The sequence below is a fragment of the Ochotona curzoniae genome, unplaced genomic scaffold (genome assembly GCF_017591425.1).
Source record: "Ochotona curzoniae isolate NIBS_2020 unplaced genomic scaffold, NIBS_Ocur_1.0 contig_2754, whole genome shotgun sequence".
NCBI classification, from domain to species: domain Eukaryota; kingdom Metazoa; phylum Chordata; class Mammalia; order Lagomorpha; family Ochotonidae; genus Ochotona; species Ochotona curzoniae.
This window is the reverse complement of record NW_024465582.1, coordinates 687368-759182: the sequence shown is the minus strand read 5'-3', so window position 1 is coordinate 759182 and position 71815 is coordinate 687368. Positions and strand designations below refer to the sequence as shown.

At 54.9% G+C, this 71815-nt stretch overlaps 1 protein-coding gene across 1 annotated transcript in view; it reads left to right on the top strand.

Annotated features, from left to right (window-relative positions):
• The first annotated feature begins 70912 nt into the window (after positions 1-70912).
• Positions 70913-71815, top strand: part of IRX2 (iroquois homeobox 2) — a 4562-nt gene continuing 3659 nt past the window's right edge. Inside the window, exon 1 of the mRNA XM_040977640.1 lies at positions 70913-71387. Within this exon, the coding sequence (XP_040833574.1) occupies positions 71142-71387 (246 nt within the window). The 5' untranslated portion in view covers positions 70913-71141. The remainder of the gene's footprint in view (positions 71388-71815) is intronic.

Genomic DNA, 71815 nt, shown 5'->3' with positions numbered 1-71815 from the left:
CATAGGCCGTTGTGCTCACTTAGGGAGTGAATCATCGGACGGAAGATCTTCCTCTCTGTCTCTCCTCTCTGTATATCTGCCTTTCCAATAAAAAAAATAATAATAAAAATAAATCTTTAAAAAAATAATAAAAAAATAAATAGATCTTTAAGAAAGAGCGAGAGCGGGAGAGAGAGAGAGAAGAAAGAGAAGAGAAGAGAACAGAAGAGAAGGAAAGAAAAGAAAAGGAGAGGAAGGGAGGGAGGAAGGGAGGGAGGTGACTACTTGCGTCATGTGAAGCCCCTCTAAATGCTCTGCTCCCCAGCTTGGATCTGCTGTGTAGCTGATGGTTACTGCCCAGGTCCCAGGAAGTTCCCCAAAGCAAGAGGTGAGTTCCCCACTGTGAGGGGCGTGGAGGGGAGTGACCTCCCCACAGGGGGAGGCTCATTTCTACAGGTAGCCTGCCCAACCAGGTGTTCTCCACACCTGGAATGAGTATGAGAGTAACAGGGTGGGGGATGGTGTGAGCATGCCTCTTGCCAGTTTCTCTCTGGGCTCTGGCAGAAGCACAGGCCAGTCCCAAGGACATGTCATAGCAGCTTGTGGGGCCACCCATGACCATGGCAGCTACCTGGGGTGGTCTGTGACCCTGTATAGACCATGGCAGCTGGTCAGGATGACCTATGACCCCTGTGGACCACAGCAGCTGGCTGGGGTTACTCATGGATCTCAGAGCTGCTTACCTGGCTTGGACGGAGCTCAGCCTTCACTGAGGCCTCTCTCCTGCTCCCGAGCCACCAGCACTGAGTGGCCAGTGGAGGCCGACTAACGGGGCTCCATCTACGGTGCATCATCCCTGTCACAGAATCTCGGAAGATCCAGAAAAGCCACTCTCCCCTCCCTGGGACAAAGCTGTAAGGTGGCCCAACAGCCATGCCATTCTTGGGCCTGGGAGTCAGCCTCAGTCTTCTGCAGTGGCTGGTGGGTGTCTCAGCCCAGCTGCTCCACGGGGCCCTGCCAGACTCAGCTGTTTCTGCCTCAGGATACTTTCTGCAGTGAAAACACGGGTGCCATCAAGTAAAGGACTGGTGTGGGCTTCAAACACTTCCCTTCCTGCACGCATTTCTGAGATTGTACGATCTTGATTATTCTTACTCAACCACTCAAGGAAAACCTAGTCAGGGACTTTGGAGAACAGTCTGTGCTCCTGTGCAAAATTGCCCCTCAATGAAATGATTCTTAGAATAGCCAGGAGCCCAGGAGCCCAGGAGCCCAGGAGCCCAGGAGCCCAGCAGCCCAGGAGCCCAGGAGTCCAGGAGCGCGTCTTGAACAGGACTCTGTGGGCATGTCTCTGTGGTTGGTCAGCACTCAGTTCCCCAGGCTTTGCATGTTTGATATTCTGGAGACAAAATGGGATTGGAGTAGATACCCCATTGCCTTGGTGAGAATTGCACAATTTCTCGTGTTTCTTTGAAGCCAAAGAGTTGAGCCAAAAAGTCCCTACAGTGTCCCAGGTGGGCTATCTCCTGAAGATTCCCTAGAGTTCCCACAGCTTCTTCTTCCTCCCCAACTCCCGTGCAGCTCTGGGGCACCTTTCCCTGGAGGGTTCCAGCATGCTCAGTCAATGGAGAGTGGCTGAGGCTCAGTGCCAGGCCACAGTGAGTCATGTGAGGCAATTCTTCCCAAAGACAAAGTGTTCCTGAGACCTGCATCCACATCTTGTGGTCAACAGATGCTGGAAGTTAAAAACCACTGAGAGGAAGCTGTGCAAGGCCAGGGTGTGGCAGCCACCTGCTCCTCAGCCGCAAGGTGACCCACAGCCCACAAGTGCTGGCCTGAAGCAGAACTACAGCCAGATATTTTCCTTACACATCGGAAGGTCAGATGCCAGATGCTGGCCAGCGCCTGCTCCTCATAGCTGGGCATGTATTCAGGGGAAAGTCCATGTGGCCCCATGTTGGGGACCAACTCACTCCAAAGAGGACCATTGACCCAGCCTACTGCCACAGCTCAGCATCTGGAGTGCAATGTGGCCACCAGGCGACGCTTTCACACTAGCAAGGAGGCTGGTGTGTGAATCCATGCACCCCTAGACCTATCTTCCACGGTTTGTGAAGACCCTCCGCCCACAGACAGGCGGAGCCCCCACCCTCTGCAGCTGCTGGGAGAGGCCAGGGGCCATGCCCACACACGCGCATCTGTCAGCAGCGCTGACAGGGCGGGATGAGGCTCCCCCACTTTCCCTGCCCATCAACTATGCTGACAGGTGCAGGCAGGCAGGGACCCCCCCCCCTTCACGCCATTCATGCCCCTCAGCACATCTGATGGATGCAGGCGGGCCGGGGAGTCCCCAGAGCCTGTCCGAGGAGCCGGGTGGGGCCTGGGTTGGAGGCCGCTGGGCAGCTGCCGCTGACGGGTGGGGGCAGGGATGGGCACCTGCCAGCACGCTCCACTCACCCACATCTCCACTCAGCTGGGCCTCTGGGCCACCCAGGGTGTCTGGGATGGGATTTCGACAGGCGAAAATGAAGGCCTGTGAGACACAGAGGGCAAGAGAGGGCAGGGGTCGGGGAGGACACCGGGACCTGCCCCAGTGGGCAGCTGGAAAGGGCTCCAGAAGGCATAGGAGGAAAGACAACGGGCCTGATAGATCCCGCACCCAACACTTGGATCAGTCAGAGAAAGTCCTCACTGCTGCCACCAATTGGGCACACACATGCGGTTTTCCTGTTTAAGGAAAGACTTGTTGGCGACTAAGACGGAGCCCAGGTGACGGGAGCCTGGGGTGCACCCCCATCCACACCCGGTTTATTGAACACGTACTATATGCCTGGCATGGAGCAAGGCACTTCCCCCTTCACTGGGCCACAATTTCACCTTCAGAAGTTGGCAGGGGTCGAGTGTTGCCTCCATGTGTCCTGCAGTATCGCAGGCCATCTCCATGGCCTCTGCTCAGCACTCAGCTGGCTGAAGTCACCACCTCAGCCCTCTCCTAGAAGGAGAGAGAGCCTCTCCCAAGCCGGAAGCACCAGACTTCATGAGCAAACCTCGCTGGCATGGAGCTCTGTCCATCTGGTCCTGCAAGGTATCCTACTGGGTCAGTGACACAGAACTGACAGAGAGTCCAGGCACAGCTTGCTCCCCGGGCCCATGTCCACACAGACTGCCTTGGTTTGACAGGTATCTGGCAGAAGTAAAGGCAGAATTACCTGGTTCCAAACTACATGGGGCAGGAATAAAAAGCGGTAAGGAGTCACTGCCCACCGTGCCTGGGAAAGCATCCTCTGTGCCATGAACTTGACTGGAAAGCCAGATGTGCAGCTGTGGCAGGAGGAGGGGGGGTGAGTGGAAGAGACAGCCAGGGCAGAGTCTACTAAATTCAGATGCGTTTTTCCTTCCTAAGCTCCTAGCGGTGGGCTTCCTGGATTGCCATATAGGATCAACCAGTGCAAGCCGATGGGTAAACAAGAGTACACAGCCCAGGCGTGCCGTCGGCCCGTGCCTGAGCCTCCTGCGGCAGTGTGCAAGAGTGAGCACTCAGCCCGGGCGTGCCATCAGCCCGTGCCTGAGCCTCCTGCGGCAGTCCATTTACCTGGGTGACTGTCCCAACTTACACTCTGTAGCAGAATGGCCCAAGGGCCACAGGCCCAGCTGTCTTGCTGTGTTTTGTGTTGCCTCCCCTTTGGTGGGGTTCAAGCTTTCACACTTATTTCTTTACTTTATTAGACTGGTTTACCTAAGAGTCACGGAGAGAGGTACACACACACACAGATCTTTCATCTGCTGACTCACTCCCTAGAAAGCCACAGTGGCCAGGACTGGGCCAGGGTGAAGCCGGGAGCTTTTCCCAGGTCTCTCACAAGCATTCGAGCCATCCTCTAACTATTTTCACAGGCCACCAGCAGGGAGCTGGATTGGAAGTAGAGTATCCAGGACAATAACCAACACCAGCTCACCAGTTAGCCAGCCCACCAATAGACAGACAGCCCACCAGCCAGACAGCCAGCCCACCAACCAGCCAGCCAGCCCACCAACCAGACAGTCCACCAGCTAGCCAGTCAGCCCACCAACCAGACAGCCAGCCCACCAACCAGCCAGCCAGCCCACCAACCAGACAGCCAGCCCACCAGCCAGCCAGCCAGCCCACCAACCAGACAGACAGTCCACTAGCCCCCCAGCCAACTAAGCTGCAGGGTGTTGTCTGCTTTTTTCACCGATGGATCATTGAGTTGCAATTAAGGACCACATGTGCTGGCAAACCCCATTTGTCCCAAGAAACAACTGTGAGGGAGGGAAGATAAAGCAATCATGTATTCCCCAAATTTTACCTAACATGTCACACCCATAACACTTCGAAGTGAATCACCAAAACAGACTAGTGGAAGTCTGTGGCAAGTTCTAGGAAGCACAGCTGGTTAAAGTCGGAATCACTGGTGGGTATCTGCGAGAGCTCCCCGTCCTGCACGCACCCCGCTGAGAGATGCCTGGCGTTACTGTGAAACAGACTCCCAGGACGTTTTTGGCTTCATCAATCATTTACCATGATACTTTATGTCACCGGCGTCTTGACGAATGATTCTTTTTGTTTTCATTTTTTATTAATGTCGTCGTGGAAACCTCATTTATTTTCACTTGTGCAAGGGTGATCGGTCACAGCACGCTGTTCTCTGCATAAAGGAGAGGTGGGGCCTGGAGCCATGCTTTCCTGGCAGAGGATTCTTCTGGAAGCCCCATCTGGACTGGGTGTTGTCCATGCACGACTGCCTGCCTCTTCAGCCAGAGCCCCAGCACCAACACTGAGGACATTCCAAAGCATTCGGCAGGTGCTGGACACTCAGACTCCTCCACAAGCTCAACACTTCTAAAAAGTGGGGCCTGCCACTTGATAAACCAGCAGTCTGCACGCCCTATGTCATGGTGATTCGAGTTATCACTTTGGCCAACAGCTGCCGGGGAAAGGGGACCTGGGACTGTGGATGAGAGTACACATGGATGAGATCAGAGTTAAGCCAGTGGACAGGGTTCAGAAGTCCCCAGTCCTGCAGTGTGGGCCAGAACCAACCTGTCTACTGAGCCCCACTTCTAACCCAAGGGTGTGGAAGGCAGAGTTCATTCTCGCCCTGCGTGGTCCAGCACCGCTGCCCTGCTCCCTGGATTTGGGCCACTGCACTGGGGACCAGATCTTTTCACTGCCCCCACTTTCCTGGCCCTGAAAGGAAAATTGAGGTGTTTATGCAGCCTAGAAAGCCAGACTGCTGGAAGAGTCCACAAGCAGCAGTTTCCCTAGAGGCCCAGTCACTGTGCACAGGCACCCACAGCAGTCACCCCAAAACCTGCCAACTGAGGCGTAGAGTGCTGGGGTCTCTGCAGCCATGGAGTGAGTGCTGGGGCATCTGCAGCCGTGGAGTGCTGGGGTGTCTGCAGCCATGGAGTGCTGGGGTGTCTGCAGCCATGAGCTGAGTGCTGGGGCATCTGCTGCCTTCCCAATCAGGGAGCCAGGCCATACAGTGGTGACTAGAGCAGGAAGGAAGCATGGTAAATGTACCTACTGTTCTTTGTCTATAAAAGGCAAGGGGACGGGTGCCAGTCATGGACCTCTGTGCAGGACGGCACTGCCCCACCTCACCCCCAGGCCGGTCAGCCCTGCCCAGGGTGCACCACGCAAGCACAGCAGGAAAGCAATGGCTGCACATCCTAGCTCCTCTGCGTCCTCACCAGGGGGATCCACCTCTTACATCCTGTCTCGTGCCACTCTCAGCTCCTACCACCACCTGTGCAATCGGGGCAAGAAGCTTCTGGAACCAGGGTGGTGTGGTCTGCCCGACACCACTCTGTGTCCTGGGCCCCATGCACACGCCGCTTCACTTTTTAGTCCTTGAGGAGGGAGCACGGCTCACCCTCAGAAGCTGCTAAGTGGCTGATAATCCATTATTACCGTGAGCCTCTGCCTCCCACAGTAATTATCTAATAGCCCCTTCTAAAGGACCGTGGCTTCCTAATCTGTTTATAATTATCGTGTCAATGATCCCGCACATTAATGTGTGACCTTCAGCAACTCTGACCTGGTCTTCATTAGCTCTGATATCAAATCACCCCACACAAGAAACTAGCCATGACCAAACGAATGAACCCGGGTACAGTTAATTTCAGCAGCAATTATCTTCTCATGTCGGGAGATTTAAATGATTATCTGCACAATTTCACACAGTTTTATGTAATTCTGCAACGTTATGAATTCCGTTTTAAATCATATTTCAAATGCAGGGCCCCACAGCCCGGTTTATGGCGTGCCCCGAAGTGTCATCCACAACACCCCACTTCAGCCCCAAGCCACACATGCCACCCTGGGACACAGCAGGGCTTCCAATCAGAAACAAACAGCAGAGGCATTGTTTACAAAGTGATCTATTGCCTTGAGCGTGGGCTGGGTGGCTCAGCAAGCTGGAGCAGCTCCCACGTGGGGCCGCTGCATCATGCAGGTGTGTTGAGTGTGATCGAGAAGTTCAGCTATCTGGAGGCACACTAGGCAGTCTGAGAAGGCATCCTCTGCCAGTGTTTACCAAGCTCTCGTTCTCGCCAGCCTGCAGCACACACAGCTGAGAAGGATGTCCAAAGGCACGCCTGGACTGCCCTGCACCCTGCCGACAATGGCACATGCGTAGGTTTCCAAGTCTCGCACCATCCCGCTCCTTCCCACACATGACCCACTTGGCAACATGGCTGCAGTGAGTCCAGCATGTGTGAGATGATCCCACAGCCGTCTCACCTGGACACAGGCAGGAAGGAAAGACTGGAGCCCGCGGCATTGAGGAGGCCAGAAGCCAGGCAAGCAGAGACTGCAGACAATGGACTGTGACACACACCGCTTGCCCTCGCTATGGAAAGATTCCAGGCTGCACGCCTGCAGCACGAGATGGAGCACACAGGCAGGGCGCTGCCTGGAGCCAAGTCGCTCTGTGCAGGTCATTCCATGCTTGGAGACACAAGAGTTGGAGTTCAGCTGGAATGCAGGGCTAGGGTTGCAAAAATGGGGCAAACTTAAGCTTTCTGGCCAAGGGCCTTGATGGAATTCATCCTAGCAAGCTAGCTCAGGCACACCAAGTCAGGGGATCTGTCAAAACACCCCCTTGCAGACAGGGGAGGGGTTGCCTTCCCTTGGAGAGAGGGCTGTTCTCCGAGCCTGTGCAGCTCTCCTGCTCAGCACCGTTGCTGCACAGCAGGCCGTGAGCACAAGGCCGGACCACGGTGATCAGACGCTCGGGCCGACCATGACCCCATGACTGGAGTGGGCCTTGAGGCTCATGAGTTAAGACAGCGCACAGAGCTACAGCAGCTTGTATCCATGTTTGGGCTCGTGTCTTGCCTCTGCTTCTGGACCATCTGCCCGCTCATGGGTTCCCTGAGTGGGACAGCCCTGGGTGAAACTCTGGGCTCCTGGTTTCAGTTTGGCGTGGACCTTTTGTGGGTGTTTAGAAAATGATCTGGTAAAAGGAAGAAAAATAAACTAAACTAAGTGACTAAAGGAGTAATTAAAATAACCACAATTAATGCATTAAGACACCGGTCTGTGAGAAACTGAAAATACACAAACTGGAAGCAATATGTTAGAAACACAAAACGTAATTTCTTTTTTTAAAAAAAGATTTATTTTTATTATTCTTTTTATTCGAAAGGCGGATATACAGAGAGGAGAGACAGAGAGGAAGATCTTCCGTCCGATGATTCACTCCCCAAGTGAGCACAACGGCCGATGCTATGCCGATCTGAAGCCAGGAGCCTCTTCCGGGTCTCCCACGCGGGTGCAGGGTCCCAAAGCTTTGGGCCGTCCTCGCCTGCTTTCCCGGGCCACAGGCAGGGAGCTGGAAGGGAAGCAGGGCTGCCGGGCGTAGAACTGGTGCCCATATGGGATCCCGGGCGTGCAAGGTGTGTCCCAGCTGCTCCATTTCCCATCCAGCTCCCTGTTTTTGGCCTGGGAAAGCTGCAGAGGACGGTCCAAGATCTTGGGACCCTGCACCCACGTGGCAGACCTGAAAGAAGCCACTTGGGCTGTTAATCATTGAACAGAAAACCTGCCTTTCTGTCTCTCCTTCTCGCTATCTGCCTTTGCAATAAAAATAGAGAGATCTGCATATTTATGTTCTTTGAGGATTTTTTCAGAATGAGTGTTGATTTTTGTCAAATGTTTTCTACGTTTTTTCAGATTATGATAATAGTTTTTCATTACATTAAGTTCATAATATCACATTTGACTTCTTATTTTAAAGATTGATTTTTATTAAATTTTATTGGAAAGTCATATTTTTTTAGAGTGAAGGAGAGACAGAAAGATCTTCCATCTGCTGGTTTACTCCCCAGCTGGCCACAATGGCCAAAGCTGAGACAAACCGAAGCAAGGAGCCAGGAGCTTCTTCTTGGTCTCCTATGCAGGGACAGGGTCCCAAGGCTCTGGGTCATCCTCTACTGCCTTCCCAGGCCACAAGCAGGGAGCCGGAAGGGAAGTGGAGCAACCTGGATACAAACAAATTATTTTTTCATGATGCTACCTAGAGCAAGGTTCTTAGTGCATTCGGATCAGTGAGGATAAAAGTGCAGCCTTCCCTGAGTGAAGTGTTCTCAAATGTAGAGCAAGCATGATTTTTGCAGAATGTGTGCTGTGCAGCTCCAAGGGGGGTCTCCAAATGGCTCACCAGGACTGTTGACCCCGAGGCAGGGGGCGCATCACTCTCGCATGCACATTTGCTATTTAATTAATATTCCCCATTTGCAATGCAAATCAGACCAACAGTGCTGAGAATTATCATTTAAAAACAATTACGTACATTATGAATCATGGAGCTGACACCAAGAGGCACTACCATCCTATTTCCCGGAAGAGCAAGGGTGGCCTTGCCTGACCAGGTGGCTCTGATGGCTGTTGGAGACCACATGCCCCATACTCCCTTTGGAGCTGTGACTGGGTCCTTTTTCCATTCTACTCACAACCTGAGTTTAGCATAAATCAGGAATGGAAAGCAAATTCACCTCCACCATGAGCCTGCAAGGCGCATCTCTCCAGCTTCGCCAGCTTCCCAGTCGGGCACCTCTGAGCCGTCCCCTCACAGCACCACAAAAGCAAACGTTGCACTCCGAATCTGAAGAGAATATGTATTTTTAAATGCACAGAGTCAACTCTGAGCAGCATTTGGAGAGGCTCCCATGGCAGGACTCAGACATCCCAGTCATCCAGTGGACAGCGAACGCATCCGAGATTACACACAGCAAACTTGTCGTGGGACAGAAGGGGCATGGCCGTTGCGCTGCTGGCCACACGACAGGCATCTCTAACGAGGAAGAGTGGGCAGCTGTATTCAGGACACAGGGAAGGGTCAGCACTTGGCAGGGTGAGGAAAACAACCCACAAATTATTCACAGGGTAGAAGCAAAGATTGCCCGGAACAAAGAGTGCTGTGTCTCTTCACTCTGCAGAGCTGCGCTGCTCGGCGATACACCACCAAGCCAGGACACGTGCTGCTGTGTTCTGAGAAGGGGAGCGCTCCTGGCTGGCTTAACACGCTGCAGCGGGCACACTGAAATGGGCAGACACAGGCAGACTTGGGTGGCAGGACGCCTGAGCTGATCTGAACCTCTCATTCAAATTCTCCCCTCAGCCTCACCTATTTTAGCAGGTGTCATGCGTGGGGACACAGGTCACGTTGTCTTTGGGGACCCTGACATGAGAATGGAAACGCCTTTGCGACACCTCACCAAGCTGAACACGGGTATTGATATTCAGCTAACAGAGCGGCAGAGGGTCCCCAGGACCTTTTGGGAAGCAGCACACGCCTGCAGGAAGCTGAGAGGTGTTGCACGCAAAGGCAGAACCTGGGGCTTGAGACAAAGGAACATGCAGAAATCCTGCAGGGCTTCTCGGCCCCTGGGGGTGCCCGGGCCACGACATCTGTGGGTCACACAGCCGCTCCGCTCACACCCCAAGGGCCATAAGCACACCTGCTCATCTCACACTCGCCAGTGCCCGTTGCCACCTGTGCTGGCCCCCGGGACCACATTCCCTCCACAGCTGGTGGCCCTTGATGTCCTGGTGCTGCAGGCTGGTTTTGGCTTTGTGTACTCTCGATGTCATTGCCGGGACAGTACCACAGCCAGGGACGTGCATGACGTCACTTCCAACTGCCACTGTCATTGCAGTAACCCTCCTGGGAGCCAACACGACACCTGGCCCGAACATCTCCCAGTGGGTACACAGACACGCACAAGCAGTGTGCCATATGAAAGCACTGTGCCTGTACTTCACATATGGGGCATCAAAATAGACATAATCGTCATTTATTTACTACTTTAATAGGAAAAGCCAGAGAGTGAGCTGCCATCTGCTGGTTCACTCCTTAGATGCCTGACAATGGCTGAGTCAGGCTCAAGTCAGAAAACAGGAGCTCCGCCTGCTTATCCCAAATACTTGGACCATCCGCCTCCCGGGAGCACACGCAGGGGGCCAGGCGGGAGCACACTCAGGGGGCTGGGTGGGAGCACATGCAGGGGCTGGGTGAGCCGTGTCCCGGGAGCACACGCAGGGGGCCACGCAGGATGCAGAGAGAAGCAGAGGGACTCCTTCTCAGCAGCAGACAGCAACTAGGGGTGGGACCTGATTCAAACAGCTTCACTTGCAGCATTGGCTGAGTGCAGTATTCTTTTTGCCTGGCAAACAGCTCATTTGTGTTTCTTTTCTTTTCTTTTTTTTTAATGATAGGCACTAACTTTTGCCACATACTCTGAAGTGGAGAGCAGCCTGCGCGGCTGCTGCTCTTGCACAGGTTGGGTGGGTTGTGACGGCTCACACTGGGGGAAGGCGGCCCTGGGGATGGGCCGGAGACCACACCACTGCCTCTCCGAGGTCAGTGTGTGGCACTGCCGGTGAAGGCAGCACCCTCTCTCCTGCACAGTGCAGTTGCAGGCCCAGCTCTCTCTGTCTGCTCCAGCTCCCTCCTCATGCACTTGGCAAAGTGGCAGAAGCCGCCCCCAGTGCTTAGGTCCCTGCACCCACATGGGAGACCTGGCTCCTGGCTTCAGCCTGGTCCAGTCCCAGCCACTAAAGGCATTTGAAGGAGTAAGCCAGAAGATGGAGGATCTCACCTTGTGCGTATGTGTAACTCTATCTTTCCAATAAATCATGCTTTTATTTAAAGAGAGGGTGCAGATCATCTGCTGTTAGAACGCTGAGCACACCTGGATGCCGTGCTGTGACAGCCCAGGGCCCGGGACAAGTCCACATGCGGGTCCTGCACAGCCCTCACACAGTGCTGCCGGTCACTGCAAAGGCACGTGCCCAAATGCTGAGAGCCTCAAAGGTCAAAAGGAAAACCAGAAATCATTCATATCCAAAAACCTGAAAATCACCGTCCTGAAAGGTTGCACCATAAAATACTCAGCCTGGGAAGCAGATTTTGCACAGAGTTACAAATAGCCACCCACCTGACAAGGGTGAACCCCTCCTTCCAATGCAGCCACCCACCATGACAACAGTGAACCCCCCTTCCAGTGCAGCCACCCACCATGACAACAGTGAACCCCCCCTTCCAATGCAGCCACCCACCATGACAAGGGTGAACCCCCCCTTCCAATGTAGCCACCCACCATGACAAGGGTAAATCCCCCCTCCAGCACAGCCACCCACCATGACAACAGTGAACCCCCCCTTCCAGCGCAGCCACTCACCATGACAACGGCGAAGCCCCCTTCCAGTGCAGCCACCCACCATGACAGGGGTGAAACCCACCCCCCTTCCAGTGCAGCACTGGTCTGGGTGAGCAAAATCCTCCCAGCCGCTGAAATCCCAGGAGGGTTTGTCGATGCAGGAAGTCGACGAAGTTACGGATTAGCCCAGAAACGAACTGGGGTGCTGTTGCTTGGTCCTAGGGCCTGGCACCACTCCTGTCCTCAAGCTAATTATGCCTCTTGTGCTACGATTTCTCTTTTTCGGGGTCTGCTGTCCCAGTTGTCGTCCCCAGTATTTTAAACAGTCCATGCTGTTTTTCACGGTTTGAAGTGCCATGCCCTTCACCGTTCCCTCATTCCCTACGCTGGAGGTACTCCGTGGGATAATCCGAGAGTTCCAGCCCACGTCCATGCATTTTCTTTTTGCATGATCACAGCAGTGGCTCTGTGTGCAGGGCTTCGCAGAGCTCTGGGAGCGCTGAGGTTTCAGCTCTGCGGGTGATGGAGGACAGGGTACGTCTCCAACACCGCAGCTCCGACACACCCAGGGACTCCCTGCAGCCATCACGTCATGTCGGTCGGCAGTCACTGTCTTCTTGCATAAAGATACAGTAAATGTAAATATTCATCTCACATGACTCCAGGTTGCTGTGTGTGTACCTTGGGGTTTCCTCTGTTGGCTGCCACGTACGGTGGAGTGTCGGTTAAAGGGGAAGGGCCCTGGCCTCCAGGGGTTTGACACTTGCTGGGACCTCACCAGCACCTGCTGGAGTTTGTCTGGTATCATTCTCTTTTCTTGGTTCTGCTCCCCAGTCCCTGGTCCACATCCCCGGCCCTACCTCGCTGCCCGGCCTCTCCACAGGCCCACGTCCTCTCCACAGGCCACATGGAGAAGACGCGGGCCTCCAGCACCTCTCTCAAGGGGCTGTGTCAGAACAGTGAGGATTCAGATCATTTACATGGCTGGAATTTAGAATTTGATTGCAGCTTTAGTGGGATAAGAACATTGGGATCTTGGGAGGGTGCTTCAAAACTGTGGGAAAGTGGAATGAAACGGCAAATTCACTGTGTACAAATTCTGGAATCTATGCATGTTTTTATCCATAATGTGCTGTGGAGACCCCATCAGAGTTTGCATTTGGAGCAGATGAGAATCTTCTTCCCACCCCAAGACCAGACACACAATGAAGACACTTGAGTCTCAGGGCTGACCTAGAGCACATGGCAAACCGCTGCTTTACTGAGTCCCTACCGCTTTCAGCAATAAGACCTAGAACACATTCAGTCATGTACCCATTCTCCCATGCCTCCCCCAGGGTCTGGGGGCCGTGCACTGTGGAAAGCAGAGGTCCTCGCCTCACATCCCTAGTCCTGTCACTGCCCCACTGTCCTCCTCATCTGGAGGCGTTCAATGTTCCAAGCAGGCAGGCTGGAGCAGCCCACCTGGGCTCTCCACCTGCTGGTCCCCAGCACGCCCAGTCCTCTTGCCTGCTTTCTGCAGCAGCCATCCTGACAGTTACAGGCTATGTCTCAGTGCAGTTGGCATGTTTGTCTTACAGCATTAAGTGCGTTCTCGTGCACCTGTTGGCCACATGTGTGTCTTAGGGAGAGAAGGGCCCATTCAGTCCCACGGCCCACCAGCCATGTCTGCTTCCTTCGCTGGGCACACGCTTCCCGGTTCATCGCTTATTTTGCTTCCAAGCTTATTTGAGATTTCGCTATCATATCCAGGAAATAACTGCCAAGACCAATGTTATTTATCATTTTTCTCTATCATTTCCTCTGGGAGTTTTACAGTTGTGGGTCTTCAGGCCTTCCATACATTGACTGTTGGTGTTGCTGTATGGCCCGAGAAAGGAGACGGGCTGCCTTCTTTTGCGTCTCACTTTTTGCGTCTAATTTTCCCTGGACCCCCGGTCAAGGGCCGGCTGTTGACACGGGGTGTATGTGTGGGCTTTCAGTGCTGTCCGTTGGTCTATATAGGAGCCCTGTTTCTTGATGAGTCCCTTGTCACAGCTCCTGGGGTCACCTTGTTCCAACAACACTCAGGAAAAGCTTCTGAGATAGACAAGGCATGTGTTTAAAGTCGCCCGTTATTCTGGGTGACACCATGTCACATTGTCCTGCTGCCCCACCCTGTCCCACACGTCCCTGCTGTGTGTGCTGCCCACTGCTCCTCAGCGGTCTCCTCAGGCCCAAGCCCCACCGACCATGAGTTCCAGTGGCCCGAGGCTGCACCCCAGGCCCGTGCTCCCCGTCTCACCCATGCCTCATGAGGGAGAACACGGGCGGATGCACTGTAGCCGGATCGCTGGGGCAGGGAGGGACAGACACACCGTGCTGGCACACTGCCTTCACAGCCTGTGCTCCTAACTGCGTCAGCCACTGAAAGGAGCCGATTTACCAGGTAAAACACAGCTGCTTTAAGTGCTCTCTACAAAATCACACGGTGTCCCCACACCCCACGCCCACTCCAATGTCATGATCCTCAGCCTCTGCACACGTGGCCAAGTGGCTGTTGGCACACTGGTATACAAGGAAACGACAACTCTGCAATTTACCAGTGACTCAATCTGCTCTGAACCCACCTGCCCACTCCTGCCTGACCCCGAGTGGGCTGCCTGTGGGGATCCCCTCACACAGCGGTGCAGGCCAGGGCAGGCCTGAACCCAGCACAGCCTGGGCCTTGGCAGCCGCTGCCAAGGATGGGGAAGCCCCTGACCACACACGTACGCCCCTGGGTCACACGGTGGGGCACGCTCCAGCGGGCACTCAGAAAGGAGCTGGACGGTCCAGGCGTTGTCGGTTACTCAGCAAAGCAGCCTGGGCGCCGGCACCTGCCTGTCCGCCGCTGCAAAGAGGCTTTGGACACGAGCCCACGCGGGGAGAATGGAGGGCGTGGCAGGAAGCCCTTGAGGCCACCCCGGTTCTCACATGTGTGAGTCCACAGGAGCTCTGTCGAGGGCGGTGGTTTCCAGTGCCCAGAGCTGGCTTGCTGCCCACATGCTCATGGTGGGCCTTACTGCAAAGTGCGCTGGCAGTGACTTCCATGGGCACCTCACCACAAACACAGGAGGCAGAGTGGAGTGATGGGAGGCACGCACCTGGCGATCACAACACCTTCTCTCCCAGTGCAGCTGCCACAGTGGTCTGGGACTGCAACACTAACTCCTCCCCAGGCCTCTCTTGCCGTCCTTACCAGACACCCCAAGACCCTGCCGGCGAGGTCTTTGCCAGACGCCCCCAGGCCCTGCCGGCGGGAGTCCTCACCAGATGCCGCTTGCAGAATGCACAGCGTGCTGGGGCATGATCAGCTCCTGGACCGTGGCATGTGGCCTTCATGATTCTTCCCAGAGGCAAATTGCACACAGGCACCGGAGAGGAGCCGAGGCGGGCACACGCACACCACTCCTGATCGGAGCACTGCCACCTGGTAATTGCTCTCTCCCAGCCTCAGCCAAAGCCAAAAGCAAAAGAACAAAGAAAGTTCTCAAGGGCCCTACATGGCTGGACTCACACATGCTTCTTAAAAATCTGTTGAATATCAACTCATTTTGAGGTCTCCGGCTTGGCCCAGGGCTGGTTTCACAGTGTGGCCAGCCTGCTGGGCCTCGGGGGCCAGCCTGCTGGGCCTCGGGTACCAGCGAAACAACTCCTGGCCAGCTCCATGCAGCCCCAGAGACCGTCTCACTGCGTCCAAGGGGGACAGAATCAAAGCAGTGAAGGCAACCCAATGCTGTGCTCACTGCTGGCGAGGGGCTGGGGACCCATGTACAGACAGGACAGCAAAGGGCTCTTGGGGGACTGCCTAGTACACTGGACAGCAGGGCTGCAGCACACAGGGTGACTGGTCCCTGTGCATGACTTGGCTCACACACTTCCCTGCTCTTCCATCTCCTGTTGCCTGGGTTGTGCCCCTCCCGACCATGCTGCCATGGCAAGAGTGCCTTCCTGCAGCCTCACCGCCCTCGCTGCCCACAGCTGCCGCTCCTTCCCTTGGCATCGACTTCTGGGGAATTCTCACTGGCAAGAGAACAGTGACAAGATCATACTTGTATGTTTTTGGCCAGAGGATAGAAGCAAGAGAGACAGGTGGGATTCCCCAACATCCCAGCAAGCCAGGGTGTACATTGCAGACGCACCCGGTGACGCCCCCATGTTGGGTTTCATGGTGTGGTCTGGGTGGAAGAGCTATCAGAGGGTGGACCCTCCATTCCCAACCTGTACCAGTTGCCAAGCAGCCAGCGGAACCAGGGGCAGCTAAGAGGTCAGTCAGCCCACCCTGCAGCCTGCTTTCTTCCACCTTGAGACCAGGGGAGGGTTAAGAAGACCCATCCTGCAGGCTGGTGCAATGCAGGGTGCCCCATCCATCCATCCATTCACTAGTCCCTTCACATCCTGCAGGCTGGTGCAGTGCAGGGTGCCCCATCCATTCATCCATTCGCTGGTCACTTCACTTGCTCCCTAAGTACTCATGGACTGGTCCCTTCACTTGCTCACAAGCACCTGGTTATACCCAGCCCTGAGCAACAAGTCAATGAGTCTTCCCAAGGAAGATGCAGATGCTTGCCAGCTATACCTCTCCCTAGGGACCTGATAGCCATGGTGGGTGCTTGGCAGCCCAGAACCCTGGATGGGGAACTTGAGGGCCTGTGCTGGCCAGGCGGAACCCTCTGCTTGCTGGCTAACCGGCTGGTGGCCGGGGTGGGAATCCAGCCAGCTCCCCAGTGGGCTGGGGTCAGACCTGACCTCGAAGGTTTGCAGATGACATCCCAGGGGCCACCTCCAGCCTGTACCCCCCCTGCGCAGCCCCCTGGCAGGACTGGCTTCGCAGTTTCTGATGGCTGAAGCAACATCAAGAGTGAAACAATCCTTCATGGGAGCTGAAAGTCGTGGGGAGTCCACGGACCTTTGGACACACACCCCTCAGGCAGTGCTGGCGGTGCCCCCACTACCTCTGGGCAGAAGGGAAGGTGATGATGGAGAGTGGACAGCTCAGAGCCTAAGGGACACCCTTGCCATCCCTGGAGCCAGACCAGAGCCCAGGACATCTGATCAGGAAAGGGAAAGGAAGTAGAACTGGGAAGGTCACAGACTTTTTTTCCTGCAATGTTCTTACTTAAGGAAAAAAAGTGTCACCAGATTGAGTCTCAGGATTGAACTGGCCCTTGTCAGTGATTTATGGATTAGCAGCAGTCTGGTATTGCAGTAGACCAAGCTGTCCTGGGTGTGCAGAACAAGCAGATTCACGTGGCAAGGCATGGCAGTGGGAGCAAGGCACCTCATGCAAACAGCCTGGCCACTTCAGCATCGCTCTCGCAGGCCTTCTGGGGTCAGGAGCTTGGCCTGGGGTGTCAAGACCAGCTCCGGGGACCCAGAGAGGTCCTGACTGGGCACTGCCAAGACACAAGTGGTCCCTGGGTACTGGATTTGCCTGGTATTGTCAGGGCAGTGTCCAGAATCAGAGCTGGGTGGGAAGCGAGGGACCACAGGTAGGAGGAAGGCACAAAGCATGGCATCTGCACATGGGGACAGAGGGACGAGCTCTTCCAGCCAGGATCATCCTGGGAGGTCTGCAGACCGTGGGGCAAGGGGCCACTGGGCAAGCTCAGGCAATGCCCCAAAGCACAGCCAGGGAGGGGAAGCAGGGTCACCCAGTCACAGGAAAGAAGCAGCGGGCTGCTGGAGGGTAGAGGCTGGGGAGGGAGTGAGGAGGAGGGAGGACGATGGCAGAGTGAACACAAAGGAAGTCTGAGCCTGGCAGCAGAGCCCTCCCTGTGCCCGTGTGAACAGCAAGCACAGTGTGCACCCAGGGGCTTGGCTTATAAATATACAAAGTGAATAGGGATTCATAAATAATGCACACCACGCCCTTCTGCTTTCTGCTATAGTTTCATAGAAATACATAACAGGTAATTAATTACAGCACAATACATTTGACTATATAACACATTGCAAATATCATCTACCATCATAAACTACATAAACACATCTGAATTTATAACAGATCATTAAAGTATGTAATTTTCTTAATCATAGGTAGCTGGATTAGAAGATAAAGAAGAGCCTGCCTTCAGCATTGTAGGTGGGATACTGGTTAGGACCCTGGGGCCCCTCCTGCAGGGCCCTGAGGTTCAGCGCCCAGCTCAGGCTGCAGTTCCGGCCGACTCCAGCTCCATCTTCCTGCCCAGGCTGACCCGGGGGGGAAGGGTGACGGCTCCAGCACTTGGTTCACATCACCTTTATGGGAGACCCAAACACAGCTGCAGCTTCCAGCTTCAGCTCTCCCAGTCTCAAATGTTCAAGCATGTAGAGCAAATGATCACAGAAGAGCGCTCTCTCTCTCTCTCTCTCTCTCTCTCTCTCTCTCTCTAATAAATATTCTTCATGGATGTATTTTGCTGCCAAAACATCTGACATTCATGATGGGGGTTTTCACAACACACATTTCCGAAGTTCTCAGTCTATAACAAAGGAAACACAGAAGCCCGTGGGCGGCTCCAGCTTCACCAGGGAACCAGAGCCTTGTCAAGGCAGCTCCAAGCTGACACCCCACAGGTGGCAGACTGGACAAAGAGGGCAAAAGGACCAAGGCGGGTAACACATGAGCCCCGCGCAGCACCTGCTCCTCACAATGATACAGAAATTCCCTGATATTCATCTGACAAACTCCACTTTCCTCTCGCTGTGCAGGAGGGTGTCAGCTCAGCTAACACGGTTCTGTGAGAGGTGTGTGTCCCAGCCATGGAAAGGGGTGCAGCCCATCCTTGGAATGAAACAGTTGTGGGCTGTTGTGTACCTGTCAGAGCTGACCAAGGCAAGAGGCTGTGGCCGCCAGGCGCTTGTCCCCAGGCCTTCCACCTGTGACCTTCCCCCTACCACTCCGCAGGAGTGTGGGGACCAGAGTGGAGCCACGAGAAGCAAACACCTGCTGAGTCATTGTCATCATTCACTCTAGACTACCAGAGGGCTCAGGCATGGCGCTCCCTAGCCCAGCACTCCCTGGCCTTCTAGCTAGGCTCCGCCTGCATGTCTGACCAGGGACAGCCCAGAGCTCACCCACGGGTGTCCGGAAAGAGGCAGACAGGAGCCAAATCAAGGTCCTGACAGGAATAATGTTGCCTGACTTGAGGCTAACAGTTCCTGATAAACATCTCTTCAGAAAAACATCTCCAATGCATCCCAGTGTGAAGTCAGCAAACAGCCGAAGGCTCTGGGTGCACCTGCAGCCCCAGCGAGCGCACTGATACCTCCTTGGACCTCAGAGACCCAACACGGTCACCAGGAGCCCTGAGGAATTGACTCTTGCAGAAGTTGCAATCCGGGAGTCAGAAGGTCCCTGCTCCTGCCCTGAGTCTGTGGCATGTGCAGGGCTGGCCAAGACCAGGGTCCCCGTCTCTAGAGGAGAGACACAGGGCACAGGTGGCGCAGTGCCCATGCCTTCAGAGACTCCAGACCCTGCTGAGGCTGCCCTGAGCAAGACATGGGCACAGCTCCCAGGGGCTTGCATGGTCTCTGGGTTGGGGATATGTTGGAGACACGGCTTCAGACCCCACTAGCCCTCTTGGTTTTCACCTCTGCTCTAAGTTCCCCTTTACTGGGTATGCTACAAGAAACATGGGTCGGCTGAACCTACCAATGGCAGATCAGCCACCTCCAGCTTGAGCTGCCAGCACAGGCCTCCAGGCTTCTCTCTGGGAGGGTGGTCAGTGTCAGTGATGGGCCACCTGCTACCCTGAGAAATCTGGAAACAGCGGTTCGCCAAAACAGAACAGACCGACCCCCAGTCCTGTCCAGTGAGGACAAGGTTGACCAGGACAAGGCCATCAGCCGCCCAGCCTTAAGTGTCCCCACCACAGTGTCCCCCACTGAATCGATAAGGACCTGTCCTCGGACAGCCCCCTGCAGATGGCCACGGGACCCTGTCGGGGACACACACGTCCCAGGCCCAGCCGACTGTTTCCCAGTGTGCTGCTCATTCTGCCATTGTCACAGTGGTGCCCACACTCTTGCCGACTTCACCTGCCCACATACCTCAGCCCCAGTTCAGCTTTCCATTCCCGGCCACACAGCCACAAAACAGCACGGCCTGCCACTGGAAGTGCCACCGTCTCCATGAGATGCAGGACGCTAATCGAAAACACAAGTAAACCGAAAATGAGATTTAAAAGCCAATAATTTAGTATCTTCCAGCCAGGAGTGATGGCTCTCATTTGCGGGCAGCTCGGCAGGCTTGGGCCGTCTCCCCGCCGCTGCCGGGCGTTGATGGAGTTGATTAATTTCTTGGAACCAAGCTTTGTCTTCCCCAGCCCACTGAACAACTTCATTTCGGCTGATGAGTTCAAACAGGGGTCAGAACAATCCTCATTTCTGACAATCCCGCCAAATGGGAATTAATTTTATGAGTTAGTACCGCCACTGCACGTAACTCTGGGCAGGGAACAGTCGGAAGTGAACAGGAGGGGCAGCGGAAACCCACCTGCTGCCATGTTTGCTGCCCGAGGACATTCTCGGGGAGCCAGTGGGCAAGGAGGTGCCTTCCTCAGTAGACAGAGTACAGCTCAGGACACCTCCGCTCCCAGGGCTGGCTGAGAGCCAGGGGCTGTGTGAGAAGACATAGGGGCTGCACGGTGCAGCAGCTGGAGCACAGGTCTCCCCAATTGGGATGGTGTGATGGGGCAGGACCTGGGCACTCCTGGCCGAGGGGCCTGCAACTTGTCTAAGTGACTCCCCAGCCCTGCACCACAGCAGCACCTGTCCACACCCACAGCTGGATAACACCTCCATGAGAACACTGCCTCCCAGGAACTTTCATCTCTTTACCCCACCCTAGTACCTGACCCAGCTTTGAGTCGCACAGGGCTTGGCCCAGGACTGTCCACTCCTCCCCAGCACAGCCCAGCTGCTCCTGGCAGAGCCCAGCTGACAAGGCACTGCCAGGGCTAGCTACCTGCGGTGGAGGGAGCGGGGATTTAAGTGCAGAGGGAGAGGCTAGGAGAGGATACAGGACAGAGGGAAAAGCCAGGCAAGGGAAACGGACATTGGACACAGGACACCAATGTGCAGTGCGTGCAGAAAGGCTGAGCAGGGGATTGGGAGGCGAGCAAGCCGACAGCTGCAGCAGGGAAGGGGGTGCGAGCAAGCCCATGGCCTCGATGGCAGGGGTTGGGGTGCGGGGAGGCTGAGCTGGCCCATGGTCTGAGGGAAGGGAACCCAAGCAGGCCCATGGCCTTGGAGGCACAGACAGGAGAGGCTCAGGAGTCGCACAGAGAAGCACTGGGAAGCAGTGGGGGCCTTGGCTGGCCACCACGTGACCCAAGCCTGGCAACACTTAAACCATCTTGCCAGTTTACCTGCTGCCACTGAGAACACATGAACATGGTCCGGGAGCAGGTTCAGGGACAGCCAGGGGCTTCCTGTCTGCAGGTGCCCAGAAAGCAGGACACTAACCAACAGCACCAACAGAACAGGTGTGCAGAGAGGACACTGCCCATCAGGTAGACTGCAGACCGCTCCCTGACAGGTGGGAAGCTGGGGTCCAGGAGGGCCAGCAGGTGCTGCCCAAGTGGCGGGGTGAGGGAGGGCTCAGCACAGAGCCCATCATGCCTGCAGCTGGGATGACAGGGAGGGCAGGAGAGGAAGTGGAAGGGAGAGGGGACATGGCCTCCACGGGCCTCCAGCAGGGCCTGAGGTCACGGCTCTGCTCTGCCCAGCAAGGAGACCAAGGAGCATCTACAGCCACTGCGTTCCCCAAGGCTTGGTGTTGTCAGGGACCACTTCCATCCTGGTGTGGTACTTGAGTTGCCATATTTCTTAAGAAAAAAACAAAGGTGATTGGCAGTTTCCTTGGAGCCAATGCCCTGCTGGACAAAACCAAAGGTGTGACACCTTCAGGGCCACTGGAGTGCTGTTTTTAATGCATCATGTTTAAAGATGTATTTATCAACCTGAAAGGCAGAATTACAGAGAGAAAGATCTTCTACCTGCTGACTGTCTCCCCACGCAGTCACAGCAGCCAGGGCTGACCTAGGTCAAAGCCTGGAGCTTCTCCCAGGGCTCACACATACAGGCCCAAGTACTTGGGCTATCAGCAGGGAGCGGGATGCAAGTGGAGCAGCCAGGACACAGACAGGTGCCCCTGTGGAATGCGGTGTCACCAGCAGTAGCCTGACTCTCCACGCCACAATACTAGCCCCAGGGAACACATCTGACACCCACAGATTTCTCCGTCTCTGTTCACTTTCAGATCACAGCAAATTAGTCAGCAGGAAGCAGGGTGAGCCTCGGTGCCTGGGGGGGAGGGGGACCAGGGTGTGGCTGAGGACCATGGGGGTGTGGGTGGGGGGACTGACCAGGGTGTGGCTGAGGACCATGGGGGTGTGGGTGGGGGGACCAGCGTGTGGCTGAGGACCACAGGGGTGTGGGTGGGGGGACTGACCAGTGTGTGGCTGAGGACCACAGGGGTGTGGGTGGGGGGACCAGGGTGTGGCTGAGGACAGCGGGGGTGAGAAGCCTGCCCAGCCCCTCCCTCTACAACTGGCCCCTCTTCACAATCAAGGGTCCCCCAGCAGCAGGCTCCCGAAGTGGGTGCTGTTGGGCTCTGCCTGGGGCCATTCCCAGCAGTGGGTGACAGACCAAACCTCTCGCCTTGCTCTTTGGACCAACCCCTCCAGGAGCCACAGCCCCACTGCTCCAGGGTCACAGGCCACAGAGGAGCTCTCCCAGGCTGGCGACCCTCACCCACTGGCTGGGATGATGGAATCAGAGCGGCTGCAAGATGGGGAGGATGGAATCAGGGCACGGCAAGACGCCCTATGAGTCCTACACACATCCTGCTGTCTCGAGCATCACTCAACAATGTTTTTTTTTTAATTTCCATTGTAAAGTTTTTTTTAAAGATTTATTATTTTTATTATTTTTTTATCGGAAAGGCGGATATACAGAGAGGAGAGACAGAGAGGAAGATCTTCCGTCCGATGATTCACTCCCCAAGTGAGCACAACGGCCGATACTATGCCGATCCAAAGCCAGGAGCCTCTTCCGGGTCTCCCACGCGGGTGCAGGGTCCCAAGGCTTTGGGCTGTCCTCTACTGTTTTCCCGGGCCACAGGCAGGGAGCTGGAAGGGAAGTGGGGCCGCCGGGATAGAACCGGCGCCCATATGGGATCCCAGGCATGCAAGGCAAGGACCTTAACCACTGCGCCACCGCGCCGGGCCCTGTAAAGTTTTTTTTAAGGAAAAAAAGACTCCCGCATTTGGAAACACTGCAGCATCAGACACGCTCAGAATGGAACCCGCGTCTGCTGTCCCTCCAGCAGCGCAATGGTTTCTAACAGCAGAGACCCTCCACGGCACTCTCTAGACCGGCCTGCTCCCCGAGAAGAGGATGCTTGGCTCACCCAGTGGTCCCCCAGCTTCTCTCCCGAGAAGCCCATCCCGTCTGCCTCAGCAGAGTAAATGGCAGTTTAATTTTGAGTCAGCACAGAATGCCCTTTGCGTCATCTTGGGTCTTTTAAATGTTCTTGTTTTGCTTCGTTTTGTTTATTTTGTCAGAGTTGAGAAAACTCCAGGACAAAGCCAGGACCCAGAAGCTTCTTCCAAGTATTCCTCATAGGTCCAGGGGCCCAAGCACTTGGCCCATCCTCCACACTTTCCCAGGAGCATTATCAGGGAGCTGATTTGGACGTGTCGAAGCCAGGCCTCAAATCAGTGCCATGGGGTGCTCTGTGCCTCGGCCAGCCATCAGCACAGCCTTGCCTGTCTGCGGGGGTGTCCTATGGCCAGCTGGATGGCGGTGATGCCAAACCCACCTTCATACCCCTTTCTGTGTGGTTTCTTTCTCCCTTTTTGAACTATTATCTTTACACATTTGTGGTTCCTGCACTGCCTGCAGCTGGCGGATCAATTGCACACAGCGCCCCCTGACCAGTGAATTCGCTCTAATTCTCTTATCGACAGGTGTGAGTGAAGGGGCTTTCACATGGACAGAGGCTCTGAGACCTGGGCAATGCTCTCCACTCACTCGCGTCCAGTTTCTTCCACTGATGGCTTCCAGCTCATATGGGGAGGCACCAGAGCTTCCTTTGGGTTAATTCCCGGGAATTTAGCATTCATGGGAGATAAAAGCTCAGCAAGCAGAGACCAGCGGGCCCCAGGGCAACCCGTCTGCTGTGCGGCTGGCAGGCAAATTTTCCCTGTACCTTCTTGAAGGTTGCTAAGGAAAAGAGTGATAGACTGGCAGAGCTGCATCAGACCCCATGTGGGGTGTGCAAAGCACCTGCCAGTTACCACCCGAGGCTTTGCAAGAGGCAGACCATGCCTGATATTCTAGGAAAAGATGTTTTCCAGTTGTTTGCTGCTTGCATATAAAAACAGCTGCTTTTATATTGCCCTTTGAGCCCTCTCACTAACTAGGTGGGATTTTTTATAAGTGCATTCTGACCTGTACAGAGAGGCATCCCAGCTTTCCCAGCTTTCCTCCTTCCGCCCGTTGGTCCAGAAAATGCCAAACAATGTGTGGAAGGCGACATCTTCAAGCACCACTCCACTTTAGGGAAGGCGACTTGGTATTTCCTGGCTGAGCCTCAACTGGCATCTCATTTTTGCAGTGCCCTCTGGTCCATCTTTGCTAACGGTTTCTGCTGAGTTTCCTCCTGAGCAAGTGTGGAGCATAACCCGAAAGGGTCCGTGGGGTTCTCGCTCTCTGCCTGGGCGCCCACTGGTCCACACCCAGCTGCTGAGGTGACTGCGTCTTTCTGTAGCGGTCTCAGTCAGCATTTACTATTTTACAACTATTGATTCTTTTACAGATTATAGATTACTGATTCGTTTTACTAGGTTTTTTGTGTGTTTTTTTGCTTCCATTTTTATAAAAGATACTGATTTCGGCTTCATAATGTCCTTATCAGATTTATTTTATTTTATTTGAAAGGCAGAGTTACAGAGAGAAGCAGAGGCAGAGATAAAGATTTTCCATCCTGGTTCACTCCACAAATGGCTGCAGCAGCTGGAGCTGGGCCAATCCAAAGCCACGATCCAGGAGCTTCCTCCGGATCTTCCATGTGGGTACAGCATCCCAAAGCTTTGGACCATCCTCTAATGCTTTCCCAGGCCACAACCAGGGAGCTGGATGGGAAGTGGAGCAGCCGGGAAACAAACCAGTGCCCATGTGGTATCCTGGTGCTTGCAAGGGGAGGATTAGCCAATTGAGCCATTGCACTAGGCTCTCATCTTGTTTTTATACTTGTCCAACTGGCCATTCACGTCTCGCTTCTCTCCTGATTTGAGTCACCCTGGGATCAAACGCTGCTGCCTTCTCTGCCCGTGTACCTGCGCTAACCCCACCCTGAAGAAGCCCCCCATCCGCCCCAGGAAAGAGAGGGACAACCTGTGCTTGGATCCCCCAGCTGGCCAGCCCTGGAGCCGAGCCCCTGAGCATAGACACCTGGAGCTGAACTCAGCAGACGGCCGCCCAGCCGCCTGGGGCATCTGAGTTAGCAGTGGCTCTCACATCCACCACACTCCCTTGCTACCTTTCCCTCTTGAGTTCCATGACTTCTCCCCGACTTGCCCCTGCCCTAGGACTTCCCTTCTGACTTCCCTCCAATGTGTCTCAGAGGGGAACTTATCCATTTTGTGATGTGGGGTTGCTGTTGCAATTCCAGGGGAGATGCTCAGAACTGGGTCCCCAGGTCCTGTCTGACTGCTGGGGCCATGACCCACTGAGAAGACCCAGGAGGAGCAAAGACGGGCGGCCCACTTCCCAGGGCCAGGTTCCACCCGCACAAGTGCCATTGGAAATCAAACACGGCTGGGTATGTTTAATTATGTCTTTAAGAGAAAACTTAATTGTTGCTCAATCATCCTTCTCTAATGATTTTCTAAGAGACGATTAAAAATATAGACTCCCATGAATAAGAAAGTAGCCTGCATCTCGGGGTAATTGAGTCTCTGCCAATTACGATCCCAGTCAATCCAGGGCAGATGCAGCCAGGCCCTGAGTGCAGCGACTGCACGCCGGTGTGGCCGGACGCTGCACGGTGCCGTCTTGTGATAAATTTATGACCTTCTAATGGGCTCTTAGTGAAGCATGCTCTCTGCTTCATTCATCAGCCAGTTCCCTGGGAAGTGAGAGCAGAGAGGTTCTGTGAACGCTGCAGCCGCACTGGGTGGGGCAGGGGGGCCTACACTGGCTACACAGCTCCCGGCCACCCCCTCCCTCATCCAACCCCTCACACTGAGTTGGTCATCTGGCTGGTGTCTCCGATTGGATACAGCACAAAGAAAGAACTTTCACAGAAGTTTCATTGCAGAGCAAACCTCCACGGTTCAACCCCCGACCACATGATGGAGGGAATTGGCCGACTGAATCGCATTTGTGGGCCATCCCAGGGAGCCTGCTCCAGGATGCCCCAAGGTGCCCAACTCTGCAAGTGCCTATGTAAAACAATGTCATGCTTTGCATACAACCTGCGCCCACCCCTGCACTAAGCCGTGGTGCACATACCATTTGTGGTCTTGCCGTTCTGCCTTGCTTCACGAATGATCCCAGAAGTCGGTGTGTGCCTTGTGCAGGCGCAGTTCCCTCCCAGCAGGTTGAGAGAGCAGATCTTGAACCTGCAGCCACGGGAGCTGACAGCTGTGCCTGCGTAGGAAGGGGCCGTCACCTCCTGCTGCTGATTAGGCTGATGATGGGAGGGGCAGGGAGCCAGCTGCCTCCAGTTTCACAGGTTAACTGGATCTAGAGGACAGTTTCCCATTCCTTACATTTCAAATCTGATTGGATTGCATTAGTTTTATAGTAATTTGGGGAATTATCCTCTATACATGGGCTCCTTAGGCTGGACTGCAGGGGAGTGGCATGGGCCAACCCCTACCAAGAACCTCCGCATGGGCTGGCAGGCTCACATCCCAGCCTGTAGCACTTGGCTCTGTGGGCTCCTCGGCTCTGGTCCCTGGCCACCGCAGTGACCCAGCTGCACTGGACAGCTCCAAGCTTGGCGAGCATGCACAAGTGGCACAGCCAGGGCCCCCAGAGCTTTCAGAGGCAACCAGAGGGCTTCATCCTCTGGAGATCATTTTCCCCACGGGGCACTGTCCACCCCCCAGTGGGAGCACCTGTGAGCGTTCTGGTGGAGGATCAGCCTCCTGGCCAGGGGCTGGGTGGGGCTGGGAGACTCAGCCGGGGCTGCAGGGGCAAGGTCAGAGCTGGCTGACCAAACAGGGGCCAGACCCAACCCTGGGACAGCACCCAGACAGAGGGGCTTCTGAGCAGGCAGCAGGGGCCACCCCTCTCCCTGACCTGAGCAAACACTACCTGCCTGTCTGTCAGGCGGGTGCCCACCTTTGCCAGGAAAGGGGCCCTAGTCCCAACCCTCAAGCAGATGCTGGCTCTGGACTGAGAGGAGCATGCACACAACTCCATCACTTCTCCTCCCCTGCAGGCAGCATCCTCACCTTCCCATGCTTTCCAAGGGACTCCAGGGAAGCAAGGGGGTAGCATGGGTCAAGTGTCACACTCACTCCCTCCCTCCTTAGGCCTGCTTGGGGGTCTCTGTTCGGAGGCCATGGCCCCATCTTCTCCTTGCGCTTCTGCTCCACCAGCCTGAGACGTGCTTCCTTCCTCTGTAGGTGCCCAACAGCCCCCATGCAAATCTCCCAGGACTCACTCGGGCTCACAGGAAGTCTCCATCCACACCAGAAAGGCAGGGGAGGGCACTGTTGGGGCTGGTGGGCACAGCCGGGGCTAGAGGGAAAGGCAACGCTCCCATGGCCTGCAGGAGCAGGTCAAAAGGCACCTGGGGACTTACTGCCCCTGACAGCCCCTAGGGGTCCTGTTCTGTGGCCAGTTGGAAGGCAGGCGACTCTACAGCCTCCAGACTTCCAGAACCCTGACACTGAATGAGTGCCTGCAGGTGCCAGTCAGGCAGGCGTCAGCAATAACTGGATCATCGGCACCTGCTGGACACTGTGTCCCACGAGTCGTGCACAGCAGGCACTCCTGGAACACCAGGCTGTCTCACACAGCCTTGGCTAGGCAGCTCCTCTGTCATGTCCTGTAGACAGGCAGCCGAGACACCGGCAGGTGGCCACTGTTCCCAGGTGCCATTTGCTGCTTGTTGTAACGGAGCCATGGCCACCCCTACATGGGTTGCCATGAGTGGCTCATACAGGTTCTCAAATGCCTGTTCCTGACCAGACAGGACACAGAGGCAGACCACTGCCCCACCCAGCTCCCTGGCAGCTGCAGGCACCACTGAGCAGGGATCACGGGGCAGGGGTCACTGAGCAGGGATCATGGGGCAGGGGTCATGGGGCAGGGGTCGCAGGGCAGGCACGTTCCAAGCTGTGCTTCCTGGTCATCAGCCTTTGTCGTGCTGGGTCCTTGTCTGAAATGAAGCTCCCGGGAAGCTGCAGACGCGGTTGGGAAGCCTCCTCCCACCAAGGTGTCACCCAGGATCTAGCAGTGTGTGCATGTCTGCTGCATGGAGCTGCTCACGTCGCTGTGGCCCCCAGGCAGCTTGCTGGCCCCTCCTGCTCTCCAGTGCTCAGCGGACAGTAGGGGGTCTGTCACCCCCATGCCCTGAAGAGAAGATTCCAGCTGGAGAATGCGGGCAGGCCTGTGTGTCCCCAGGTGGTTTCAATTAAGACAATGATCAGAGGGTCCAGGGAATGCAGATAACTGGTCGAACCCCACCTGGTGGCCTGGTGGCCTGGTGGCTGGTGGCCTGGTGGCCTGGTAGCCTGCCTCGCCGCTGTTGGAGAGAGCTGGGGGGCAGGGTCCCCATCCCCTCTGGACTTCTGGCCCCTTTTGCAGCCCCCGGGTATCCCTGAGCCTTCATCCCAGCAGTCAGGCAGTAGGGGCACGGTGAGACCAACAGGACAGGTGCATGGCCCCAGGCCCAGGGCAGCATCTGCCTCCAGTCAGCTCTGTGCTGCATCTAGGAGCAGCCAGGTGTTTGGTAGAATTACCTTGGCTCATGGGGCAGCAGCAGCACCTGTTCCAGGGACTCTCAGGTAGGCAGAGGGAGTGGCTCGTGGAAGGCAGTCCTGCCCCTACATGCCCCCTGATCTGACACTGACTGGGGTTTCTGGGGTGCCCCCTGATCTGACACTGACTGACTCCTGGGGCGCTGAGGCCACCAAGGCACATAGTGCTGGCCCCCAGAAGCCCACATTCCTGGGGAGGGAGGGGACGATGGACAGGTGCAGGCACAGGCAGGGTCCCCAGGGAAATTCCAGGTGAGCCAATAGGAGGTTGTGGGGGGGTGCGGCGAGGACAGTGTCTGGACCGACCCGGGAGCCCCTTCACCAGGTAATTTGAGGTCTGAGGCCCTCATTTGTCTGTTGTCTAGGCCAGGATTGCTTCAGTTCTGCAGTTGATTAGGACAGCACCCTACAAGCCTGGTCCAAGTCCCTCTCGGCAGTGTGGCCACTCAGCTGAGGCACCCACAGCACTGTCCCGACCGTGTTCCAGATGTCTCTGCCAGGCCTGGCCCCCTGCCACTGCCTGGGGGCCCAGCTTCCCACCGTTCGCATGTCTGCACACTATGAAACATTAATCCATGATTTGCTTTATATCTTATTGATTTTGCCCCCTCCAAAGGCTGGGGGTTAAGAAATGCCATAAAAACGTCCTGGCAATTTATCATCATCTTCACCCAAGCACCAGCCCCCAGAGCCATTGGCCTGCCTGCATGTCCTGTCGCTCCCGTTCAACCTGCCTAGGAACTTGTCGTGATCTGGGTTATCTTGGCAAGCAGAGGATTTCCCAGAGAGTGCCAATTATCGGCGACAGGCACAGCATCACCCATGCCACAAAACCACAGGCACTCAGTGGAGACCCACCTCCATGCCCCCAGGCAGGGTGTCCCGATGGGGCTGGATGCCAGCGAGAATTCTTCACGGGTGGCCCTGGGTGAGCGTCGCCCACCCTTACCGTGAGACTGAGCCCCAGCAATGCCCTCTGCAAACTTCAGACCGCTCTCCACCTTCTTGTGCATGTTTCTGAGTTCACGATGCACAGCCCCCAGGTCAGCAGCCATGAGGTCCTGGCCCCAGGCTTCCCAGGGGACCCGAGCTCCCTTGCCTAAGTCCACATTTGACAGGGCTGGGGTTGCCGTGGAATCTCAGAGGGAGTGGAGCAGAATGAGGCCTGTAGCAGGAGTGGAGACAGGAAGCATTTTATCATTTCAGGGAAACATTGGCAGCCGTAAGTGCTGTAACAAACAGGTGAAAAACTAAATATCTTTTTAATTACATTATTTAGCTCCAATAGGCAAGCGCTAGAGAGCTTCAATTAACCCGAATGGAAAAGTGACTCATCTCAGATCTCAGTCCTGCACAGGGATGGCCTTGGGGGAGTGGGGCAGGAGCTGGGCCTGGGTGGTGCGGAGTAGTGGGTAAGGGCTGAGCCTAGCATGCAGAGAGCAGTGGCCTGGGCGGGGCAGGAGGATACCATGTCTCTCTCTCTCTCATCTTCCATTCGCAGCCCTTGGCTGAGCCTAAGGGAGTAGACTGTGGGGAGGCTGGGAAGGGCAAGAACCACCATGAACTCAGGGCCTCTGCCAAGGCTGACTTCTGGCCTCAGGCTCTGGCACGGGGCAGGGGGCTGGTGCAGGAGCCTGAGAGCCACCACCACCCCCTGAGGCCACACTGCAGAGCATCTTTCACACAGCCAATGGGGAGCCCATGTTTCCTCCACACCCCAGGTATGTTCGTGGGTTTTGCACCGCTATACCTGCTGGAATCACTTCATCTTGACCCAAAGTGGCTTTTCTTTGAGTCCTTCTACCTGGGGTGGCTGCCCTTTCAGGAGACCAAGTTTCAGGCCCTGCTGGAAACTTCTGGTCACTGACAGCTGCCCAAACAAATCCAGAGTTCTGGACAAGTCGCCGGAAGCCTAAGAGCTGGCCAGCAGTGCATGCGTTCCTCACAGTGCCCACTGGCCAAGAGTGCATGGGTTCCTTGTGGTGCCCACTGAGCTGCCTGGGGTTCCAGAGCTGCCTGCACCTGTGCAGGGACAGATCTGTGCAGGATGGGTGAGGGTGAGCAGGAACATTGTGGCACCAGGGACTGGCTGCCCTTGCCACTATTGCTCTGAGGTAACTCTGCTGCCAGCCATCAGCCAGGGGAAGCTGGAACTGCTGCCAGCCCCTCAGCAGGCACTGCTAGCACCCAGGGGAGGCAGTCCTGTACCACAAGTGCTATGGCAGCCCCACTCCGCTGCCTGTGGGGCAGGGAGCACAGGATCTCAGGTGGCCACGACCCGATGGCTTCTATCGGCTTGAACAACCGGGTTAGGGAGACGAAAGGGTGACCCCAGGAGCAGGTGGGGAGACAGGAGACCCCAGCACAGCGGGTTCCAAGCCAGCTCCGCTTTCTCTCTTCTTATCCTCACAGACCCTTGGACTCCCAGTCAGGAACAGTCTTCATTGAGATTTAGCTGATTCTTGTTGCAGGAAGCTGCTTCAGTGGGTTTGCAGGGCATGCCCACTGAAGACAGACTGCACGGATTTCATTAGTTTGAGAGACAGGCAAGCAGAAAAACTAGGAGACCCACTACCTGTTGGTCACTCCCCAGAGGGCACAGCAGCCAGGGTCACACTGTGAGCCCCCAGGGGAGTGCCAGCAGCAGGCAAGTGGATTCATGCGTGTATCTGGGCCTCCAGCTCAGATGGCCCCATAACATTTGCTAGCACCCTGAGAGGCACCTCAACCACCATGCCAAGCTCCACCAGGTAAATTTATCTAACTCCATTTCCAGGAACTCAATGAGATAGCCTCACCTAACTTAAAAGCACAAAGTGAAGGAAAATGTAAATTAGAAACATCAGATTGTGTTCAAAATTTATTGATTCGCATCCCCAAATGAAATGGCTCTCTTCTGGGGTGTGTCCTAAAATTCTAGATATTTTGGACTACTGCCTTATTTAATATTCATTCAAGGAATTCAGTAGCTTATCATTTATTTATTTTTATTTGAAAGGCAGATTTTACATAGACTAGAGTCAGAGAGGTCTTCCAATCACTAGCTCACTGCCCACAGGGCTGCAGCAGCCAAGGCTGGGCAGTCCCAAGTCAGGGGCCAGCAGCTTCTTTCAGACCCCCGTGTGGGTGCAAGGCCCCAAACACTTGGACCACCCTCTGCTGATTTCCCAGGCCATGCAGTGAACTAAATCAGAAGTGGATAGCCAGAACATAAATTGGCACCCATATGGGATGCCAGCAGCACAGGCAGAGGCTTAGCCTACAAAGGCATTGCACGGGGCGGCTCTCCAGGTTCAGCATCGATCAGTTTTAGGGTTATTAGGATCAGAATGAGACACTTTGTCCTGTTACTTTCATCCCAATCTCTGCTACTCCTTTCTTGCTTTCTCACCTTTGTCCCACTCTCCTGTAGCCCCTGATGCAACCTCTGAGCTGTGTGCGTAGTCTCCATGCCCATGGCAAGAATAGAGCTGTCTTTTCTAACTTGGGAACCAGAAACTGCCTGCTGGACGTGGGGTCCCCACACAGTCCCCCTTCCTCACCTCTAAATGCCACTGGAGAAATGCCAGTTCTGGACCTGGATGCTGCTTTCAGAAATGGGAGCTTCAGGCTGCTGCTCTGGGTCGCCAGAATTCAAGTCTGCAAAGCTAAACTCACGACACTTCCCTGTGGCAGACAATCTGTTCACGACACAAAGCAGCGCACACATGCAGGACCACACGGTGCGTGTGTGGTGGCCTGCTCGCTGTCCCATCATCTTACCTGCATGTTTGGAATGGCTGCCACTGCAAACACATAGATGCGTGCAAGGAGCTGACCCACTGCTGCATTTTCTCGGTGCAGGTGGGAAGTGAGAGTCCCAGCCTTGCCAGCAGCTGAGACATTTCAGCCCTCTGTGGTTTCACAAGTGGCACAGGGGGTCTGTTGGAGTCCACTCCGTGGATAGGGGCCTCTGACCTCTAGTGCTCACAGCCTCTACATGGGCCTCCTCTTCAGGCCGGGGTTGGAAAGGGTTTCCATGGCCCTGGCTGCACAGAACGTTCCATTTGTGTGCATCCCCAGGCTGAGTCAGAAACAGAACCGGGAGCAGGTGAAGTTTCACGACTTAGCAAGTAGTTCCTCCACACCAGCTCCTAAAGCTGAATCCTAGAGCAGATGTTGGCTCTGGGGACTGGTCCCATGGCATCCTCCTGCAACCAGACTATGCCAGGTCATGGAGGGTGTGGCTGCCCACGAGTGGGGGAGGCCTTGGGGCCAAGCTCAACTAGACTGCCTACTTAGGTGCATGCTGAGGGCACCCTCAGGTGCACCTTTGAGGGGCCTCTCCTTTGAGGGAAAGTGGGCCTGGAGAAGCAGCGAGGCCAGCACTTTGGGCTAGCTCTTCTGTCCTCAGAAGCAACTGCTGAGATAAACAAGAGAACATTTTCTAATTGGGCATAAGTACTAGACACGAGATAACACTGATTATTAAGAATTACATGCGCATCCTTGACCAAGCAAGGAGGACTACTTGCAGCGAGCAATACATCACAGCCAAAAACATTTTGCTTGATTTCAGAGCTCCTGAAAAGCTCTAAGTGAAAAAAAGCCTCTGCTAATGTTAATGACAATGGCCTTCCAGTCACACGCCACACAACCAGGGGCAAGAGGAGCACGCCAGAGAAGGCAGAGGGAACACTTCCCCTCCATCTCAGACCTCATGAACAGGACTGGACAGTGCATTACACGAGAACACACTCTGAGGTTACTGGACAGGTGCAGGACAGCAACGAGGCCCACCAGAGAACCCACCTACCCAAGAGGAACCTGACAAGTTCTTCTGAGACCAGGACCATGGGACAGAGTGCGATCCCAGAGACCTCCAAGCTGACAGTAAAAAATGAGAGGGAGAAGAGAAAAGACACCATCAGGATCAGAATCATGTGCCAGTCCCAGCAGGATGACAACAACAGGGGTCTCGAGGGGGCGTAAGGGAGCAAACGGGATGAGACTCCCAATTCAGACCAGACAAGGGCTTCACCAACTTTACAAATTCATATAGAAAATGTGCTCACTCCACTCAATTCTAAATATTTGCCCAAGTTAATTAGAAGCATTAAAGTTTTAAGAGGACAACCAGCCTAAAATAAGGCCATCAAAACCTTGTGCAAGAACCTCTGAAAGTGGTTGCCCTGTCAAATCAGGAACCTGAGTTAGACTCAGCTCTTTTCAGAAGACAGGGGAGCAGTGCACCTGCCAGCAGCCCATGCCTACCGCTATGGAAGACACCCACCTCAGCAGCTGCAAACCACACCACTTGGCAGGGCTGGGGAGCAGGGTGGGGCCAAGCACCCAGAATGCTGGCAATGACACCCGGGTGAGACTCTCTATGGGGCCCGCATTCCTGACCCAGGAGTGAGAGTGGAGCTTCAGTTGGCCATTACAAAGAGAGCTGTGTGCGTTGGCGTGAGACGTGAGGGTTGGGGCCACCCAGCATCCAGCTTCTGTCACCCACCTTAGGTTTCTACAGGAACCCCTCCCTCTCTTCCCGCTGCTATTTATTGACAAACATGCTGCACTGCAGACCTTACCTAGGTCAGAGGGAGAGTCCCTAGGACTCTGCCATCCTCTCTGCCCCCACCCATCACCTGCTCCCCCACCCTGGAGACCCAGAGAGGGGATCAGGGGGCTGCTGGTTAGTGCTATTGTCTTCACTGGAACTGGAAGGGAGGTCATGTCCTGTTCTACACCCCTGGACACTGGCTCAACTCCTGTGATGGCCACCCCACTGTCCCTGTCTTTCTGTGACCTCATCTGTGCAAGGACACACATCCAGTGGTCAGCAGGGAGCAGCAGGGTGGAGGATGGCGGTCTGGGATTCTGTCGGTGAAGCAGTCACGCAGATCAAAGCAGAATGATATGGGCTCTGTCTCTGACACAGGTTAGTTTGTCTACACGATGGTTTGTGAGTGGGAACTCAAGGCTGAAGATACACGCGTGTGTGCAGGGGTCTGGTAACTCAAGGCTTTATAGTGCACGGGTGTGTCAGGCTGCCTGAGTGCTTACTGGAAACCTGTCATCTTCTCGCTGCATATCTAGCCGTTTATCTCCACCCACCTGCATATCACATCCTGCCAGCCATGATTTCCCAGGCTATCCTCTATCATGTGCCAATCATCTCTCTTTCGGGACTCTCACCTGAGCTGGGGCATTGGTTGCTACTGTTTTCCTGGCTTCCTTCAAGACAACAATTGTTCTCCCGTATGTATCACATTAGTAATGCCAGATGCATCACAGTGAAACATTGTATAACAACAACAAAGCCACAACCAAAATTTGAAGCATGTAGCAAACTGAGCAGGGGGCGTCCACACTCTACACAGTATCCATGAAGATGGTTACTGTACAGTATTCATGACAAAGATGATTGAGAAGATCATAACCAAGAAACAGTCCGATGCAAAATACTTAAGAGATACAGTTGCCATTACAAACACCAAGTGTGTGTACAAGTACACATGTGATTAGAAAGATGAAAATGAAATAAAGAAACCACCTTGGGCCCACCACACTGAACATAAAACAGTTTTTATGTATTCTGTGGGAGTGTAAGTTGGTTCCAGTTTTGGGGTGGCAAAGCAAGGATTTGGAGTTTTGTCAATTCCCTGACTGTGCAGGGAAGCCTGTGGCAGGTGTGGATGTGCCCCTCACAGGCTCCCACACTGGGGTAGGCACATCTGAGCTCCGAGTCCCTCAGACCCCTTCCCCAGAATCCTGCCAAAGCCCTGAGTGTGCCCAAGGTGCTGACCCCACCGCCCCATCCCGGGCAAAGGCTGGCTTCACGGACTTGCCCTGACCACAGCTTGATTCTTGCACGCTCAGCAGGCGGCCAGCCAGCCCAGCTGGATGCTGAGGGCCTCTGTGCTCAGTTGGCATCCTGACCAGCAGTGCCAATGCTGGCTGCAGCCCTCACCCCTCAGCCCCAGAAACACACCTCCTCCCACACAACGCCCTTCTGTTTTTCTCCATTCTTTCTTCTGTTTAAAGGGATTTATGCATACTGTCATTTCTCAGGGCCCCAGCAAACGCATGCTAATTACTGCAAGGCTATTTTAAATGACTGAGGAAGTAAATTATCAATATAAATGTATCTGCCTTGGCATTGAGCTCTCCTCCACCCCCAACCCACTTTCACACATGGTGAAGTTAATTACAGGATTCTTTTAATTTCCTTTCTGTTGAAGTTGCCAGTCTGAGAAATTGTTAACAACTCATTTGAAATACAATTCAAGAACTAGAAACGATCCCTTAGTTGGATTCTGCATGTCTGTTCCAAGATGAGACCCACTGAGACAAAATGCTGTCGTCGAACTAGTGGCTGGATGTGAGCCTAAACCACTGAAGGGGTACTGGAGCCTGGTGAGCCTCACCCAGTGCAGCACCCAGAGTGGCACTGGTCTCATTACACGGACACACGTGCAGTTGCACCAGGGTGTGCTTAGGGAAACACAGTTGCATCCAGGTGTGCCTAGATGTGCTCAGATGTGTGCAGGTGAATCCCAGGTGTGCTCAGGTATGTCCAGCCATGCCCAGATGTGCCCAGGGCTGGCGAGGAACAGGGCATATAGGTGGTTCTCTAGAGAGCCAGTTCCTTCCCCTTTCCCTCATGGGTGCTGTGCACTGAAGGTGTGCTCAGTGGGCTGAAGGTGACAGACACCCCAGTAGAAGCTGGGTAGCGATGAATTGGCATGGAGGGTACCAGCGCTATAGACAGAGCAAAGCCAAGGGGAATACACAGGGCCCTATGTCTGCTTGTTTCCAATCTCCACTTATACCCTACAGGTCCAGATTTTCTGGGCACCATCGCTGCCCCGCCAGTGGTTGCCTGACTCCTTGGAAGCACACCCAGCACCGGAGCACAAGGTCTGCTCCCCAGGCTATACACCATTTCCTGGGATGCTCCTGGCGACAGACATGTGCTCGGGGGCTCAGGCCTGGGCAGCACCATGTGGACACAACCGTGCAGCTGCCAGACCCCCGCATCACCTCCAGCAACCCTGCCTCATATCTGAGGCCTAGAGAACAAGACCTGCCAACACATCGGTGTCATGCCGCACCCAGGGAGTAGGTACTGTGGCTGGTACCCCGTCTGGAAAGGGTAGTTAGGTCACAGGTGTTCTTGTAGCTGCTGGTGTCTGGGTGAGGAAATGGACGGGGCAGCCACGTGGGCACAGTGAAGGAGACCGGTAGGGTGCAGATCCCTCTCGGGCCTCGCCAAGGGGAGAAAGGGGTACTCCAAGACCACGTGGTTTATGTGTGGCCTTCATTGTGGCCACCCTGGCAAATGCAGGCATCTGGGTAGAAAACAGAATAAAGACCTACGATTCTGTGGAAGTTCTGTCGAGGCCTTTCCAGAGAGGAAGCTCATGTCCACGACGGAACGGGCAGGACTCCGAGCATGCGTGACACATGACGTTGGCTGACTGAGAGCTCTCCCCAAGGCCATAGGGAAAGTAGGACTGACAGGCTGACTGGTTCCGACACACGCGAGGTCCACTGTGTGGGTTTTTGTACTTAGCATTCCCAGGAACTCCATGCAGAACACAGTCCACATCTCCAAATCCAGCTCCCATCAAAAGCGGAAGCCCAGCTGAGTGCTGGGAGCAGCTTCTGCCGCCAAGGGCTCACCACCACGTCCTACCACGCACTGCGCACACCACACACACACACCCTCACACACACCACACACACACACTGCACACTGCACACACACCACACACACCACACACACACACACCACACATCCTCACACACACCACACACACACACCACACACTGCGCACACACACACACACACCCCCTCACACACACCACACACACACACACCCTCACACACCACACACACCACACACACACACCACACACTGCGCACACACACACACACCCTCACACACACCACACACTGCACACACACACACCCTCACACACACCACACACACATACCCTCACACACACCACACACACCGCACACACACACCACACACACCACACACACACCCTCACACACACCACACACACCACACACACACCACACACACCACACACACCCTCACACACACCACACACACCACACACATACCATACACACCACACACACCACACACTGCACACACACACCGCACATACACCCTCACACACACCACACATACCACACACACACACCATACCCACTGCACACACACACCACACACTGCACACACACACCACACACTGCACACACACACCACACACACACACACATACCACACACCATACCCACTGCACACACACACCACACACACACCACACACTGCACACACACACATACCACACACTGCACACACACACCACACACACACACACACACACCATACCCACTACACACACACACATCACACACTGCACACACACCACACACACACACCATACCCACTGCACACACACACACATCACACACTGCACACACACACACACACACACACGTACTCTCTCTCTCCAGGCTGCTCTGCTGGGGATAGCAGGGGCTCCTGGGCAGGGCTCCTGGGCAGGCATGAGGGAAGACCACGACCTGGCTATAGCCGTGCCGTCTTTTACTATCTGCATATTTATTTCACCTCTTAAATGAAATCCAATTTGAGGCTATTAATATTAATGCACTGAGATAATTCTGATGATGAATTAATAAAACACTTGGCCTCCCCGTGCACTGTTTGCTCAGACATTTAATGATGCTCTTAGTGGGGAAGAGGCAGTGGCAGAGCGGGCTCCACCTGCAGCCCAGAAATTAGAAACCGCTTCATCGTTTGGCGCCTGCTGCCTTAAGGACAATCGATTGAATCGATTGGGGGGCAGAAAGTGCTCACTCCGCCTCCACCACCTGCCACACTTGCTGCTCACTTTCCCAGGCCTCCTCCAAATGCTGTGTTGCCACAGAATCCTGCTTTTGCTAATGAGCTTCTGGGAGGAGTGTCTCCCCTTCCCCATGAGGCTTTGCTACAGTGTAACAATCTCCCTGTCCCAGCATGCATGTGGAGGACTGTCCCAGCACCCAGCTCACTTGTAGATGAGGGCTTCAAAGCAGAACAGACATTAACCTTCCCCTCACTGAGGTCATGCTGGGGCGGGGGGGGGGGGTCTTTTGTGGTCCAGGGGAAGGTAATTTGCCATTCACACTCTGCTGGATTAGCCACTGAAAAGAACATTTAATTCCAATTAGCTCGATTCACTCAAATCGCTTTCACTTCCACAGTTCATGCAACAAATATTTGTGAACATGTCTAATGAGGCTGTTTTCTGAGCTGATTAAAAACAACACCAGCAGTCCCCACAGGGGGACCCTCCCATCCAAGGTGCAACCCGGGGTTCAGGAAGGGGCTCATGCCTGTTCTCACAGGGAAGAAAGTAAGATCCACTCATGAAAAAGCAGCAAAGAAAAACCACATGGGCCAGGTAAGTTGGGAAAGAAGCATGAAGTGGACTCCTGCGCCCAGCACCTGCAAGCACTGAGCCCCTACACGCAGGAGACAGCATCCACTCCTCCCCCTCAATCCTGCAGCTTGGCAAGCAAGGTGGCTAAGCCTCGCCCTGGCTTCCAGGACAGCCAGCAGGATAAGGACATAGCTGGCCTGCTTTTCCCAGGACAGGCTCAGGGCTTGCCTCCTGTGACCAGAGCAGAGTGGGAAGAGCAGGCCAGGGTGCATGTTGACAGCCCCGCCTCAGGCTGGGAGGGCTGCCAGAGGCTTCACGGCAAGGCAAGAGTGCTGAAGTTCCCTGCAAATGCTCAGCTACACTCACCCTGGTGCTCCAGGGTCCTCAGACCCAGTGCAATGTGTGAAGAGCTGACTTCCATGGGGCTGTTTGTGCAGGTCCTTTAATGTCATAGAATTAGACTTGGCCAATATGCTGCAGCCTCGGGAAATGGCTGCTCACACACGTGTCTGCATGTGCAGACGTGAACACACATGCGTGTGCAAATACAAGTGAAGGTGGAGTTTATTTTGGAGCCATGCCTGTAGGGGTCATGGCGAAAGCCTATTACTCGTGATATTTGAACTTCAAATGAGGCACCAACATAGATTTGTTTCAATTACAAACTGTTTAAAGCACTTTAATATGTATGCACACGAATACTTGCCTAAGCACCCTTTAGATGCCTTTACGTAGATGAGGGATGTACTTGGGTGGGTATGTGTGTACATGACATTGAACGCTTGGAATAAAAAGTCGGCAGTGTGGCTGTGTGTCCTTGCTCCTGTGTCTTCATCAAGCATGCTGTGTGGCTTCTGAGAAGCCATTTGTCGCCGCTGGGAAGTGCAGCGCCATGTCAGATGCAGAGCACCACTAAGGGGGCTTGCAGCCTCCACTGGACCACCTGACGGGGTCTGGGCTGCAGTGGGGCAGGGAAAGGAAGGACCCCATGGCCCCAGCTCCAGCAGAGCCCCAGGGCACATATCTCGCCTGTCGCAAAGAGCCACACTGGCCTCAGCCAGGTCTGCCGAGCGGTGTCTCAGAGATTTTACAACAGCTGCCGACACCAGCAGCATGCATGACCTGCGACCAGCATAGGGTCTGGAAGCAGAAGCCGGACAGGGACAGCCCAGCATGGACGACACAGTGGGCCAGGTGACGGTCCCTGGGCTGTGCACTGGGGTAAGTGGCTTCTGCTGCGGGAACAGCGCCACAGGAATCGGGCCCTGCCCGGGGTCCAACGGCGCCTGCGCCTTGCTGCACAGCCTGGAGCCACTCGGCTGCTGGGTGCCGCCAGCCACTGCCTGCGTGCTTCCTTGGCCCGTGACCACCCAGTCCTGCTCCAAATGGTTCAGTTTCCCACAAACTCTTTTTTGGGAAAGGCGTGGCATAAATACATGAATGAATGAAATAAAGTGAAAATGAAGTGAAATAAAATAAAAGCATTGCCAACTGCCCACCAACCCACACTCTGCCTCCACAGACCAGATTTATGCCGGACGAGGGGAGATAGCAAGAGAAGAGTGAAAAACAATTTTGTATTTTAAATTTATGGGGCTGTGGTATAATGCATCACAAATCTGCCCCAGCCCAGGGCAGTGAATCATCCGCGCCCCAGCTGGTGTGTTTTCTGTATCACTCACACCGGCCCTTGGTCAGTCCACACCACTGGCCCAGCTCAAGTGCTCTCTGCCAAGTGGTGCTTAATTACCAGGGTCAGAGGAGGAGGAGGTTTGCCCAGTGTAGGTTAAGGGAGAAGGAGGAGAGCCAGGGCCCAGCCGTTCCTGGCAGGCCGGCGGCTCCAGAGCACTCTCCCTGCACTCCAGGGCGCCAGTCTACATCCGCTGGGGCCCATGTGATCGGAAGCCGCTGGCCGCACACCGGTTGACTTAATCCCTTCCATAATGACTTTGGTCCCCAGCGTGCCTCCTCCGCCACAAGAGGGAGAAGCCCCACAGAACAGAGCAAGTCTCCTGTGTGGGCGATCGCGACTCTGCTGCAGGCAAAACCCAGAAATATTTTTCATCGAGATTCTCTGTGAGAGCCCTCTCCGAATGCCAGTATCCATCACCAGTGACTGGATCGATAGCTGTGTTTTGGCCTCAGTCTCCTGCGAGAGATGGCATGCCATCCGTGATAGACAAATATCACAGTTAAGCAAAGTATCCAGCCAGACCTAGTAACATTTTTATTGATTTTTGTTGTGCAAATAATGTCTTTTTGGGCTGAATAAATGGCTTTGAGCCAAACAGTCATTGTTTATGATTCCAAAATGCAATAAAGGGACAGGAAATATATTACGGCCGGTGTCTCAAGGCACACAGCATAATCATCCCTCGGTAGTAAAGAACTCCCCATCTGAAACCGAGAGCGCATATTTAGCCATGCTTAAAGGTGCCTCCAGGACTTGCAAATCTTACACAAAATGTCCTGTTAGGAAACAGACGGCACTGACCTTTCACCTATGCGATAACTACGAGAGAACCAAGCCAAAAAATAAAACAAAATAAGCACCATATTTCTTCAATCAATACAAAGGAAGCCGTTTATTACACTCCCTTCAAATGGAGTATCAAGATTGCACCCTTTCACACAGAAAAGTCTTGGCTTTACCAAATGCCATAAAACCAGAAAATAGCGTAGCAAGTTTTTAAAAAAGCCTACACTCATTCCAAATGATGCCTAACTTTTTTTGTCTGGTGGCTGGCTCAGCAGAGCTGTGAGGTGCCAGTCCTGCAATTGCCGGCCCAGCTCTCCAGGGCCCAGGAAACTATACTGTGCCAGTCCTGCACTTGCCGGCCCAGCTCTCCGGGTGGCCCAGCAAGCTGTGTGGTGCCAGCCCTGCACTTGCCAGCCTAGCTCTCTGGGGCCCAGCAAGCTGTGCACACCTGAGGTCAGGCCTCCAGGGACAAGTAGAGTCTCCCTTGAGGTTCCATGGCAGGAAAGTGGAGCTGCCATGGGCACAGTGCATGTGACAGTGCGAGGGCAGAAAGGCCCATGTGACGCCTCTGCTGGCCCGGTGGAGTGCGTCCCCGTAGCCCAGCCCCTCCTGCTCAGCACACAAACATGAGGCCCTGGCTCTAGATGTGTTGTATCCAACACACTCCTCTCACCCCCGGCTGCGTCTGACAGCAGCCCACAGATTCTTCGTGTCTTGCCGGAGTTTCCCTGGAGTGTGGCCATCCCAGACCTCTGCAGCTGGCAGTGGTCGTGGCCAGTTCTCGGCTTCTGCTGTGTTCATCACAGACTGAGTCCTACCCTACAGGAGGGGCAATGCATCCTTCCTGTCTGATCGCAACCTATGAAGCCAAGACCTGTATTTCTCCTTCTGCATCCCTGCACATGGAGGCAGCCAAAGACATGCAGGATAAAAGAAGTGTGTGAGAGAGTAGAGGCAAGAGAGGGTGAGAACAGAAGGCCCCGGGTAGCAGTGAGCTGTGCCTGGTCACCCCACTTCCCCATAAGGGGCTCCTTTCAGAACTGGCTCAGGTGCACTCAGAGTCCACCAGCCCTCCACACACTGTCATACCAGACCAACACTCACTGGGAGCCGGCTCTACCAAGCACCGGGCCAGGGGCCTTGACTGGGAGGAGCCTGGGAGGGCACCACGTGGTGTCACCCTCAGGGAAAGACCCTATCGCTGAAAATACTCTTGGTGGAAAAGAGGAGCAGGAGACGGGGACCGGCAGACTCAGAGCTGGACGTTGGAGGCCGGAGGGAGGAGCATCGCATGCGATGATGCGGTTGGCGCATCTCCAGTGCATGTTCCGGCAGCCTTGGGGGTTCGCACAGGTTCAAGCACGTCTTCACGTGCATGGCTGAGCTGTCCCCCTCTGCTGCAGCAAAGTGCAGGCAGCTTGTGAGCAGTGGCTGTGCAGAGTGGTGGGGAAGCCCCTGCCCGTATTCGTGCCAGCACTCCCACCAGGGGCTGGGACCCTGGGCTGGTGCCACCAGGAGGCCCCTCAACGCCCTGTCTGGGTTATCTGGATTTTTCTGAATTATGTTCAAGCCCTGCAACATAAAAGGCAGCCTCGCAGGCTGCACTGTGTCCTTAAACATTTCCATATGAACGCAGCCTCCCCCAGACCAGGCCAGTCTGCAGACCTATGTCCCACCTCCTCGGCCTGCTCCACCAAGGAGGGTGTGGCAAGCCCGTTTGAAGCCAACCTCGAGCCTCACCATCTGCAAGGGAGAAGTATTGGACAAGGGGACACAGACCCACGTCCACAGCCGCACTGACAGTAGCCTGTGGGCCCAGGTCCCTCGCTGGCTGTCTTGGGCCACACACCTGTGTGACGCTGAGCTGAAGGCAGTCATGGTGCTGCACATGCATGCGCCTGCTTGCTCCACTTCACGTCGTGTTTCCTGGAGACGGAGCTGTGGGCTAGTAGGCTAAGTCTACACCTGTGGTACTGGTATCCCATATGCTCACTGGGTTGAATCCCGGCTGTTCCACTTTGAATCCAACTGCCTGCTGATGTGTGGGAGCAAGCAGTGGAGAATGGCCTAGGTGCTTGTCCCCTACACTCTCTGGGAAGACCTGGAAGAAGCTCCTGGCTCAGAGCAGCCCAGCTCCAGCAGCCATTTGGAGAGTGACCCAACAGAAGGAAGACCTCTCTCTCTTCTCAATGCGAGGGTTGGGGTCCCTGGCCCCACTGTCTGGAAAGGCTCCGAAGAGCCCCTTCTCGGGGTTTCACAGGACGGGGAAGCAGGGGATCTTGGTGCCTGAGCTTTCTGTTAGTGCATGTCCGTGATTCTTTAGCCTTGGTATGTGTACTCACTTGAAATGTGCCTTTAAAGACAGAAGTCACTTACAGCTGTGCTTGGGACCAGCAATACGGCACAGTGGGCTAAGCTGCTGCTCCTGAGGCCAACACCCTGCTGGGGAGAACTGGCTCGTCTCAGCAGCTCCTCCTGTGATCCAGCTCCTGCTAATGTACCTAGCGAGGCAGCAAAAGACAGCCAAGGACAGGGGCCCCGGCACCCCGGGGAGACCTTGTTCTCTCCTTTTCAAATAGACGAATCTTTAGAATTAGGAGGTAGAGTCAAACATTCACAAAGTTTTGAGGAGCCATTTGCAAGCGATGGAAAATAGGTTCTCCCCAAAGCTCGGCTGTGGCATTTCCATCTAACGCACTCCGCACAGTTGGCAGCTGTCGTCTCATGCAGCTAAGAGTTCCCACAGGCAGGACCTCACGATGTGTCCTCTGGGAGTGCCCTAAGCTTCCTGCTGCCCCTGGAGGGTTGGTGCTGGTTCCTCTGCATCTTCAGGGCTGAGTGGGGGCAGGAGGAGTGCTCTCCGGGCAGGTGGGGCCATGATAATTCAGGGGTGAGTGGGGGCAGGAGAAGCATCCTTGTGGATGGGCCATGAGGGCACCTGAGGAGGGACCTGGCTGTACAGCCACAGCAAGTGCTGGAACTGTTTTCATTTCTTGCTATGGAGTCTGTTTCTCCTGAGACCTTTGGAGAGGATGGTCTGGAAGCTCAAAAGGCCTTGATTGCTGGTTATTCCTTCCATCTGTCTCAATGGGACATACGCACAGCCCTCGGAGAATGGAGACTGTGCTCTCCTGAAAGCCACTTCTGAAAACCAGATTGAAAGTGTGCCAACACCTATCCATGCTTGCCGTCGGAAGTCTTCCTGGCTACACGCAGGACTTCCATGGCTGTGTCCGGGAGGCAGAGAGGAGGTAGAGGGACGGCGCTGGCCTAGTGAGGGCTCCCCATGACCCAGTGGTGCATGGCATGGCACTGGACCCCCCGAAGTGACCTTCAAGAGAAATCCTCCCCAAAGGCTGTGTTGGACAGAAACGAGCCCATTCCCAGGCACTCCCAGAGCCCATGGCAGGAGTGCACCATCAGCAGCGTGGGCACGCCCACGGCCACAGAGGAGAGCAGAGCGGCTCAGGCCCTGTCACTCACTCAGGCCTGCCTCCAGCCACCACCTCGCCCTCAGTCACATCACCTCTGTGGCTCTTGCCACAGCGGAGCCAGCCTGTCCCGGGGAAAGTCATTTCCTCACGTGTCGCCTTACCTCCCCTCCATCCAGAGCACGGCAGTCTCGGCTGGAAATGTGTGGTTCAAACACTTTCCACCATGGGGCTCCGCCCCGCCACCCCCAGGATCTTCACACGAAGGGGGAGGACAGAGCATATGGAGACCAACCATCGCCTCCACAGGTTAAAAGAGGCCTGTTACTATGACAACAGATAGGGTCAGATAACAAAACGAACAGTCACTTTTGATCTTCAAAACACTCTCTTCCCTTTGCTCTTGCCTGTTATCTGGACCACTCCATCAAACGCAGAGCAGATAACACAGCTGAAAACCCAATCGACCTTCACGAGGCAGACAGGTTGGGTAGCAAGTGGAAAGGTTGGTCTCCCGGCACAGGTGCGTCTGATGATATTTGCCTGCCTACACGGAAACACTCGGACATCCATTTTCCATGAAAGCAACAGGAGAGGGTTCAAAGGCATCTACCAAGTGCTGAACACATGTACAGAGTGGGGGAGAATACTTCTTATCACTCTGCATGGAAACGCTAAGAGGCATTCCACGTGGACGCATCAGAGCTGGGGTAGGTGTGTATGTAGATGCAGTGTGCAAAGGAGTAAGCCAAGAGGGGCGAAGAGCTTGCACCGGCACCGCCTCGTCCTGAGGGGACGGACAAAGGCCTGGTCATTTTGGATGGGACGCTTCACGGGAGTCCAACTTTGGTCTGGATGCAGACATATTGCACTTCGTCTCCGCATCTGGACATGTCAGTCCCACTGCACTTCCATTGTACATCCCCTTAAATACAAAGCCAGTGAACGCGGTCCACAGCTGAAGAAAGAAAATCTTCATCAACATGAAGTTAGAGAACATGCTGCAAACATGCCAATGTATCGCTAGAGTGATGAAAAAGAAAATCAAAAACCTTGTAGAAACTAATGCTGGTTCCACCGTTTTGCTCGTCACGTGGGTCAGGACACTGTTGGAAAGCTAGCACTTCTGTGCAGCAACAACTCTCATGAGGAATGCAGCCTTCTTCCTTGAGAACTTGATGGAGCTTCCAGCAGGGGAGCACAGCTGCTCGCAAGCCCTTGACCCAAGACCAGTCCTAGCAGGGATGGTCGTCCTCTTTGACCGAGTGTGCAGGGGAGGGACGCATATGGAGTGGTGAGGGAGGAAGGGGGCGCCCACCTAGCCAGCCAGATCAGCCACATCAATCCTGGTGATCAACGGTGTGACAGATGTCACAGCCAGATCACCCTCACATCCGAAATCCTCTTCCTAACAGCTACCAAAGTCAACATCTAGTATCTAAATTAACCAAGGAAGCAAAAGGTCTCTACAGTGAAAATTATAAATGCCATTGGGATGGGGTAGGCACAGAGACAGGGCGGGTTCAGCTGCCTCTGAGGTCACTGCATCCACATCACAGTGCCCACTGAGCATCCCGGTGGCTGCCCAGTGACCACCAGGTATTGCCTTAGGACACCAACAAGACGAACTCCACATCAAGGTAAACAGCGGTGGCTGTGGGGATCGGCACCTGCTGGGTACACATCCTAAAGGTGACAGCCCAAAATATGTGCCATCATTGTGGGGAAGGAGGTCTTAGAGTAGGTGTGCATCCCAGACTGTAGAACGGAGAAGGTAGATGCAGAAATATGAGCGGGAAATGTCAAAAGGACATGCTCCCACGTGGTCTGCGGCCACTCTCATGCAGACCTCCAACTCTTTGAAAACATGGACTTCCCAGCATTTGGTCAAAAAGCATGATTTACCACACCCAGGCTCTCTCTCTCCCCGCATGGCAGAGGCAGGCGGTCAATGCTGTGCGTCAAGCCAGCCCAGAACCCAAAGGAGTCCTGTGCGGCGTGAGCATGACTGAATATTCATATCTAAAAACAAATTAAGGAATATTTAATGGCTGTTTGCCTTAAGAGATTGGATTTGGTTTCATTATGTGGTTATTTGTTATTCCTTTATTGCATTTATTAATCAAATGAAAGTTTGGTTTTTAATAAATTTAATTTCTTGAAAAAACAACCCACTGAATTATTAAGTGGTGGTATCTCCTTCCCGTGCCAACTGTCTCCCGTGGTACCCACCAGTGCCACCCTCCACCATGGTTCTCAGGAGGCTTACCAGTGTACTCCTTGCGACCTGGGTATCCCCAGTAGTAGGCAGGCCTCTGAGCCCAAGAGTGGCCAGGGTGCCCCGGAAGGCAGCCAGTCAGCTGCTGCAGCTGGCACGAAAAAGCAGGCCACTGGCAGGTGACGGTGTGGCCATGTGCTCCCATGCCACCTGCCTTACCTCCCTCCTCTGCTTTGCCTTGAAGCCTGACCAGCTCACCTCTCAGCGCCCACCCCCTTGTACAAGCCCATTGCTAAGCAACTGAATCTGAAGCCCCACCAGCTCACAGCACTGCCCTGTGATGTCAGGGTCCTGTCAGTGCTTCCCTCTGCCTCCACCATGGCCACCACATCCTGCAGGTTTCAGCACAGCCCAAACTCCTGCCCCTTCATGTGCACAAAATCTCAGGACCCACACTTGGTAGTGTCCTGAATCCTGGAGCATGGAGCCCCGTTCCCTGCCTGTGCCAAGGCCAGAGCCAGGATGTTTCAATAGCATGTGTCGGGCCCTTCGTGTGGCCCACGGCATCTCGGCACCCAGCGGCACACTCCGGCATAAACAGAGGTCCAGCATCTTTTGTCAGAATGTAGACAAACCAGAGTCATCACTTAAGGCTCTCCTCACAGGAATGGTGGCAGACACTCTCACCTCTCAGTCCCCAGGGGGCTTGGTCCTCTAGGTGATGTCTTGGTCCCTGTTGATGCTGGCCTGTCCTTCAGATACACCAAGTGATGCTGGTCCAGCCTGACCCTGTGCAACCGCGACAGGCAGCCACAGGCCAGTTCCACCACTCCCCACAGTCTCGGGTGCCAGCCCCCACCTCTCATCTACTGTGCATGTCACACGGCCAGGTGCCAGCCCCTTCCCCATATCCATATAGTCCTCACAGTAAACCTCATGAGTTGGTAGGCATGTCTGCTCCATGGCATAAAAGTAATCATCCTGAAGGTGCAACCATTGCTAGAAACAACAGCAGGTGCTAAGAGATAAAGTCAGTGCAAGTGAGCAAGCAAATCCAATTTCTGCGAAGTCTCCCCGTCTGAAATGCATCCCCCCACCGAACTATTCTAACAGCGTCTTCCTGTGTTTCTTTCCAGCATGTGGATCTTGTTTAGCCACCTTCCTATGCTTTACTTTTCATTTCAGTGTGTTTTTGCACTTTTAACCATTTGTTCTGAGAGGCAGGAGACAGACAGTGGGGCGGGGGCAGCTCTCATCCACTGGTGGCTTACACCCTAAATGCCTCAATGGTCAGGGTTGACATCACGAGCCTCTCTGTCACGTCGCTTGAGCCACCACTGCTGACCTCCAGGCCTGCTGACCTCCAGGCCTGCATTAGCATGAACCTGGGGTCAGCTGCCATGTAGCACAGGCACCTGGAGTGTGGACGAACCAACAGTCCCTCGAGGAGCACACGGCATGCATACCAGAGAATTATGCCACGTCACTCATGTCACTCCGGAATGTGGCTCACTGCTGATAATGCTGCCTCTCCAGAGGTGTTGGCTTCCCCTGTTGCTTCACCACTTCATCCTATTCCATACTGCACCTTGCTCCTTCCGCATGTCCCTGAAAACTGCAGTGTACCCGCCTCATCCAAAGGAGAAAATCAAGAGCCTCTCCCTTAAAGATTTAGTATTTTTATTTGAAAGACAGATTTTACAGAGAACAACTTCTATCTGCTGGTTCACTCCTCAAATGGCCACAACAGCCAAAGTTGAGCTGATCTGAGGTCACATTAATCTCCCACATGGGTACAGCAGCCTAAGAACTTGAGCCATCCTAAACTGTTTTCCCAGGCCATACATAGCAAGCTTGATGGGAAGTAGGGCAGCTAGGACACAAACCAGCAATGGCAGTACCACAGGTGGAGACACCACCACATCAGCCCCCAAAAACCTCTCCCTTTGAAAGCTTGGCAACACATCTGTGCACGTCCACAGGTGTGTCCAGAACAAGGCAAATTCTCCATCACTGACAACTCTTCAGTATGTCTCAATGTTCCCAGAGGGTCCTGGCAGAGCAATACTATAAACAGCACTCCACATCACATTTATTTTGTATTCTCTCTGTAGAAAAGAAACTATTTGAAATCAACCCTAAAGATGGGTGGGTGGATGGATGGTTGGACAAATGGATGGGTGGATGAATGGGTAGATGGGTAAATGAATGGATGGACGGTTGGATGTGTGGGTAGATGGATGGTTGGACAAATGGATGGGTGGATGGATGGATGGATGGATGGATGGGTGGATGGATGGATGGATGGATGGATGGATGGATGGGTGGATGGATGGATGGATGGACAGTTAGATGTGTGAATAGATGGATGGGCGGGTGATGAGTAGAGATCACATTGAATGAATGAATGTAGATAAATGAGAACGTACATTACTCCACACTGATTGTCCTTCATCCACATGGTCAACGTTATTTTACCTGCTTTGCTCTCAGCAACTGTATTCTGACTATACACCCCATCAATACTAGTGTCATGGCCAGTGGATGTCAGGACCCAGGAGCACGTACTTATCATCGCCATGACTGTACCTTATGGGGTCTCTGTTTTCCCAGTCATTCACCAAGTAGTCTTTCTGGAATTGAAAAATCTTTGTCTACTGACCCTCATTTCTGGCACAAGCCCTGGGTCTCAAACATCTTTCCCAGCTACCTTCTCACACAGCCTGGTAGCTTTAGGATGGCCACTCCTGGGCGCCTCCTGGGAAGGGAAGTTCATTCCTGCCATGCAGCCTCCCTACTTTTCCCCTTTCCTGCCACTTGCAGCAGTAGCACCTGGGTCAGCACGGGTCATTCTTTAGGCCCCGAGAGAAGGTAGGCTTTCAAGGGCACGCATCACCCTAGGGTGACGGTGCCTTGCATCCACGTGGCTCCAGGTCTGTCCAAAAAACTGATGCAGCAGACTGAAGGTGCTCGATTCTGAAGATATTGGGAGAAGCCTCCCCTCACCCCATTGCCACACAATTGCAGCCCCTTCCTCCCCTGCCCAGCCAGGCCTGCACTGCTCTCACCCTGTAGTGTCACCAGCGCCCACGGTTCTCACTTCCCATGCTCGAGCTCCCTGTCACAGCTGCTGGTGACCCACAAGCCTCAGAGCTCATGCAGCCTGGAGACCAAGAGTGCATTCTGCAAAGGAGTGTATGTCATTAATTCTTATTGATGTGAAAACTTTGCTTTTTAGCAAAACAAAAACTGTTTGGTGAGCATCACACTATCCGTCAATAACAGGAAGGAAAATAAATGTTAAAACATGCTAAAACCGCCAGACAGTCCTGGCACTAATGGCCGTCAGCTCCTGCTATGCTAATATTCCTCTACACTCTTAATTACCAATCGATAAAACTTCGCAGTTGACATTTAAAAATGCTGAACCACATGTAGGAGCACAGGCTAAGACAAAATCTACAATACGGGACAGAATTTGCCTGATCAATAAACTTTGCCATTTAACAAATAGTAGCATGTAAACAGTCACCAGGATTAGCAAGCAAGGAGGGTGGAGCCTGCAGAACTAATTTTTTTTTTTTGAAAATTTGTTTTTTATTTTTATTGGAAAGTCAGATATACAGAGAGGAGGAGAGACAGAGAGGAAGATCTTTCATCTAATGATTCATTCCCCAAGTGGCCACAACAGCCGGAAGTGAGCCGATCCGAAGCCAGGAGCCTCTTCTGGGTCTCCCACGTGGGTGCAGGGTCCCAAGGCTTTGGGCCGTCCTCGACTGCTTTCCCAGGCCACAAGCAGGGAGCTGGATGGGAAGTAGAGCTGCCGGGATTAGAACTGGCACCCAAATGGGATCTCAGCATGTTCAAGGCAAGGACTTTAACCACTAGGCCACCATGCCGGGCCCGAGAACTACATTACTGTTTAATAACACAGGGGGCTGCCCCTCTGTGTTGGGAGCCCCGTGCTGAGACAAGCCCCTGCCCCCAGCTCTGCCTTGCAAAGGGACCACCTGACTGCGGAGGCCATGAGCAGCCAGTCACGCATGCATAATATGCAAAAATATACATGTTCCCAACCTATACGCGTGTACATGTATACACACATGCACATGTAGGCAAGACACACTCACACACATGTACACATGTGCGTGTATACACAAACATATAACACATGCACACATAATACACATTGATGGACATGCAATACAGCCCACACATGTACATACATGTACGTGTGACATTGTGCAACTATGGGCACATGCACAGAGATTATAGGCTCAGCTCATGAGGTCTCAGATGCAAGGCCCGGGTATGCAGCAGAGCTGGCTGCTGGGGACTCAAAGGCAGCAGCCACACCAACGGGCTCTCGCAAAGGACATGATGTCCTCCAGACTTCACATGGAGGAAGGCAGTTACAGCAGGGCCAGCCTCACCTCCCTGGTGCATCCCCACCAGTCCGGGTCACCAGTCTCAACTCCCTGGTCATCCTCACCAGCCCAGGTCACCAGTCTCACCTCCCTGGTGCACCCTCACCAGCCCGGGTCACCAGCCTCACCTCCCTGGTGCATCCCCACCAGCCCGGGTCACCCCAGACCCCTGGGCCCCTGCAGCTAGCCACCAAGGGAGGCTTCTACACAGGGACTGAATTCTGGGGAAATGACATAGAGAGCCAAGTTTTCTCTGCATTTCTAAGAATGTCTGCACAGAGCAAGAGCTGACCAAGCACTCAGCGTTTTTCACAGCTGCCTCTCTAAGCCCCTGCATCTGGGCCACTCCCCTGCTTCCTCCCCACCACCTGCCAGCTGCATGCTTCAGCAGCCCCCAGTGTCACGGCCCCAACCAAGTTAATTACTGCACCCCTCCGGTGTCTGCTGAATGCCCACATGCACCCTGTGCTAGCCCCCTCTCTCCTGCCCAGGTCCTTTGATCTTATCTAATATTAGATATGGAACTGAAATAATCACCATTTAAATATATTAGCTTGTTTGACATAGGTACTACACACGAGTAAAATCAATAATGATCATATCATCTCCAGACACAATGTCAACGGTGAGCTGCGGAGTCGCTATGGCCAGATAACATCTCCCACGTCCCCGCGACAGTCAACAGCCATCGGCTCTCAGAAGTGGCCACTTGTGTCTGTGACCCTGGCGGCCCTGGCGGCCCAGGGCAAGAGAGCAAAGAAGGCTCACAGGTTTAGAGATGGCAGCAGCGGCACCTCCAGGCAGGGCACACCCACCCTCCAAAAACCCAAGGCTCTTGGCCTTCTGCATGTGTGGAAACAAGGCCTGGATGGCAGCACTGGAGCCTGGAGACATCCAGCCAGCCAGGCAGCCTCATGCAGTGGCTGTGGGTGTCCAGCACGTGGCTAAGTTCACTTCCCACAAGGATGTCTGGGCCAGTGCCAGAAGGCTAAGGCCCTGAGTTGTCCCCTTGGATACTACACAACCAGACCCCGGCCAGCCACAACCCCCCGGCAGAGCGCAGGGTGAGGGGAATGTTCACAGCCCTGTAGGGAGCATAGCCGAGGGCTGGCTCCAGACCACCCTCGATGGACCTGCCACGTTTACTGTCAAGGCATCTCCACCACCCTGCCTACCCCCACCACCCTCCATTTCCGGGGAAAAAGAAATGACTTGTCCCGGCGGCCAGCTCTTGACGCATTTATGGGTCATTTGTAATGAAGCCATTCTTCGCTTTAATGGAGACCTTGATTCCAACCCGTGTGAGTAATTGTCGAAAGGTGATTAATTAAATATTCACCACTCCCCTATAAAATTGATCAACATTCAACATTACGCAGCTCCAAAAGTTATTTTATGTCTTCATTCTACTTCAAATTCTATGCATTTAAACAAGCTTTAAACCAGAGCTGCAGTGTAATTTACTGCATATTAATTACACATCTCTGCCTGCTCAAGGAAGAAAGTGCATTCCACGCCTTGTGGAGCTCAGTGAGAGCACGCGGCGCTGCGAGGAGGCTGGGCGGCCACAGCACCACCCCGGGCTGAACACCACAGCCGCCCACAGTGAAGGAGGGCCTGAAGAAATGAAACGCAGTGCGAGCCACTGCCCTGGCCACGGACCTGCAGCCACTCTGGCCATCCGCAGCCAGGACAGAAAACAAGCCTCCATAGTGATCGGTCCTGCCTGCCCCTGCAGGTCCACAGGCTCTCGGCCCGGAGCGAGGCAAGAAGCGCCCAGAGTCCAGATGGAGAACAAGTGAGAGTTTGGGGGTCTCCACTCAGAACCTGGAACAGACTCAACAGAGACTGGTGCCAAGATCCAGAAAAGTCAACTGGGCAGAAGTTCTGAAGAATGACTGAACGATCAGACTGGCATCAGGGGCACAGATGGGACACGTGGCAGCAGCGTGGGCATGTGACACACAGGAAACATCCCAGGGACCCAAGGAAGAGGCGGCCATCCACAGGACACACCTGGGGCCCCAAACGTGGACTCAGCAAACATACCCAGGATCACACCCACCGAGGAAGCTTCCAGAAGTCCGGGAGGCCACTCCATGAATGCAAATAATGGATTCCATTGAAGGTGACAATCACCCACTCCGCCCTTCCCTAATCCCTGGCTCATAAAACGTCACTGAGTGAACCAACGCAGCCGGTAAAACAGTGATGAGCAGAAAACCACCGCGACTTGAATGGACTCGCCATTTGTAGGCCTGACCACCCTGAACCTGCTACAGCTAAGATGGTGTGGGCAGTGGCTCCAGGAGGGAGGCCCACAAAGGGGCCGAGTTTAATCATCCAATCCCAGACTTATTGATTTGAGGACTACTGGCAATGACTCTATAAATAAGCCATTTCTTTGCAACTGTATCTGCGGCCGGTCATGAACCCAAGACCTTCACAACCTGGTCCAAAGTGAATGATGCCCTGCAGAAATAAATTAATAAAACGAACGCAGCCCGGCTCCTCCGTCAACTTATTTTCACGTTTCAAGAGCTTAAAAATATAAAATCAATAATCATTTAGTCATAAGGGTAAATGAAGCGACATAACATCAAAGTATACCCTTTAGCCATTCAAGTCATCCTAGGTAATTTATCTCATCAAAGGCATGGGTAATAACCCTTCCCACTCCGAGACAAGCTGCCACACAGCTGCTGTATTATCCTAGAGCAAACAACTTGGGAGAAAATATTAAAAATCAATATCTGTTTCCTTCTATCAGACCAAATGGCATCCATCATAAATCCGGCCCTATAAAAAGTTCTTGGAGCTGGGCACCCTGAGAAGGAGCTATGACGGAACTCAGGGCGAGGAGGCGGACTGCTGGATTCCCCACAAGAGGGCGGTGACAACCGCCACACTGTGCTAACGAGATTCTCATTGTGGGGTAGGTAGAAGGGGCAGAGAGGCACATCGTGGTCACAGAGCACAAGAAGGAGGTGACAATGGGTCCTGGAAAATCCCTCAGCAGCCAGGGGATTCCAGCCCCCACGCATTCACTCACTCACTCACTGCTATCTTCTTGTCGCTAGGTGATTTCCAACCTACCTGATTCTCTGACTCCAGCCCCTACCGTGGAGGCTCCATCATGCTGTCCTGCGTCGCCTTCTCCTTGACACGCTTGTGCGCAGTTGGGACAAGCCACCTGGGAGCAGTCAGGATGCCGGTTCACCCAGGGCAAAAGAGAGCCAGCAGACCCTGGAATGGCTCGGCCAGTGATAGACACACACAGGCACCCTGGGCAGGTGAGCGGGTCTCACCCATCACACCATGCAGGGAAGAGGTTGGGTGAGCACGCCCCACTCACACAGCACGCACTGGGCAGGTGAGCAGGGTCTCACCCATCACACCATGCAGGGAAGAGGCTGGGCGAGCACGCCCCACTCACACAGCACACACTGGGCAGGTGAGCGGGGTCTCACCCATCACACCATGCAGGGAAGAGGCTGGGCGAGCACGCCCCACTCACACAGCACGCACTGGGCAGGTGAGTGCTGCTCGCCTTGATTGGAATAATTGTTCTAGGAGCCAGAGCCACTGCTATTACTACGGAAGCAGCAGCAAGAGCCTCCATCAAAGGCCTGGAGTGCAAAGCTGCTTCCAAAAGGCCACAAAAGACACATCCAGCAGACCTCTGCTGTGTGTGGATGGCACAGTTCCCCTAATTGATCCTATTCTTTTAAAAAACATTTTATTTTACTTGAACAACAGAGTAAAATTTGACCAAAGTGGCTGGAGCCTGGCTAGCAGGCAGGAGCTGCTTCCAGGTCTCTCACATGTGTGCAGGGGCCCAAGAACTTGGACTATCCTCTTTTGCTTTCCCAGGTCACCAGCAGGGAGCTGAATGGGGAGTGGAGCAGTCAGGACTCGAACTGGTGCCCACAGGGCCGCAGAGCTGCAGGCTGTGGACCAGCCTGTCCCACCACACCAGCCCCGTACACCTCTCAAGTTTGTTTCCATGTTTTGAAGGGTTGGCACGATGCACACACACACACACACACACACACACACACTCATGCACACGGGCGTGAGGTCATGAGTGCTTGAACCTTGCAGCCACAGCTGCTCCCCTGAAAGGGTTGACCAGCACCCCGGAAAGCCACTGTGGTCTCACCTTGTGCGCCAGCACCTCAATGTAGTGTCTCACCTGGAATTCCACCATCTGCCCCTCAGCTTGCTCATAGGGGCTTCCAAAAGAGGCCCTACACTCCCACAGAGAAACCCCCCCGATGGGCCCCCAGACAGCGAATCACCCCCACCAAGGGGCCCCAGGAGAACCTGTGTCACAGGAAGCCAATCCTCATGTCAGCTGCGCAGCCTCCACATGCTGTTGCTGGCGATCGTGTTCTCGTGGACATGGCCCCCGGCAGCCTGACTAAACATGCAGCCCCAAGCTGGGCACTCCGCTCAGATCCTGACCCACACACACCCCAGCTGCACGTGTGAGCGTGGAAGAACCAGCCGACGTGATCATGTGCTAATGTGCTGTCCTCGAGGTGACTCCAGGGAAGGCCATCCTCTACTCCTGCTCCAACAGTCACACTCCTTGCATGCATCTCAGTGGAAGGTTTTCATTTCTACTTCTGCTTCACCCAGGTTCGTGTCCTGCATTCTCCTGTCTTAGTCCTGCTCCTCAATCTGATGTGGCGGGGACTCAGGTGGGCTTCTGGGCACTTTTTGCCCCTTAGAGGAGGCTGTGCCCAGTGGATGCTGAGCGTGGCACCACACCACAGAGGGAAGCCCAGAGCTCAGGGACTCCGCCTTGCATTGGCTGTCACCCTTGGGCCACACTCTCTGCCCTTCCAGATGTGAAGGCCAAAGCCCACCAACAGCCCAGCGATGTGTTCTCGCTGGCCAGGCCAGACACATGGGTGAAGATTAGCCATCTGGCCTCTCACTTCTCCAGATAAAACTCACTAGCAGAAGGTGCTGATGTAGAATTGGACTTACAATGCTATTCTGTTTTAGGTAGCTGCTCACAGGAGGGGCAGAGCACAACATGAAGTGTGGAGAACTTGGGTAGCCATCCCTGTGGCTCCCGTGTACTGCTGTGTCCAACCAGCACAAGGCCACAGGACCTAACGAAGAGAGAGCTTCCAAAAGCCTCATGCTTGCCAGCACAAATCCTGAGAACAGCCTTTGTCACCAGAGCAGTGGGGACAGCAGGACCCAACGCCGCCAAGGGGGGCTCGGCCATCCATCACCCGAGTCTCCCTGGTGGACGGGGCTGCCTCTCTCCCTAGCAGGAACCATTCAATCATTGACACACTTCTCAGTGGCATTAATAGAGTGGACTCTGTGTCTCCGTGGTTGCCAAGAGACTGACGTTCAATGTGGGAAATTTCCATCTGCAGCAGATACAAGATTTTCTCCCATGGAGGATGAGACTTTGTGATGTGTCCAGACATGCAAATGCCATATATAGATAAATGGGTAGAGAGACGGATACATGGATGATAGATGAATGAAGCAAAGATAGATCACTTATAGATATGGAGATGATAGAAAACTAGTAAATAGATGGATGACGGCTAGATGAGAGGGAGGAAGGTAGAGATGACTGAGCTCAGTAACAGATGGGTGATGGATGCGAGCAGGTGCTCAGCCACTGATGTGTGCACGTGCACAAGTCTCCACACACACACACGCATACACATGCACATGCACATGCATACACATATAGACACATACACACATGCATGCACATACATACACATATAGACACATGCACACATGCATGCACATACATACACATATAGACACGTACACATACATGCATGCACATACAGACACATATAGACATATGCACATACACACATGCACACACATGCAGATACATGCACATACATACACATATAGACACATACACATACACACGCACACACACACATACACATACAGATACATGCACATACATACACATATAGACACGTACACATACAAACACATATGGATACATGCACATACATACACATATAGACACATACACGTGTACACATACATGCATGCACATACACACGTACACATATCTACATGCCTACACACATACACACACCTACATGCCTACACACTCACACACACCTACACACCCACACATACACACACCTACATGCATGCCTGCATACATGCCTACATGCATATATGCACACCTACACACACGCATGCCTACACATGCACATCTACACACCTACATACACATGCATGCTTTCACACCTACATGCATAAGTATGCCTGCACACACACCTACATACACATATACACCTATACACACCTACATACACATACACGCCTACGCACCCACATCCATAAGTGACTGGTAGACAGACCTCTCTTCTGGAATCTGTGAGTCCCTACAAGTCCATTCTTGGCCATGTCCAGCACCACTGTTAGGGCATGGTCCATCCGACTAACATCAATCACCTTTTTGTGTCTAGAACACACAAACAAGACACGGCTGTGCATGGGGTCCCACTGTGCCGTTTCCCCTGAATGTGGTGCTGAAGCAGCTGTGGCAGGCAGGTGGGCAGCTCTCTGTCTCTCGGAGGCCTAGAAAATTAGGCCTACACATGGCTTTGCCACCCTGTCAAGCAGACAAACAAGCTGGTCAGAATTAACCACCATGAGGGCAGCCCCTGGGAGGGGTCACTAGGCATAATGAAGCCAGGGCAGCACTACTCACAGTCTTCCCGTCAGAACTCATGGCAGCATTGAGACAACGGAGAGCACGGTCAAACCACAGGCCACGTCCAGTGAATTATTTTCCTTCAGAAGTAAAGCCAATGAAAAATTTTCCAGATTAATAAGTAATCTGAGAGATTTTATTATCAGCAAACATGTATGACAAGCCAGGCCAAGAGCTGGAAGCGTCATGCCTCTCCCCGATGCTGGCTGTGAATCTAAACGAGTGAGGGAATACCCAGAAATGCCAAACAGCTAAATGCTGCTTCCCTCACTGCTGGAATTTTATAAGATACTTGATCATTTAGAGGGAAAAAAAGTAACAATAGATGATAAGGTTTATATTAAATGTAAGTAAAAATGCAGCAATAAAAACAGAAATGCCTTCTTATAAGGTCTTACATTACATAAGGAGAGATCTACTTAAGGTGCATATAAATTCAAGTTCTAACACCCTAGAAAATAGAGTGTGGTCACTGTGCAATATTTTTTAAATGTCAAGATAAGATGGGCACAAAAAGGTAGACAAAGGAAAGAACATTTCTCAGACCAACAGAAATGCTAAACTCAAATTATAATGACTGTTTCATTAAATATAAATGAGCTAAAAATGCCAATTAAAAGGCAGTGATTGTTGGACTTGGTACAAAGGTAGAATATAGCCTTGTCTGTCTGTGAGAAATAAGCCTCAATGATCAGAAATAATTAAAGCAAAGATGACGGACTAATCGTGTGGATGCTAGGTAGCAATCTTGATGCCATAGTAAACTCAGACTAAAATTTTCACTATGTAGGATATGTGGATATTGTACACATCTGAAGTGGGTGTTCAAAGGCAGGTGTCCACAGGTCTGCACAGCAGGAGAAGCCTCCAGGAGCTCACTGGTTCACAGCCCTGCCCCGTCAGCTGTTGCAGCCAGGGCACAAAAAAGCCAGCCAGTGCTCAGGAGACTCAACAAGGAGCTTGGCTGGCACCCTCCCCACTTTGGAAGACAGAACCCACAAGAATATATTCTTCAGCATGATGGCACCACATGAGAAATAAATGAGAAAAATATTTGTGTGAAATTCTCCAGTATTTTGAAATTAAGCATTATAGGCCTAAATAGCCCAATGACTCAGAGAACAGCGTGAACAAACGGAGCTCAACAAATATTTTGAACAAAATGGAAATGAAATTTTTAAGTTTGGCAGGCTTCAGCTAGACCAGGACAGAGAGGAAATGTACAGCATTGTATGCTCATGGCAGAAAATACAAACTTTCAAAGCAATGGCACCAGCTTCTAATTCAAGAAGTTGAAAACAGAATAGCAATGCAAATAGTAAATGCAAATGAGCAGAAGTAATAAATATCAGACAAGCCACATAGTAAAAAGCAGAGAAACAACAACAACAATCAATCCTGAAACAAAGTCACTCTTTGAAAGGATCAGTTACATTGTAACTCTGACCAACTGAGCTAAAGATACAAGTTCCCAGGACCAGAGCCCAAGGGAGCCTCATTGCCCGAGCGGAGCCTGAAGCAACCGAGAGAGCCGAGGGCTTCACGAAAATCCACCACCCAATGGGGCAAAGGCAGTTTGGAAACCACAGAATCTCTCCACGGCTCTGTGCCTGCCTAAGAATTCAGTTTAAAACAGAAAATGTTCTTATATCAAACCCTCATGTGATTACAATAGTAAACTCTATCATTTAGGAGGCAAATAATGACACATTGCTGTTTAGGAAACCAGAGAAATGTTTCCAAATTCATTTTGTGAGGATGCAACTACTTCAGTACGAAATTACCCAAACCAGACTAAAATAGCGTAGGAAAACCAAAGAGCACCATCCACCACAATACAAAGATGCAGCAGTTAGAAGAGCGTACCTGGCAGAGTTTAGTCTTAGAATTCAAGACGGAATTGACATTGGGGAAATTGAGGTTAGGTGAACCATATTAACAAAAAACAGGAGAGGGGAGAAGAAGCTGATGGAAAGGTTTAACAACCACTCCCAGGTGAAGCATGGGGAGGGATGGTGGCGCAGCATGTTGGCTGGCGCACAGGGTCCTGGCCAGGAGGGACACCACCTCTCCCCGTGAGCTGCACACCACCTGCAGGGAGCAGGAGGGAAGACCACAGGGCTTGAGATGGAAGACAAAGCATCCTGTGAGACCACCCCGCACACCAGAGGTTCTCAGGCATCTACAGAGAGGCTGCTGGAACTGAGGCGCAAATGATGCCAGTCACCTGGATGCTGTCGATTTAATTTCTCTGTGCAACCAATGAGAAGTTGGACCAGGAAAATGTTTAAACATCCATGCTCAGTAACACCAAGCAAACCGCCGTAATCTACAAAATAACCAAATGGACCAAACCCGAATGAACAGTGAGGGGCAGCCTAGTTTCTGCTCGCCCCAATTCAGCTGCTGCCACTCTGCCAAAATAAGCCCACAAACCATTGACAAAATGCAGAGCACCTGGGTGGAGCCTACACAGACACAAAATAGAGCAAGTTGGGAGCCGTGGCGCACAATTTTGAGCTTTGCCGCAGCCACGAAGTCCATGTGATCTCGGATTGAGCCAGACACGGAGCTCAGCAAACGACCCACGTGGTCCCGGCCAGGCTGGGAGCAGTGAATAGCCGAGGAACACTGGCACAGGCAGAGCCGGCCAGTCGCGCCAGCAAGCTGGGCCAGCTGTTGACTCCTAGTTAGGTGGGTGGGGTGAGGGCTCCAGACCAGACCTGCTGCTACAGCAGCCGCATCCCACGCCAAGCTTGCCTGTTATCTGGGCACCTGCCTGCACGTGAGTAGCCTGGACGAGGCTTCCGGCTCAGTCCCAGCTGCTGTGGGCATTTGGGAGGCATATAAGTCAATGGAAGACTTTCTCTCTGTCTCTCTCTCTCACTCTCAATCTCTCTCGTTCTCTCAGCATCTCCCATCACTCTTTCAAACGTAAAATTTTAAAAGGTACTAGAACAGCTGCCTATTAATTTAAGAACAAGCAGTACAAATGCCTTCCCAAAGACCACAATGGAGTTGCAGTGGATTCAAAGCCTAAATATGAAGCAATAAGCTGTAACCCTTCTAGGAGAAATCACCAGAGGAGACTCTCTGTGCCATAAAAGACAAAGATGTGTTGGGTGGGAAGCAGGAGGCATCAGCTCACAATAAAGACCGACAAAGTGAAGTTCAGTAAAAGACAAAACCTCTGCTCCTTGTAAAGTATCGAGAACAACCAAGAGGCCAGCCAGATACCGGGGGGGACAGCTCTCCTGCCGAACTCACGCCAAAATATGCGATGAAGCCCTAACCCTGTCATAGGCATGTAGATAACCACATTTTTAAAAATCTAGACGAGAGTTATAGCATGTTGTCAGTAAACAGCACCATAGAAGTACTCGGCGTGAGCACCAGGAGATGCTGCCTTGAAATGCCAGGACCACTGGCAGAGCTTCTCCCCAGAGCCTGAGCACAGCAGGTACTGGTGCAAGTGAAATGCAGGGTCTCAGACCCTGGCAGGAGGGGCACATGGCATGTGGGGCCTCAGACCCTGGCAGGAGGGGCACATGGCATGTGGGGCCTCAGACCCTGGCAGGAGGGGCACATGGCATGTGGGACCTCAGACCCTGGCATGAGGCGGCACAGGAGATGCAGGGTCTCAGACCCTGGCAGGAGGGGGCACAGGGCATGCGGGGCCTCAGACCTGGTATGGGGGGGTAGTGGGAACGTAATGACTTAGACCCCAGTGTGTCTGTGGGAATGGGGTAGGAAGTGCCTTGTCTCAAACCCTGATATGTGTGTGGGGGGCGGGATGGAGGGTGGAGTGCAGTGTGTGAGACCCCAGTGTGTGGGTTGGGGGCTGGGGGAGCCAGTGTCTGAGACCCCAGTGTGTGGGTGTGAGCGGGGGACGTGGTGTCTCAGATCCCTGCTGGGGTGTGCAGCACACACAGCAACCCTGGGAGAGCTGTCTGGGGAGTTGATAATTGTAAATTCTGATGAATGTCTGGAAAGGGGCATGGAACACACTTGACAGTTTGTATCCAAGTCTCAGGAACCTGTTTACACATAGTGTGAACGCCATGTTTGCTGTCCAGCTGGTCGACCCAGGGTTCTGTTGTTCATTCAGCACAGCACTGTGCCAGTATACATGTGCTTAAGGATTTGTGAATTCGTTTCTCAAGATTAACACATGAGTGTTTCTATGCCTTCCATAAGCAGCTTCTTTTCTGTTGAAATCTGTACATGGCCTACCATGTATCAGCTCCCAGCGGGCACTCCTCTGGGACCAGTGCCAGGGTAGAGCAGACTAAGCCACCACCTGCAAGTGCTGGCTGTTCCAGCTCTGGGCAAGCAGCAGAGGATGCCCCAAATCCTCAGGCCCCTGCACCCTGTGGAAGAAGTTTTTGCCTCCTAGCTTCAGGTCAGCACAGTTCTGAGTGTTGTAGCCACCTGGGAAGTGAGCCAGCAGAGAAACAATCTCTCTCTCTCTCTCTCTCTCTCTCTGTTTCCTTCTCACTCTTTGACTCTGCCTTTCAAATAAAAATAACAAATCTGTAAAAAAAAGAGACAGGACCCTCCACCGAATGAAGTGTGAGATTGCTGCTGGCAGAACCCACCCAAACTCCCAGGAACACAGCACCTGGAGGCCCCAGCTCACGGCTAATCCCAGCAAGGTGAGATGATGTGGAATTCTCAGAGGAGTGAGGGCAGAACCCAGGAACTGGGTTGGGGTGCCCACATGTGGCTTGAGGCAAACAGGGGACTGGTCTCTAAGGTCTGGGAGATGCCATCCCACAGGCCTCCCCTCCCCTGCACCTGCTGTCCACCACAGCTGCGTCCAGCCAGCCTCCTGGGACCTTTGGCCCAGGAGCCTGGGCCCAGGCAGGGACCACAGAGGGCCTGGAGCCACAGAGGACTCAGGATCTGGTCCTAGCTGCAAGGGCTGCTTCCAGGCCTAGCAGCCCTGAAGCGGAATCAAGTGCAACCAGTAGGTCTGGATCCTGCTGAGGCTCACTCCCACTGCCCTGGCTGCAACCCCAGGCGCATTCCAGCCGCTTGGGAGGACAATCAGTCAGGGGTGACTGGGTCTTTCCCAAGAGGCAGAGCCAGCCAGCCATGCTCAGCAGGGCACCTGTGGCCCAGCATGGACTGAGCCATGCTGCAGGCCTAGCCCTCAGGACCCCAGGATGGGATCGGCTGGAAGACAGGGCTTCCAGGATGCAATCAGGCAAAAGGAGGGATTCACAGCTCAGGGATTCACACGCAGGGAGGGCATTCACAGCTCAGGGCTGCTCTGCCAGAGTGGCCACACACAATGCATGCAGCAAATTTAGCCCGGGAACTAAATGGAGGCAGAGGTACCTGGGATGGCAAAGGACTTTGAAAGTCCTGAGAGGGAGAACAGGAGCTCAGTGCTGAGCAGAAGGGGGAGGTTAGGGCTGCTCAGAGCACTGGTGGCTGACACTGTGGCCCGCCGGGACCCGCACCCCTCACCTGGGACTGCTACCTGCCACATTTGCCACACCTACAGTGTCTGCTGTGCGGGATCTGCTGTGGTCACCGCCAGCCCTGGAGCCTCTGGAGTCCCACAGCCCTCTGCCTGCACAAGGAGGCAGAGGAAGAATACCAGGTCCCCTGGCAGGTTCAATGTGCTTCACACAGTGAACAACAGAACCCTCCATCCAGAACCCTGGCATCTGACTCATTGGGAAACAGGATCTTGGTGGTGGTGACCACTGGTGAGGGTCAGCCCAGGGCCTCACATCTGGGATCCAGCCGCAGCTGTCTTCCCAGAAGGACAAGCCACAGGTACAAGGTAGAAATGGGAGTTGACACTGCCAAACGCCAAGACCAGCAACTCCGGGGCCACGGAGAACTGGAAGCTGCCAGAGCGCCATCCTCTGCAGCATGCAGTTGGAGCATAGCCCGAGGAGGACAGCATGTCCACATGCCCGGCCTCCAGGACAGGGAGGCTGTAAATTCCTGTGACAGCAGGCTCTGGGTCCACAGCCAGGAACACATCTACCACAGGAAGTCAGCGCTATGAGAGGCCCCACTCTGACCTGGGGAGTCCATGGCCTCTCTTTCAGGAGGACTCACCCCGGCACACCCCAGTGCCTAGCCACGCTGGCCCTGGTTCCACCTTCTCAACAGTGAATGCCTCTTGGGGCCTTGGGCCAGCCTGGTTCCTGCTGACCTCAAATCCCAGCCTTTCTCTAACACGTCGCTGGCCTGCCCCACACCCTATGGAGCCATGCTGCCCTGCACACACCCCACAGCATGCCAGAACAGCCCCCAGGATACTCAGCTCTCGCATGCGACCATGTTTGTCCACCCAGGGGTGGGGACCTCCAAACAATCGCAGAAAAATGGGATTAAAAGAAACATTTATTTTACTGCAAACAAAGTTGACAGTGGGTAGTTTTAATCTTCTTGATGTGCATTTTCCACATGCTTTTGAGAACTCAGATGGGCAGCAGTGTTGCAACTCCAGTTTGAGATTCTGCCATCTGCCTGGTACCATTTAACAGCGAACTGCATGGCAAGGCTGGGCAAGTGCTCTCTGCAAACCCTCCAGTGGGTAGATGTGGAAACTCAAGGTGGCATGTTTCTTTGCCCAAATCAAGTGAGAACAACGTATCAGCATTTTTTGGAGATTTTTTTGGGGGGAGTAGTAGGCTCATCCTCTCAGCCTGTGACGCTGGTATCCTAAATGGGTGGCAGTTCTAGTCCCAACTGCCCTATTTCTAATCCAGCTCCCTGCTTGTGGCCTGGGAAAGTAATGGAGGATGGCCCAAAGCCTTGGGACCCTGCACCCGTATGGGAGAACCAGAAAGATATTCCTGGCTCCTGGCTTCAGACCAGTTCAGCTCCAGCCTCTGTGGGCATTTGGGGAGTTAACCAGTAGATGAAAATCTGGTTTTTTGTTTTGTTTTGGTTTTTTGTTTTTAAGAAAGATTTACTTGTTTACTTGAAACTTAAAGTTAAAAAGAGGGAGTGTGAGATTTCCCATCCACTCATTCCTCTTTAAACGGGTGGGACAATCAGGGCTGGACCAGGTGGAAGCCAGGAGCTGGGGAGACTCAGAAGATGCTCCTGACTCCTGGCTTCGGATCAGCTCGGTTCCGGCCATTGTGGTCATTTAGGGAGTGAAGCAGCAGATGGCAGATCTTTCTCTATGTTCTTCTATCTGTAACTCTGCCTTTCAGATAAAAACAAATCTTTAAAAAGAGCAAAACAATGACAGACTAATGCAACTGTATGGAATGAATTCATTAAAAACAAAACAAACAAAAAAAACTCATTCTCCAGGAAAGAAGGAAATTCCCACCAAGAGCAACTGACATCAGAAACAGAATAACACGGAAGCTCGTACACAGGGCTCTGCGCAGCCTCTGCCCGGCCAGCTGCACCAAGACGACATGAGCGCCAGATCTGATTGTCAGGAGCAAAGCATGAGGAGCATAGAGATGTCTACAGAGTCACAAACATTAGGAGTTCCGTCCCAACTTCCTCAAACCCTCAGTGCACAGCTGTGTTTCTGTCCTGTTTTTGAGCTTCTGGCCTCTGCTCAGAAGAGGCTCCATCCAGACCTAGGTGCTGAAGACCTCCTGTCGTTTGGAAGGTTTGCTTATTTATTTCACAGGTAGACACACACACACACACATGCACGTATGCACACACTCCATCTGTTGCTTAATTCCCCAAATAGTCATACTGAGCGGGCACCTAGGGAACTTCTGGGAGTTCCCCAGCCACAGCACCTTCCTTCCTCACCAGCAAACAACACCAGCACAGAGACCAGCTCATCTGGAGCAGGCTGAGGTTGAGATGCCCGAAAAGGGCCCGGGGCAGGGGCAGGAGGGCAGAGTGGCTGGTCTCCAAGGTGCTTGAGAACATAGGGGCAGCAGGTAGCTCTGCGCCCTGGGCAGTCCAGCTGCGGAAGCACACCTGTGCCTCCTTTTCCCCTATGCTCCCTTCCTTGGCAGCTGCACCTGCATTGCCCCAGTTCCCTCCCCTTCTTGCGGTCTCCCCAGCAGGAGCTCAGACAACTCCCCAGGGTGTGCAGGGGAGGCCCTGTTTGCACCCCACCCTCTGGGCAGAGCTCCCTGTGAAAGGAGTGGCACACATGCTTCTCCTGGAAAAGCCAGCAAGAACAGGACTTTAGCATGAAGACCACCCCAAAACCAGCGGTCACACCACTGCTCTCAAGAAGTGGGACTTGCTCTTCCTCTTCTGTTGCACAAAACAGACACATGCAGCAGCACTATCACTCCAGGGGGAGTCTGCCGCATTACCTCACCCTGCACACAAATGAAAGCCTGCTCAGCCCTGATGGCCCTGGCCCACACCCCCACCCCGTGCCTACAGCCCCAGGGAAGCTGCTGCTGGTTGTTCAGATGCCACTGGCATGCTGTCACCTGCGTCCACCCCCACCTGACAAAAGGCCCTGCTTAAGTTCACTCTGTGGCACCCCTGGAGGCTTGGCTTCCACCTGCCCCACTTCCCCTGGTGCCTGATCAAGTCCTCCCTGCAGTGGACAAGTCATGCCTTTGCTGAGGAAGCAGAGCACGCTGAGCTCTGGCAGACATTGGCAAACGTACCCACTTGCAGAAGCCTGTCCCCTCCACACACCTTAGGCAGGGTCACCCTGAAAGAATGAAGTGGCGGCCCGGCTCTGGGTTCGTGGCTCCCAGTGTTGCCACGGATCGCCCCAGTCCTGCCCTGACCAGCTGCAAACAGCATAGCCCCAACGCCCCCGCATCTGTCCATCCTGCCTGCTCGCCCCTGCTTGCCTTTCCATTTCTGCTGCTGCGCCTCTGGGCGAACAGCCTTCCTGTGCGCATACCTCTGTCACCCAGGGGTGCCTCGGTGAGCAAAGGCAGAGCTGGCTGCAAGCCTTGGCCAGAGACAAACCCAGGCCTCAGACAGCAGCAACTGCCCACAGCCTCGGGGCGTCTCCCTTCTCGACACAGCCTTCCTGCGAGCAAGGCATCCTTCCCTCCCCCTGCCAAGCCGCCTAGGTCCCAGTGGTGCCTGCAACCCGCGGCCGGCACGCAGGAATTCTTTCCACCAACGCCCATGAAGAAGGCAGAGCCGGCTGAGGAGTTATCGGAGCAGCGTGGGCCAGAGCCAACTTCTCCCAGCGGCGGCTGCACCCACAGGAACCCACACCACCAGCTGGCAGGGTGCGCATCCAGGAGAGCCGCTGAGCCGGCTCGGAAGGGAGAGACCTCGTCCCCAGTCCCGCCGCAGGACCGGGGGAGTGGGGAGAGAAGAGGGCGAAAGAAGCAGGAGCTCAGGAAGAGGGGGAGGAGACTGGTCCGCCAGCTGCTGAGCAGCAGGGGAAATAGGGCTTCTAGGATCCCGCGCTACGGAGAAACTTTGGGACCTGCGTTGATCCCAACCCCATCTGCGGGAGAACAGGGTTCCGCTGCCCGTTGCCTTCCGGAAGGGCAGGCGGCACCCCGGGCCGGTGCACAGAGGCTGACAGGATCCCGCCGCCGAGGACACGGTGAAGCGAGGACACGGTGCCGAAACGGTGAACGCTCGCGTGGGACTGGACTCCTGGTGCCGCCCAACCCCCCTGTCCGGGTGGGGAGGGAGGGGAACCCTGGAAGCCTGGAGCTGGTTCCAGGGCCGGCCTGGAAATGCGCAAATCCAGGAAGTGATCTTGGGTGTCCCAGGAGCCGGGATGGCTGCAGGCGACACTGGGAAAGGAGTGTGCGCTTTTTTCGGTCCAACTTCTATGCATTCGGTCAGGACGCGTTCCAGGAAGAGTGGGTGCTGCCACGCCAGGGCCCTCGCCCCTGGCCCTTCGCCCGTCCCTAGCCAGGGGCATCCCCTCACTGGACACCCAGCAGCCTGGTGGCCGGACGTTAGAAGACTGGGGCCATGTCACAACGTGCCGTGCCACGAACAAGAACTCCTGAGAACTGGACTGAAAGACCCGACCACTAATGCAGTAATGGCAGCTGTTTCCCCACTCAACTCTGCCAAGGGCCCCCGAAGGCAGCGGCTGCGGCGCGACAGTGTGAGGCTCGGCGGGGCTTTTATTGACACGCCGGGTCCTCAAACGGCTTCCAGCACGAAGCGGGAGGAGGCGGGTCGCGCCCGGCGCAGGGGCGTCGCCGCGCATCCCAGGCCCGCGAGCGCAGGCCACAGCGCCCCCTCGCCGCCCGCGCCAGCTAGCTGCGCGCCACTCGGAGAGGCCCCGGGACGCCGCGGTGGCGGCCACAAGCTTAGGCCCTGGCCGCTGACCACGGTTCCACCCGCGCCGGACCTCGGAAAAGACAAGCACGCTCTTGGGGCACGTGGCTGCGTCCCCCGGATGCGCACACTCGCAGCAGGACAGTCTGCGCAGACTGAAGGCTCACTAGGAGCAGTGATAACTTTTCTCCCTTCCTTTCCTTTACTGTACGCGCGGGTGGGAGTCGGTGGAGCCAGCCAGAGCCGCCCGAATCGCAGTGCACAGCGCCAGGACCCCAGCTCGTCCCGGAGCAGGGCGCCCGGTGTCCCAGAGGCCCGGGACACAGCCCCGCTCCGAAGCGAGGCCTCCACCCTGGCGGCCGGCCTCTCGCCCCTTGGCGTAAAGCAAACACCTAGCCAACCTAAACCCATGCAAAGTGGGGTTTTCGTTTTGTTTTTAATAAAGATGCTTCCGAGCGAGGCGGAGTTTATTTCAGTAACAATACAGAGCACGGATTTTCCCACGCTCTTTTCTGCGTGGGCATCTTATTGTACTATAGGCTCTACTTGTAGGGGTGGCGATCTGCAAAATTCTGCAAAATTCGGACTTCGGCGGAAAGGGGAGACGTGTGTAGGGCAGCAGCAAAACGCAGGCGGGGCAGGGAGAAGCCGTGCCTGGCAGCCGCCCGCTCCAGCGGGCACAAGGCGGCACGGGCACAGCGGTGCGCCCTGTTCATGCACCAAAAGATCGCGGCTGGAGCCTGGGCGCCGGCTCCGCAGCCGCTGCTTGGGGTTGTAACTGGCGCTGGCTTTGTCCCTGCTGCCCCGGCAAGGCTCTGGCTCAGGGGACAGGGTCGCGGGAGCAGGCAGAGAAAGCACTAGTCCAGATGCTAATGAGGGCGCAGCAGAAGCCGGCCTGAGGGGACGCCAGGGCTCCAGGCCGCTGGGCCTCAGAGGTAGAAAGTAGACCCGATATTTTTTTTTCTCCCCGCACTTAATCTGGGAGGCGCAGAATGGCCCGAGGGGGTTCCCCATGAACCAGGTGTCTTGGGGCTGTGGATGGAGGAGGGAAAGGGGATCGCTCTGGGGGAGTGCAGGGATGCCCCAGACGGGCCGGCCTGTGGGGCCAAACACCTGCCGGAGGTGACCAGGAGGGCGCGGGGCGGGTGGTCTCTGCGCCGCTGCACCGTGCACGCTGTCGGACCTTGTGCAAGGTGAGAGTGTGGTTTGGAGAGAGCCGGGGCGGGGGCGTGTCGGCCAAAGAGCGGGTAGGAGGCTTGGTGGGGGCCCAGGGTTAATGGAGCAGGGAGGGACCACACGACTGCACCTACCTGAACCGCCGGCCTGCAGGCCCGGGCCGAGGAGGCATCCTTGTGCAGTCCAGCGCCGCAGTTTGCTGAGGCCTCGGAGCTGGGGAGAGACGCGAAGGCGCAGTGCCCCGCAGCCCCCGCGCCCCGCTCCGCGCCCACCCCAGTGCGGCCGAGCCGTCACCGCACGCGCCGGGTCGGCACCTGTTGGGTGTGCTCGGGCACCTGGGCAGAACCTCGTACGACCCCCGAGCGCCCCCCGCCGGCGACCCCTCGGCCTGACTCAGAACGCCGAGTCCCAGCTGAAGCTGCCTGCGTCGGGGGCTGCCCCGCGACGCCCCCATCCCGGGGTACCTGTGAGGCAGGCGGGCCGGTCGGGCCGGTTCCACTCCTCCGCAGGAGTCCGAAGAGCCTGTCCACTGCTGGGAACGAAAGGAAAGGGCTGCGGGAGGCAAGGGGGAACCCCGGGAGCCGGAGACGGCCGCCCCCGCCGACCTCGGGGCGCTCCGCGATCGGCCGGCCAGCTGGGGCGCGTCGGGCCGCGGGACGGACACTCGGGACAGGGGCGCCTGCCTCCCCCGAGGCTCTGGGTCTGGGATCCGCGGGGCCGTGCGGCCTCCGCCAGCGCACCGGCCTGGCCCGACTGAGCGGCCTCCACCCCGGTCCGTCAGGGCCGAGCTGGGGGCGAGGCAGGGGTGGGACCGAGGACGGTGACCGGGCCTCGCAGCTGCGCGTGCGGACACGAGGGGGGCGCACCAATTCGGCGGCCGGGGTGCGCGGCGCAGGGCGGCGCAGGGCGGCGAGCGGCGGCCCCGGGCGCCGGAGCTCCGAGGAAGGCGGCTGCGCCACAAAAGCCGGCGCTCCCGCCCGCGCCCCTCCCCGCGCGCCCCTCCCCCGGCCGGGGCCCCGCGGCGGCGGCGGGCGGAGCAGGGGAGGGGCGGGCGCCCGAATATGCAGATGAGCGCGTGACGGACAGCTCGGCGTTCCAATGTTCCTCGGAAACTCGAGCGCTCCTTCCTCAACTCCTCACTCCCGACTCGAGACTCCCCCAAAGCCCGACCGCCGGCCTGGCGCGCGGCTGCGCCCACCGGCTCCGCGCCGCCACCGCAGCCGCCGCCTCGCCGCGCCCCCCGCCCCGGCCAGTGCCCGGGCGGGCCTGCCTCGGCCCCGCGGCCCGGGCGGCCGGCGGTGGATGGAGGGCGCCGCGCGCCCTGCCCGCTGCTCGGCGTGACGCGGGCCCCGCGCCCCGCGCCCACCATGTCCTACCCGCAGGGCTACCTGTACCAAGCGCCCGGCTCGCTGGCGCTCTACTCGTGCCCCGCGTACGGCGCGTCCGCGCTGGCCGCGCCGCGCAGCGAGGAGCTGGCGCGCTCGGCGTCCGGCTCGGCTTTCAGCCCGTACCCGGGCTCGGCGGCCTTCACGGCGCAGGCGGCCACCGGCTTCGGCAGCCCGCTGCAGTACTCGGCCGACGCGGCGGCGGCCGCCGGCTTCCCGTCCTACATGGTAACCGCGCTGCGTGGGGACGCGGAGCGCCGGGGTGGGGGGACTGGCGCCGAAGCGTGGGGACCGGCTCCCGAGGCACCCGCGGGGGCAGCCGCGCCGCGTGCGGAATCGGGAACCAGGATGGGAAGGCAGAGGCGGCCAGCGGGGTGAGGATCGCTGAGCTCAGCCGGGGATCCGCACCCCTTCGGCAGCCCGGGTGAGAAATCCGGGCAGGCCGGGGGCTCCGGAGGCGCCGCTGGGTTCCCCGGGGCAGCTACCTGGCGGTTCGGTGCATTTACCACTTGCCGGGCTGCGGGGCGGGAAGGGCGGTGGGATCGCGGCGCGGCAGCAGTGAATGGCGCATCCGGCTGCGGCTCCCGGCTTGGCTTTCGTCGGTCCGGCAGAGACTGAGGGCCCTGCAGGCTGCGCCCGCCCGAGTCCCCTGTTCG